The following is a 72,089-nucleotide window of genomic DNA, read 5'->3' as shown; positions in this document are numbered from 1 at the left end:
CTTCTGGGATTCCTATGATTTGGATGTGATTCCTTTTTAATAAGTCACTGAATTTTCTAAGTCTTGTATCGTGAGCTTTTGCCTTTGGTTTCCCTCTTTTTTTCTGCTTCATCATTCTCCATAATTTTATTGTCTATATCACTGATTCGCTGCTCTGCTTTCTTCATCTTGCTGTTGAAATATTCATTTGAGGGGCGCCTGGGTGGCTTGGTCGGTTAAGCGTCCGACTTCAGCTCAGGTCATGATCTCACGGTCTGTGAGTTCGAGCCCCGTGTCAGGCTCTGTGCTGACAGCTCAGAGCCTGGAGCCTGTTTCATATTCTGTGTCTCCCTCTCTCTCTGCTCCTCCCCTGTTCATGCTCTGTCTCTCTCTGTCTCAAAAATAAATAAAAATGTTAAAAAAAATTAAAAAAGAAATATTCATTTGAGATTGTATCTCAGTTGTAGCATTTTTACTTTCATTCTTACTAGATTTTACTTCTTTTATCGCCTCAGAAAGGGATTCTTTGCTTTTTTCAACCCCAGCTAGTATTCTTTTTATCATGATTCTAAATTCTACTACAGACATCTTGCCTATATCTGTGTAGCTTAAGCCCCTGGCTGTCATTTCTTCCTGTTCTTTCTTTTGGAGTGAATTCCTTCATTTTGTCATTTTGAAGAAGAAAAATATTTAAATAAAAAATAAATATTGAAAAATTAAAAACAAAGCAAAAAATAAAACAAATAAAGCTAGATTCTATGTGTGTTTTGGTCTGGTTGTTGAAAGAAACTTGATAGAATAGAGAAAAAAAGGGAAAGAAAGGAGAAAAAAAGTAAGAAAAAAATTTAAATTAAAAAGAATATATAATAAAAATTAAATGAAATAAAGGCAGTGAAATAGAATGAAAAAATAAATTAAAAATAAATTAAAAGAAGAAGAGAAAAATAGCTTTTTCTCTTTGTTTATCCAAGAAAGGAAGAAAAGAAAGAAAAACAATCTAAACAAAAACATAAGCAAAGAAAACATATAACTGAACCAGCAAACAGAATGAAACCCAAATGAAGTTACATTCAGTTTCCCCTAAAACTGAATCTATGAAGCCCTCTATAGTCCATACACTAAGCAGGTGGAGTAACTTGTGTTGGTCTTAAACAGGCAGAGTGACTTGTGCTGGTCTTCTAGGGGATGTGCTTGGAGGGCGCAGTGGTGGGGCTTGTTGTAACAGCTCCATTCTCCACTAGGTGGCACTGCTTAGCTTACTGAGGTGGACCAGTGTGTCATGCATGTGTTCGCACATGCATGTGTGTAGGAGAGGTAGAAATGGCTTCACCCAGCTCGGTAGTCTCTGGCACAGGAAGTTCCCCCTCTCACCAACCCACAATAAAGCACCCCTTTGTCTCAGGCATCTGTCCAGTCCCCACCTCTACTCTGTCCATGTCCAAGCTGTCCTCATATCAGTCTGCACCTCCCTCCAGAGTTTTATTTCAGATGGGGTTGTTTCAAAACCCCACACTTCAGAGATCCCCATGGTTTCGATCCACTCCAACTCTCTAGGAGAGGGTATTGCTGAGCAATGGCTGGGTGCCAGCTTATGCCAGAAAACGTTCATGAGATTACACAGCAGCATAGGTTCAGAGATTATGGCAAATCACAACACACAGTCAGCACCAGGTTTTACTGCACTCTGATGTCTTCGTCTCAATACCAGCAAATGTGGCTGCTCTCCAGGGTCTGCTGTGGCCTTTGCCTGTGGAGAGGCTGTGTGGCCACTATCAAATGCATTCCAAGCAGGGGAAATTCTTCTTCCCGTGTGACACATGGACCCCTCAGACCCCACTGTGTTCTTCTGGGGATTCGCCCTACATCCTCACCAGAACACCACCAGGCCCTGAGCTCTGGGACTTCAGATTCTGTGCCCAACTGTTTGTAGAATCCTGGTGGTATTGAAACCCTCTCCTTTCTTCCCATCTATGGCTTTGCAACAGATGTCTTGTTTAGTCCCTGTGAGTGTTTAAACTCTTTCTCTCTTTTTCTCCAGCTACTTTCATGGAAGTGCTTTTCTTGCATGATTCTGATGTGCCACACTCTCTCCCTTTCCGTTTCTTTGTCCTCTCTCTGCAAAAACAGCTCCCTACCTTCTACGGCTTTTCTCTCCCCGAGTATACCTCTCTGCACCATGTATCTGCCGAGTTCTGTGGCTCAAGTTATGTAAATTTTTGTGATAATCCTCAGATCAATTTCTGAGGTGTTCAAAATGGTTTAGTGCTTACCTAGCTGCATTTCAGGGATGAGACAAGTTCAAGGTCTCCATGCTTCTCCACCATCTAAACTCCTTTCTCCAACATACTATGTAGTATAGGAAACAAAATGATGATTACCAGAGGAGAGGTTGGTGGGGATGAGTGAAATAGTTGATGGGGATTATAGAGTACACTTATTATCATGAGCAGTGAGTAATGTATAGAATTATGGAATAACTATATTGATACCTAAAGCTATTATAATACTATGTGTTTACTGAAATCAAAATTAAAAACTTAATTAAACCATGAGGTAAATTTTGATATGGAAAACAGAAAGACTGAGTAGGAGTAAATTGCACAGGTTTTGAAAGTTATTGAAGTTGTTATTAGCTTTAAAGAGATGTTAATAACTAATAGCTTTGAAAAATATCTCATAAAAACAAAAAAGACAATAAGCTATAGTAAAGAAAAGGCAAAGAGGAATAAATCAATCCATTTCACTATAAAAATATTATCAAACCATTAAGAAAGACAGAATAAAAGGAACAAGAGAACCACAAAAATATGGAAAATTATTAACATGGAATACATATGTTTATATCTATGAACAGTTACTTTATTTTTTATGAATAATTTAATTGTAGATGGATAAATTCATGAGTCAATGGATATAGAGTAACTGAATGGAAAACAACAAAAATAAAGACCCAACTATATGTTACATACTGAATATTGATTGTAGATTTATAAATGCATAAATCTAAAAATGAAAAGAGAGTAACGTTATTCCACACAAATGTTAACAAAAAACAAAAAAAAATGGAATGATAGCTATATTTAGACAAAACAAACAGTAAGTCAAGATAAAACAAAGTTCATTACATAATGATAAAAGAGTGAACTCATTAAGATGATATAACAATTAGACATAAAGACACTTGCAGATTAAAAGTGAGGGGATGTCGAGTCATCTATCATACTAATGGATGTCAAAAGAAAGTGAGAGTAGCCAAACTTATATCAGACAAACTAGATTTTAAAACGAAGACTGTAATAAGACATGAAGAAGGGAATTATATCACAATTAAGGGGTCTATCCATCAAGATGATATAACAATTATAAATATTCCTGCCCCCAACGTGAAAGCAACCAAACATATAAATTAATTAATAAGAAACCTGAAGAAAGTCATTGATAACAATACAGTAATAGTAGGGGAATTTAATAACCAACTTAGAGTAATGACAGATCATCTAAGGAGAAAATCAACAAGGAAACAATGGCTTTGAATGACACACTGGACTGAATGGACTTGACAGATATATGTAGAACATTTTCCTGTAAATCAGTAGAATACACATTCTTCTTAAGTGCACATGGAACATTCTCCAAAACTGATCACATACTTTGTCACAAATCAGTGCTCAACATGTACAAAAAGATTGAGATCATACCATGCATATTTTCAGATCACAATGCCAAGAAACTTGAAGTCAACCACAAGAAAGAATTTGGAAAGCCTTCAAATACATGGAGGTTAATAAACATCCTATTAAAGAATGAATGGATTAATGAGGAAATGACAGAAGAAATTTAAAAAAACACATGGAAGCTAATGAAAATGAAAACATGACAGTAATAACTCTTTAGGATGCAGCAAAGGCCATCTCAAGAGGAATGTTTATTGCAATTCAGGCATACGTCAAGAAGCAAGGAAGGTCTGAAATATATAATCTAACCTTATACATAAGGAAGCTAGAAAAGGAACATCAAGTAAAGCCTAAAACCAGCAGAAGAAAGTAAACAATAAAAATTAGAGGAGAAATAAATGATATAGTAAGAAAAAAAAACAGTAGAACAGATCAACAAAACTAAGAGCTGGTTCTTTGAAAGAATTAACAAAATTCATAAACCCCTTAGCAGACATATCAAAAAGAAAAGAGAAAGGACCCCAATAGATAAAATCATAAATGAAAGAGCAGAGATCACAACCAAAACCACAGAAATACAATTATAAGAGAATACTATAAAAAATTACATGCCAACAAACTGGGTAATCTGGAAGATATATATAAATTTCTAGAAACATACAAACTGCCAAAACTGAAACAGGAAGAAATAAAAAATTTGGACAGACCCATAGAGAGAAAAAAAAATGGATAAGTAATAACTACAACCCAGCAATTGCACTACTAGGTATTTACCCAAAAGAAAAAAATGCTGAATTGAAGGGGCACGTGCACCCCAATGTTTATAGAAGTTCTATCAACAATAGATAAATTATGGAAATAGCCCAAATGTCCATCAAGTGATAGAAGATTTGGTATATATATATATATATATATATACACACACACACACAATGGAATACTACTCGGCAATCAAAAAGAATAAAATCTTACCATTTGCAATAACATAGATGGGATTAGAGTGTATTATGCTAAGCGAAATAAGTCAGGCAGAGAAAGACAAATGTCATATGATTTCACTCATATGTGGAATTTAAAAAACAAAACAGATGGGCATAGGGCAAGGCAAGGCAAAATAAGATAAAATAAAGATAAAATATCTTAAAAATAAGATAAAAAGAGAGAGGCAGGGAAACCATAAGAGACTCTTAAATACAAAGAAGAAACTGAAAGTTGCTGGAAGGTAGGTGGGTGGGAAGATGGGCTAAATAAATGTTGGCATGATGGGTATTAAGGAGGGCACTTACTGGGATGAACACTGGGTGTTATATGTAAGTGAAGAATCACTAATTCTACTTCTGAAACCAATACTACACTACACTATAACTAACTTGAATTTAAATTTAAAAAGAAGATGATATGAACATATGCACTCAAAACCAGAGTTTCTAATATAAAGAAAAGATTGATATATATCAAGGTAAAAATAGGCAGCAAAACATACATAGTAAAAGACTACATGAGTCCACTTTCAATAACTGGTAAATCATGCACACAGAAAATCTATTATGGAAAAACAGACTTGCACAACAGTATAGATCAAATGGTTTTATCATACATACACAGAATATTCCACCCAATAGCAGAATACACATTCTTATCAAGCATGCACAAAACATTCTCCACGTTGGAGAATATACTAGGTAACAGCAAGAATAAACAAATTTTAAAGATTGAACCTATCCCAACAATCTGAGTGCAATAAAATGAAAATCAATATCAGTAACTTAAGGGAATGGGGAAATTCACAAATACGTGAAAATCAACCAGCTGTTGAACAACCAGTAGGTCAAATAAAATAACAAAAGGTAGTAAAAATGTATCTTGAAACAAACCAAAAATAAAACACAGCATACCAAAATGTATGCGATGAAATAAAAGCAATAGTTAGAAAAAATTTATAAACCCATTTTTAAAAAGTTCTCAAATAAACAACCTAATGCCATCTCAAGAGACTTCAAAAAAAGAAAAAAAATTGATTAAAATAAGCAGAAGGAAAAAATGATGAAAGCACAAATAAATCAAATATAGGATCAACATTTTTAAAGTAAAAACTATCAAGCAAATTAAGAGTTGTACTTTTCTTGAAAATATTAAATATATCCAACTTTTTTCTGGGCTAACTAAGAGAACTGAAATAGAAACAATCAGAAATTTAAAAGGATTTTAACCTGACTCAGCATTATACTTGATTCCACAGAAATAAAAAACTCTCAAGTGATTAATTATGAAAAATAATATGCCAATAATTTAAACAATGTAGATCAAAGGAAGAATTTCTGTAAACATACAACATGCAAAGACTAAATTGAAAAGAAATTGAAAGCTTGATCATTAGGATAGCATCAATAAACAAAAACCTTCCAATCAACAAAGCCCAGAGCCATATGTTTTCAAGGTGGATTCTATTAAACATTTAAATGTTAATTACTATCAATAATTTCTCAACTCTTCTAAAATTATAAAGAAAGATGAAACAATTCTGAACTCATTTTAGAGTATGAGAGGAAGATAGTGGCAGACTAGGTAGACCCTAGGCTCGCCTTGTCCTATGAACACTAATTATCAAATCATCATAAATACCACAGAAATCAATCTGAAGGCTGACAGAACAAACTCCACAACTAAAGGGAAAGAAGAGGCCACATCAAAGAAGGTAGTAAAGAAAGAGATGTGGTTTATGGGAGACAGAGACTGTGGGTTTTATGGAGGGGATGGAGCCATGGTCATGTAGATAGATGGACAAGAGAGAGAGGAACATACAGTGGAATGCACAAGGAGAACACTGCCCCAAAGCAATTGGCTTGGAAAACAAGTGGCTGAATTTCCTGAGGTTTTACAACCACCGGGGCTTAAATCCTGGAGTTTAAAATGCCAGTGGGCTTGGCTGGGCTGGGGATGGAGGGCACTGCCCTGCTCCTGGAGAGAAGGCAGAGAAAAAGCCAGGGGGCAGACAGCATGCAAACAGTGATCTGAAGAGCGCCCGGGGCACACAGTGGGGAGAATATTGGCTCTTCTCAGAGCACATGCCTGAGAAGCAGTGTTCACAGAGACACCTCTCCAGGGACAAAAGAGCTGGTTAGTGCCATTTCCCTCCATGGTCCCTCAGCATAATCACAGAGTCACCTGCAGGAAGTAGTGCAGTGCCAATTGGCTGTGAAACTTGCTTACACCAAGCCCCACCTCCTGAGATCTGGTGGAACTGCCTTTCTCAGTCACTCTTGGCTACATCCCTGTGTGGTGGGCCCCTTCCCCAGAAGAACAGTACAAACCCCTGCCCAAACCATGTCTCCTGACCAGAGATTTCCATAGGGCCTTAGTTCAAGTGAAAGTAGTATCACATCTTATTTCACAAGCAGACCAGTGCACACTGAGTTAAACACTCACCAGGGTTTAACATTCAGGCCAGGGACAAACACTGCCCACAGTAGGCAAGGAGAGCCTCTGCAGATGACTGGCCTGAAGGATAGAGTAGCCAGAATACAACAGAAGGGCACACACAGCACACTGGAGACACTTCCTGAAGCGCCCAGTCCTGGGCTCTACATGACCTCTTCTTCATAAGGCCATGTCCTTCACGAACTGGAGACATAACAGGATTTTTAAACACTCAGAGTAAGGCAGAAACTTAGATAAAATGTGGAAATGGAGGTATTTATCCCAAATGAGAAAAGATAAGACCATGGCAAGAGATCTAGGCAAAAGAGGTATAAGTAACATGGCCAGTGGATAATTTAATGCAACCATCATAAGGATACTCACTGGGTTAGAGAAAAGAATAGAAGAAATCAATGACATCCTTACACAGAGAATAAAGAGTTAAATAATTAATATGAGATGAAGAGTTCAATAAGTGAGATTACAAACATGCTTGATGTAATGAAGAGTAGACTGGAAGAAGCAGAAGAATGAATTAATGACCTAGAAGACAAAGTAATAGAAAGCAATGAAGCTGAACAAAAGAAAGAAGTAATTATGCAACCAAATAATAGACTTTGGGAACTCCGGAAACCATCAAATATAATAACACTCATATTACAGGAGTCCTAGAAGAAGAGAGTGACATAAAGGCAGAAAATTTATTTGAAGAAATAATAGCTGAAGACTTCCCTACCTGGGGAAGGAAACAGGCACCCAGATCCAGGAGGCACATAGATATCCCATCAAAATCAACAAAAGCAGGCCAAAACCAAAACAGACTACAATTAAATTTGCAAAATACTGTGATAAAGGAAAAATCTTAAAATCACCAAGACAAAAGATGTCTTTAACTTACAAGGGAAAACCAATAAGGCTAGCTGGAGATCCTTCAACAGAAACTGGCAAGACAGAGGGAGTGGCATGATATATTTCAATGTGCTGAATGGGAAAATCTGTTGCCAAGAAAATTCTATACAGCAAGGGATCATTCAAGTAGGAGAGACAAGTAAAACAAAACAAAACAAAAACAAACAACACACACACACACACACACACACACACACACACACACCATAAAAGAATTCATGATCACTAAACCAACACTACAAGAAATAAATTCAGGGGACTCTTTGAGTGCCAAGGAGAGACCAAAGTTGACAAAGATAAGAAAGGATCAGAGAAAATCTCCAGAAACAATAATGACAATAAATACATACTGATTAAGAATTACTTTGAATGTAAATGGACTAAATGCTGCAGTTAAGATACATAGGGTGTCAGAATGAATAAAAGGCAAGACTCATTGATATGCTGCCTACAAGAGACTCATCCTAGACCTACAGACACCTTCAGTGTGAAATTGGGGGGGGGTGGATTTTATCAAGAAAGGATGCTGTATTTTGTCAAATGCATTTCCCATATCTATTGAAAGGATCACATGGCTCTTCTCCTTTCTTTTACTAATATTGATGTACACATTAATTTGCAAATAATGAACCAGCCCTGCACCCAGGTATAAATCCCACTTCTTCATGGTAATAATTCTTTTGATGTAGTGTTGAATTGGTTTGCTAGAATCTTGAAAATTTTTGCATCCAGGGATGATTGGAAGATGGTGGCATAGGAGGATGCTGGGCTCACGGCGCATCCTGCTGATCACTTAGATTCCACCTACACCTGCCTAAATAACCCAGAAAACCACCAGAAGACTAGCAGAACGGAGTCTCCAGAGCCAAGCACAGATGAGAGGCCCACGGAAGAGGGTAGGAAGGGCAGAGAGGCGGTGTGCACTACACGGACTGGCGGGAGGGAGCCGGGGTAGAGGGGCAGCCTGCTGGCCAAGCAGAGCCCCTGAGTCTGACTTGCAAAAGCGGAGGGGCTTGACTGTGTTCCCACAGCAAGCGCGACTTAGCATCTGGGAGGTCATAAGTGAACAGCTCTGCTCGGAAAGCGGGAAGGCTGGAGGACAAAGGGAGGGAGAGTTGCTGATCCCCGGGACTACAGAGCTCAGTTTGGTGGGGAACAAAGGCGCTCGCCAGCGCCATCTCCCTCACCCATCCCCAGCCAAAATCCCAAAGGGAACCAGTTCCTGCCAGGGAACTTGCTTGCTCCCTGCAAACACTCAACACTGTGCTTCTGCGGAGCCACCCCTCCGGCAGCGGGTCTGACTCCCTCCCGCTGCCACAGGGCCCCTGCTGAGGTGGATCACCTAAGGAGAAGCGAGCTAAGCCTGCCCCTCCTGCTCCCGTGCACCTTGCCTACCCACCCCAGCTAATATGCCAGATCCCCAGCACCACAACCCTGGCAGTGTGCAAGTAGCCCAGACGGGCCATGCCACCCCACAGTGGATCCCGCCCCTAGGAGAGGGGAAGAGAAGGCACACACCAGTCTGACTGTGGCCCCAGCGGTGGGCTGGGGGCAGACATCAGGTCTGACTGCGGCCCCGCCCACCAACTCCAGCTATACACAACACCACAGGGGAAGTGCCCTGCAGGTCCGCACCACTCCAGGGTCTATCCAAAATGACCAAACGGAAGATCCCCTCAAAAGAATCTCCAGGAAATAACAACAGCTAATTAACGGATCAAAAAGGATTTAGATGATATAACAGAAAGTGAATTTAGAATAATAGTCATAAAATTAATCTCTGGGCTTGAAAACAGTATAGAGGACAGCAGAGAATCTCTTGCTACAGAGATCAAGGGACTAAGTAACAGTCACGAGGAGCTGAAAAACGCTTTTAACGAGATGCAAAATAAAATGTAAATGACCATGGCTCGGATTGAAGAGGCAGAGGAGAGAACAGGTGAACTAGAAGATAAAATTATGGAAAAAGAGGAAGCTGAGAAAAAGAGAGATAAAAAAAATCCAGGAGTATGAGGGGAAAATTAGAGAACGAAGGGATACACTAAAAAGAAATAATATACACATAACTGGTATCCCAGAGGAGGAAGAGAGAGGGAAAGGTGCTGAATGTGTACTTGAAGAAATAATAGCTGAGAACTTCCCTGAACTGGGGAAGGAAAAAGGCATTGAAATCCAACAGACACAGAGAACTCCCTACAGACGTAACTTGAATCGATCTTGTGCACGGCATATCATAGTGAAACTGGCAAAATACAAGGATAAAGAGAAAATTCTGAAAGCAGCAAGGGATAAACGTGCCCTCACATATAAAGGGAGACCTATAAGACTCGTGACTGATCTCTCTTTTGAAACTTGGAAGGCTAGAAAGAATTGGCACGAGATCTTCAGTGTGCTAGACAGAAAAAATATGCAGCCGAGAATCCTTTATCCAGCAAGTCTGTCATTTAGAATAGAAGGAGAGATAAAGGTCTTCCCAAACAAACAAAAACTGAAGGAATTTGCCACCACTAAACCAGCCCTACAAGAGATCCTAAGCGGGATCCTGTGAGACAAAGTACCAGAGACATTGCTACAAGCATAAAACATACAGACATCACAATGACTCTAAACCCGTATCTTTCTATAATAAGACTGAATGTAAATGGATTAAATGCACCAACCAAAAGACATAGAGTATCAGAATGGATAAAAAAACAAGACCCATCTATTTGCTGTCTACAAGAGACTCATTTTAGACCTAAGGACACCTTTAGGTTGAGACTGAGGGGATGGAGAACTATCTATCATGCTACTGGAAGCCAAAAGAAAGTTGGAGTAGCCATACTTATATCAGACAAACTAGACTTTAAATTAAAGTTGTAACAAGAGATGAAGAAGGGCATTTTATAATAATTACAGGGTCTATCCATCAGGAAGAGCTAACAATTATAAATGTCTATGCACTGAATACGGGAGGCTCCAAATATATAAAACAATTACTCATAAACATAAGCAACCTTATTGATAAGAATGTGGTCATTGCAGGGGACTTTAACACTCCACGTACAGAAATGGATAGATCATCTAGACACACGGTCAATAAAGAAACAAGGGCCCTGAATGATACATTGGATCAGATGGACTTGACAGATATATTTAGAACTCTGCATCCCAAAGCAACAGAATATACTTTCTTCTCGAGTGCACATGGAACATTCTCCAAGAGAGATCATATAGTGGGTCACAAAACAGCCCTTCATAAGTATACAAGAATTGAAATTATACCATGCATACTTTCAGACCACAATGCTATGAAGCTTGAAATCAACCACAGGAAAAAGTCTGGAAAACCTCCAAATGCATGGAGGTTAAAGAATACCCTACTAAAGAATGAATGGGTCAACCAGGCAACTAGAGAAGAAATTAACACATGTATGGAAACAAACGAAAATGAAAATACAACAATCCAAACGCTTTGGGATGCAGCAAAGGCAGTCCTGAGAGGAAAATGCATTGCAATCCAGGCCTATCTCAAGAAACAAGAAAAATCCCAAATACAAAATCTAACAGCACACCTAAAGGAAATAGAAGCAGAACAGCAAAGACAGCCTAAACCCAGCAGAAGAAGAGAAATAATAAAGATCAGAGCAGAAACAAACAATATAGAATCTAAAAAAAATGTAGAGAAGATCAACGAAACCAAGAGTTGGTTTTTTGAAAAAATAAACAAAATTGACAAACCTCTAGCCAGGCTTCTCAAAAAGAAAAGGGAGATGACCCAAATAGATAAAATCATGAATGAAAATGGAATTATTACAACCAATCCCTCAGAGATACAAACAATCATCAGGGAATACTGTGAAAAATTATATGCCAACGTTTTGGACAACCTGGAAGAAATGGACAAATTCCTAAGCACCCACACTCTTCCAAATCTCAATCAGGAGGACATAGAAAGCTTGAACAGACCCACAACCAGCGAAGAAATTGAATCGGTTATCAAAAATCTCCCAACAAATAAGAGTCCAGGACCAGATGGCTTCCCAGGGGAGTTCTACCAGACGTTTAAAGCAGAGATAATACCTATCCTTCTCAAGCTATTCCAAGAAATAGAAAGGGAAGGAAAACTTCCAGACTCATTCTATGAAGCCAGTATTACTTTGATTCCTAAAACAGACAGAGATCCAGTAAAAAAAGAGAATGACAGGCCAATATCCCTGATGAATATGGATGCAAAAATTCTCAATAAGATACTAGCAAATCGAATTCAACGGCATATAAAAAGAATTATTCACCATGATCAAGTGGGATTCATTCCTGGGATGCAGGGCTGGTTCAACATTCGCAAATCAATCAACGTGATACATCACATTAATAAAAGAAGAGATAAGAACCATATGATCCTGTCAATCGACGCAGAAAAGGCCTTTGACAAAATTCAGCACCCTTTCTTAATAAAAACCCTGGAGAAAGTCAGGATAGAAGGAACATAGTTAAACATCATAAAAACCATTTATGAAAAGCCCACAATTAACATCATCCTCAACGGGGAAAAACAGAGCTTTTTCCCTGAGATCAGGAACATGACAGGGATGCCCACTCTCACCCCTGTTGTTTAACATAGTGTTGGAAGTTCTAGCATCAGCAATCAGACAACAAAAGGAAATCAAAGGCATCAAAATTGGCAAAGATGAAGTCAAGCTTTCGCTTTTTGCAGATGACATGATATTATCCATGGAAAATCCGATAGACTCCACCAAAAGTCTGCTAGAACTGATACATGAATTCAGCAAAGTTGCAATATACAAAATCAATGTACAGAAATCAGTTGCATTCTTACACACTAATAATGAAGCAACAGAAAGAAAAATAAAGAAACTGATCACATTCACAATTGCACCAAGAAGCATAAAATACCTAGTAATAAACCTAACCAAAGATGTAAAAGACCTGTATGCTGAAAACTATAGAAAGCTTATGAAGGAAATTGTAGATATATAAAGAAATGGAAAAATATTCCATGCTCATGGATTGGAAGAATAAATATTGTCAAAATGTCAATACTACCCAAAGCTATCTACACATTCAATGCAATTCCTATCAAAATTGCACCAGCAATCATCTCGAAACTAGAACAAGCAATCCTAAAATTCATATGGAACCACAAAAGGCCCCGAATAGGCAAAGTAATATTGAAAAAGAAGACCAAAGCAGGAGGCATCACAATCCCAGATTTTAGCCTCTACTACAAAGCTGTCATCATCAAGACAGCATGGTATTGACACAGAAAAAGACACATAGACCAATGGAATAGAATAGAAACCCCCGAACTAGACCCACAAGCGTATGACCAACTAATGTTGACAAAGCAGGAAAGAACATCCAATGGAAAAAAGACAGCCTCTTTAACAAATGGTGCTGGGAGAACTGGACAGCAACATGCAGAAGGTTGAAACTAGACCACTTTCTCACACCATTTACAAAAATAAACTCAAAATGGATAAAAGACCTGAATGTGAGACAGGAAACCATCAAAACCTTAGAGGAGAAAGCAGGAAAAGACCTCTCTGACCTCAGCCGTAGCAATCTCTTACTCGACACATCCCCAAAGGCAAGGGAATTAAAAGCAAAAGTGAATTACTGGGACCTTATGAAGATAAAAAGCTTCTGCACAGCAAAGGAAATAACCAACAAAACTAAAAGGCAACCAACGTAATGGGAAAAGATCTTTGCAAATGACATATCGGACAAAGGGCTAGTATCCAAAATCTATAAAGAGCTCACCAAACTCCACACCCGAACAACAAAGAACCCAGTGAAGAAATGGGCAGAAAACACGAATAGACACTTCTCTCAAGAAGATATCCGGATGGCCAACAGGCACATGAAAAGATGTTCAACGTCGCTCCTCATCAGGGAAATACAAATCAAAACCACACTCAGATATCACCTCACGCCAGTCAGAGTGGCCAAAATGAACAAATCAGGAGACTATAGATGCTGGCGAGGATGTGGAGAAACGGGAACCCTCTTGCACTGTTGGTGGGAATGCAAATGCATGCAAATGCATGTTACTGTCCAGTTTACCCTATGACCCAGCAGTAGCACTGCTAGGAATTTACCCAAGGGATACAGGAGTACTAATGCATAGGGGCACTTGTACCCCAATGTTTTTAGCAGCACTCTCAACAATAGCCAAATTATGGAAAGAACCTAAATGTCCATCAACTGATGAATGGATAAAGAAATTGTGGTTTATATACACAATGGAGTAGTACAGGGCAATGCGAAAGAACGAAATATGGCCCTTCGTAGCAACGTGGATGGAACTGGAGAGTGTGATGCTAAGTGAAATAAGCCATACAGAGAAAGACAGATACCATATGTTTTCACTCTTATGTGGATCCTGAGAAACTTAACAGAAACCATGGGGGAGGGGAAGGAAAAAAAAAAGAGGTTAGAGTGGGAGAGAGCCAAAGCATAAGAGACTCTTAAAAACTGAGAAGAAACTGAGGGTTGATGGGGGGTGGGAGGGAGGGGAGGGTGGGTGATAAGTATTGAGGAGGGCACCTTTTGGGATGAGCACTGGGTGTTGTATGGAAACCAATTTGAGAATAAATTTCATATATTGAAAAAAAAAGAAAGAAAATTTTTGCATCCAGATTCATCAAAGATATTGACCTATAATTCTTTTTAGTACATTCTTTAGTTTTGGAATCAAGGTAATGCTGGTTTCATAGAATAACTTTGGAAGCTTTCCTTCCATTTCTATTTTCTGGAATACTTTGAGGAGAATAGGTATTTATTATTCTTTAATGTCTGGTAGAATTCCTGTGGGAAGCCATCTGGCCCAGGACTCTTATTTGTTGGGATATTTTTGATAAGTGATTCAATTTCTTTGCTGGTTATGGTCCTGTAAAAATTTTCTATCTCTTCCTCTTTGAGGTTTGATAGTGTGTGGGTGTCTAGGAATTTGCCTGTTTCTTCCAGATTGTCCAGTTTTTTGGCATATAATTTTTCAAAGCATTCTCTTATAATTGTATTTGTGTTCTTGCTTGTGATCTCTCCTCTTTTGCTGATATTTATCTGTGTGGGTCCTCACTTATCTTTTTGAGAAGCCTGGCTAGGAGGTTATAAATTTTGTTTATTCTTTCAAAAAACCAGCTTAGTTTCATTGATAAATTCTACTGTTTTTATGGATTTTTTATTGGTTATTTCTAATCTTTATTATTTCCCTTCTGCTGGCTTTGGGCTTTATTTGCTGCTCCTTTTCTAGCTCCTTTACATGTAAGGTAGGGTTGTGTATTGGGACCTTTCTTGCCTCTTCAGGTAGGCCTGTTTGGCAATCTATTTTCCTCTTAGGATGGCCTTCGTTGCAACCCGAAGGATTTGGACTGTCATATTTTCATTTTCACTTGCTTCCATATATTTTTAAATTTCTTGCTTAATTTCTTGGTTCACCCATTCATTCTTCAGTAGGATATTCTTTAACATCCATATATTTGAAGGTTTTCCAAATTTTTCCTTGTTGTTGATTTCAAGTTTCATAGCACTGAGATCAGAAAATATGCATGGTATGATCTTAATCTTTTTGTACCTGTTGAGGGCTGATTTGTGACCTCATATGTGGTCTATTCTGGAGAATGTTCCATGTGCAGTCACCATCTATGAAAAACCTGCAGCTAATATCATCCTCAACAGGGGAAAAAAATGTGAGCTTTACCCTTAAGATTGGAAACGTGACAGGGATGTCCACTCTCACGACTGTTGTCCAACATAGTACTGGAAGTCCTAGCCACAGCAATCAGACAACAAAATGAAATAAAACACATCCAAAACAGCAAGAAAGCCAAAGTAATGTTGAAAAAGAAACCCAAAGAAGGAGGCATCACAATCGCAGACTTTAGCCTCTACTACAAAGCTGTAATCATCAAGACAGTATGGTATTGTCACAAAAACAGAGACATAGACCAATGGAATAGAACAGAGAACCCAGAAGTGGACCTACAGATATATTGCCACGTAATCTTCAACAAAACAGGAAAGAGTACCTAATGGGAAAAAGAAAGTCTCTTTAGCAAATGATGCTGGGAGAACTGGACAGAAACATGCAGAAGAATGAAAGTGGACCACTTTTCTACACCATAAACAAAAATAAATTCAAAATGGATGAAAGACCTAAATGTGAGACAGGAAACCATCAAATCCTAGAGGAGAAAGCATGCAACAACCTCTTTGACCTCAGCCACAGCAATTTCTTGTTTAACACATCTCCAAAGGCAAGGGAATTAAAAGCAAAAATGAACTATTGGAACCTCATCAAGATAAAAAGCTTCTGCACAGCAAAGGAAACAATCAACCAAAAAGAGAGCCCAGACAAGCAACAGAAAGAAGACATTTGCAAATGACATATCAGATAAAGGGTTAGCATCCAAAATCTATAAAGAACTTACCAAACTCAACACCCCAAAACCAAATAATCCAGTGAAAAAATGGGCAGAAGACATGAATAGACACTCTTCCAAAGAAGATATCCAGATGGCTAACAGAAACATGAAAAGGTGCTCAACATTGCTCATCATCAGGGAACTATAAATCAAAACCACACTGAAATACCACCTCACACTGGTCAGAATGGCTGAAATTAACAACTCAGGAAACAACAGATTTTAGCGAGGATGTGGACAAAGAGGAAACAGAACCTTCTTGCACTGTTGGTAGGAATGCAAACTGGTGCAGCCACCCTGGAAAACAGTGTGGACGTTCCTCAAAAAATTAAAAATAGAATTACCCTATGACCCAGCAATAGCACTACTAGGAATTTATCCAAAGTATACAGTAGTGCTTATTTGTAGGGGTACATGTACCCCAATGCTTATAGCAGTGCTATCACAATAAATTATGGACAGAGCCCAAATGTCCATCAACCCATCAACTGATGAATGGATAAAGAAGATGTGTACACACACACACACACACACACACACACACACACAGTGGAATACTACTCGGTGATGAAAAAGAATGAAATCTTGCCATTTGCAACAACGTGGATGGAACTGGAGCATATTATGCTAAGTGAAATAAGTTAAAAAGTACAGATAACTTATTTTCACTCATACGTGGAATTTGAAGAAGCTTAACAGAATATACCATACGGGAAGGGAAGGAAAAGACAACACAAAGGATCTTCTGCTGGCTATGTGAAGACATGCAGGGAGCACGTGCAGATCCAAGGAGTGTCAGGAAATTGCAGCAGATTTTGTATCTAACTGTCCTCTGGGGGATCATGGGGCTCTGTGTCTCATAATGCTATCACATTTGATAGCCTTGAGACCAGAACATTGCTGACATTTCAGCAATTACTCCATTCACCCTTCCAGACTTACAATACACTCTCTAGAAATAACTCCACAGGGATAATCCTTATAAAGCATTTATAAGCTCACACTTAATAAGCACTCAACTAAAGGTAGCACTGTTTTCATTTGGCAACCCACATAAAGTTATATATCCTATTGAGTTAGAAAATAAAGCTGGTTGAAACTGGGAAAAACTAGCTCCCTACACAAATCACTACCACTACTCTATGCTAGTAATGGTTTCCATTTACAACATACTTTTAAAGTAGAAGCTTCCTAGTTATTATGTTTGTGTAAAACAGTGCTTCACAAACTTTTAGATCCCTTTGAAAATCAGTGGTCTATACTATATATATCTTAGTTCATATAATGCCTTCAACTTATTCTTATAAACTTAGTGAACACGTTTTCATACTCCTCTTTCTACATTTCTTCTTTTCCCTAAAGCTGTGGTTCCTCAAGTATAGTCCATAGACCAGCAGGATCAGTATCTGCTTCACCAGGGAACTTGTCAGAAATGCAGACTCCTGGGTCCCACCCCAGACCTACAGAACCTGGAAATTTGGGTACCGGGTGTGGGGCAGCAGTGTGTTTCAACAATTTCTCTTCCAAGTGATTCTAGTGCCTGCTCCAGTTTGAAAACTATTGCCCTATCCTAATAACGTCACTAACATAGCCTATAAAAACCATCATTTCATTGTATCAATAATCCCATAATATTCATATCTCTAGTTTTGATTTCATCTCTCCATTTCTGTGTATATGCTTTCACTATTCACTTGTGTTTATTTCAGTTTCTAGGTGGTTCCATCTTGGACAAATATCTATCACAAAACATATTTTTGTCTTCAGTGACAAAGAAGACTAGTTGGTCATTACAATAGGAAGGATCAAGCTAAATCATAACTTAAATTTTCTAACCTTTCATTCTTTTATGCATCCTCTAAGTCCAAATTATAACTAGAATCTGAGCAAGGGTTGAACAAGAGCAAATAATAACTACATTTTTTTCACACTTACCTAATTTAATGTCTATATCTGTATCTATCTGTCCACTTTCTAACTACCTTCAAATATAACCCCATATATTGAGGATAATGAGAACATATCAACTCATGGCTCGTATTAGTCACAGAACAGACCCCCACTTCATTTACTCTTCTTCATTTTCCTAGATATTAAGAAAATAAAGAATCTAGAGTATCTACTAAAAAACTCCCCTTCTGCAGAGGATTAATACAACCGTTGATAAAATTAGTTCCATGACCTTTTAAAGCTTGATAATTTTAATCTACATAATGTAGGCTACCTAAAAACCATGTTCTTCACTGCTTAGTGAAAACTACTTCTCCCAACTGAGGATGATAAGATTGGGAAGGGTGAGGTTCTGTCGGTCTAGAAGTTTTCTTCATGATATAGAGAGAAGAGAAATGAGATGAATACACTGTGTTATAGATTTACCAAATGTTTTTGTGTTCTTTTATTGTATCTACAGAAGCAGATAAAGAGCTTTGAGTAATTCTAGTTAGTGTTATCAAGCTCCTTTTCTCCTAGTTAACAATGCTTCATCTTTTCATTAGGCGATGAAATAAAACACAACTTCTTGAAAAATATTTTAATATTACTTGATCAGCATAATGTAATTATGGGATAATTAGATGTAATGGGATACATCCCATTAGATGTAATGGGATACATCCCATTAGATGTAATGGGATACATAAAGTTAACCATTCCTGGACCACAGAGAAAGAATACTTATATCTCATAAATCTTATCTCTTTTCCCTCAACTTTTTATTCATTCCTTCTCCAGCTGCAACCTAGAAGAAGCTTTCAACACACCTCAGGCCTATATTACTGCCACAGCTTCTCCAGCTGCCACCAGTCAGCCCATATAGTCTAGGTTAATTTTCTTTCAAAATTCCTTTCACATAATTCCCCTCCTCAAAAACCTACAATGGTATCCTATTTCCTATCTACAATGGTATCCTATTTCCTATCACGTAATATCTAAACTCTTCTAACTTTAAGACTATAATCTGCCTCCATCCTTCCTATACAACTTTATAATATTTCCCAAACAGCAGATCCCCTCCCCATAGGATAACTATGAAATTCATTTGTTCTTTCTTAGGGAAAAAGCTGAAAAGACAAGGAAAAGAAAACAGACACTGAAATCCCTAACAGCAAAAGTTTATTTACAGTTGAAGTTAAGGAATAATTTTAATGCATGCTGAGAAATTAGTAATATTCCAAACTTATAGGTTACTATCCAATGAGGAATACAAGATGATGTTGGAAAAGGCTATGGCATACACAACTATTAGAACCAGGTTATCAGAACACACACTATTAGAATCTTGTTATCAGAACACTTACATATCACATACTCTTATGTCACATCAAGTCCATGAACAGCTCATTTTCTAACTTCTCACTGGCTATTTTAGTAAATAGCATTCAAGGTTAAACGTTAAGACTGATGTGGGGAAGAAATACACAAGTGGTAAGCATCACATTTCAGAGCCTACATATACGAATACAACATTAAGATTAATTAAGAAACAGTATTTCAAAATTTTTTGAAACAACATGTGGCAATGTTTAGCGCATGAGGAGACACTGTTTTGGTCCATCCACTCTCTCCAGCTTTTCAAAGTGTTTCCTGGCATTGCGGATGTTGATCAGAGTAGCTGCAGAAGCTGAGGGTAGGGAGGGTAGGGGTGGAGGAGATACCCAACATAATAAATACAAGCAGCCAACGGAATGTCTGACTAGTAAAAACAAATAAATAAACAAAAGAGAGCCAAATCTCTCAAAATAGGTCACAGAGAACATACAGAAATAGGAGGTCCCAAGTTAACTATGGTTTAATTTTTCTGAATAAGCAGAAGATTTGTTTATATTTAAATATATTTCCAAAATAAAATTTCCAAATCTTTTTTTGGTTCATTTTTAGAATAAAACCCATTATGTTATGTTGTATTTTGATATTAACCTAAGTAGGAAAAGCCAGTGGATCAGAGATAATTTATTTAAACTTCTGGGAACATCCTGGAAACACTGCTAGAACCTTTATTTCAGTAGTTATGATGAACATGGCTATTATGGCATAGAAGTACCAAATACATCCTTTTATGCCCAGGGTACAAATGTGGGAATATAGTATTTAGGAATATACAGTGACATATAAAATGGTTCAGCATTTAGTAATCCAGAGCTTAGACTGATTAGTCTTTTGAAAATTTATACTGTATGAAGCATAAATCATACATATGGGTTCTCTTTTCTTTAAAATTCCTAGATTTAGTACCTTGATTTCTGAAATTTCATGAAGAAAAAAAAAACAAATCTAAATTATTTTTAAGCTTCAAAATATAAGTTTAGTAAACAAAAAACTAGTTATTACTAGTAGTAAAATAGCTTTTTTATTGTGGTAAATAATACATATAACAAGAAATTTACCATTCTAACCATTTAAAAATATACAGGTCAGTGGCATTAAGTATATTCCCACTGCTGTGCAACCATCCCCACTATAAGATGTTTGTTCATTATCTAATAAAGTACTACCTCTAGGGCAATTAGTTTAAAGAATGAAGCTTTAAATCTATGTCAGCTAAGTTTGAACTTACGAATGGATGGATCAGACATCACGACCATCACATAAGTGTTGGATGTAAAGATGTCAATGAAAGCAGCAAAGTTAGAGTTCCTGACTTCCATGCTCTGGAAAGAAGCAGCTAGCTTGCTATAAGCGAAATGAGAAAAAGTAGTAAAGAACATAAAATAATAGCAATATAAAAAATTCTTACTTTGTATATTGAACATTCAATAGCATTATACCTTGATTCACCACTTCATTAAGACAGTTAATCACTAACTTCACTTTGTTTTCCAAGGAAACTCTAATGCTAAATTTACTATGTTTTGGAAAGTTACTTAGAAAGTGGATTAGGACTTGACATTCACTGTGAAATGGGCTTAGACCTAGATCCATGTTAAAATAACAGATTATAGGGGCGCCTGGGTGGCGCAGTCGGTTAAGCATCCGACTTCAGCCAGGTCACGATCTTGCTGTCCGTGAGTTCGAGCCCCGCGTCAGGCTCTGGGCTGATGGCTCGGAGCCTGGAGCCTGTTTCCGATTCTGTGTCTCCCTCTCTCTCTGCCCCTCCCCCGTTCATGCTCTGTCTCTCTCTGTCCCAAAAATAAATAAAAAACGTTGAAAAAAAAAACTTTAAAAAAAAAATAACAGATTATAAAAGATTTCCCTAATATTTAAGAAGTTTAGGTTGAAATTTTCCTATCATTGTGATTAATAACTATTTTTGAATGTTCATTATATAGAAATTAGAGAAGTGATCCCATTTCTTTAAAAACAAACAAGGTAATTATATTTGCATGCCATTTGCTATTTCTTCTTAAAAATGTTAGCATAAACATGCCAGTAAGTCTCACAGTGTGCTAAGACATAAAAAGAGTAAACTTATACTTGTTCTATTGTCTGGGCATCAAAGTTTTACCAGGATAAGGATTTTGATTATTACATATTTACTAAATTATAATGTTCAGCCATTCCTTCTTCCTATATTCACAATGCTAAGATTCAAACCGTATTTAATCAAAAGTGAGACAACATGATTAGACATTTCCAGACTGTATTCTGTACCATTCCTGAATCAGTATCTCACTATTTTAATTACTATAGTATTATAGCAAAATTTTTATTTGGTAGGGTAAATTCTCCTTTCTTCTTTTTCAAAACTCCCTTGGGTATTTTCTGTTTATTTCTTCCTAAATAGTATCGAATATCTCAAAAGGTTTTTCTGCTTAGATATTTTTCACATGCTTCTTCTGTATCAGTTGCATTAAAGGACAATGACTTTCACCTGAACCAACTGTAAGCTCCCTTAGAGTTTAGCTTTCTTTTCAATTAAAAGAACTACTCTGAACACATAAGTGCAGTCTACTGTGGTTATCTGAACCTCTCAAAAGTGACAACTTTTTCCAGACATAAATAGATCACAAAAGATCTCTTACCTGCAGCTCAGCTTAAATTGCTTAATAATGTTGCTGATTTTCTCAAATCTGTGGGCATCACGCTGCTCTTTACACTGATAGTGAGAAATCACCTATGAAAAAAAGCAATACTCTTAAATATGCAAAGTAGTCATATCACCTTCTGCTACTTAATCCTCAAGTTAGACCTCTGTCAGTTTCTTGGTCACCCTGATTTTCAGGATAGACTTGGCACCCAGCCTTACTGTCTCTTCTTCTCCCCCATATCCTGCCAATGTACTGCATAATTTCAACATCCCTATGGATAACCTATACAGTAGTGTTCATTTATAATTTTATTGGACATTAAAATATTACCTATTTTGGTTTCACTGCTGTTATTTCTCATTTATGTTAATTAAATGGTCATCTTATTTCAGTATTTCACAGGATGTTTTTGATTTAAAAAGTACAAATTAGGGGCACTTGGGTGGTCAAACGGTTAAGCATCTGACTTTGGCTCAGGTCATGATCTTGTGGTTCCTGAGTTCGAGCCCCATGTTGGGCTCTGTGCTGACAGCTCAGAGTCTGGAGCTTGCTTGGAATTCTGTGACTCCCTCTCTCTCATCCCCTTCCCCACTCATACTCTGTCTCTCAAAAAATAAACGTTAAAAGTTTTTTAAAAAGTACAAATTTAAAAAAAATTAAATATTTTTAGTGGTTCTTCAGATGTACCTAATGTACTGATTTTTTAAAAGATTTTTAATGTTTATTTTTTTAGGGTATATTCATTTTTCACACAGAGAGAGAGAGAGACAGAGCATAAGTAGAGGAAGGGCAGAGAGAGAGGGAGACACAGAATCTGAAGCAGGCTCTAGGCTCTGAGCTGTCAGCACAGAGCCAGACGTGGGGCTCGAACCCACAAACTGTGAGATCATGACCTGAGCCAAAGTCAGACACCTAACTGACTGAACCACTCAGGCGCCCCCCTAGTGTACTGATTTTAATGAAGGCTATACCTAAGTAGCTTTTGGCATCACATTTAAAAATCTTAAGTATGCCTTGAGGAGAACCCCTGCATGTCCCTGCCCCTTTCCTATCAGTGCCCCCTACATGTTGTTAGCTGAGTGTCCCATGGGGCCTGAGGCATTTACTCTGAAACAATTAGAATGTTCAAAGCAGGCTGGAGTCACATAGATACAGAAGCCAGGAATAATGGAATAAGACTGCAGTTCTATTCTGTTGGTTTCTGGAACTGAGGGCATAATTAAGAGGAATAGCCAGGGACATTCATATTGTAGCACTACAGGTGAAATTCTTGGACTGGTGCAAGATGGACAAGAGTAAAATTATTTGCCAAGAATGTTTTCATTACTCAAGAATCAATGTCGAATGTACTGGGTGGGATCCAGGGGAAGATGGCAGCATAGGAGGATACTGGGCTTACCTCGTCCTGCTGATCACATAGATTCCACCCACACCTGCCTAAATAACCCAGAAAACCAACAGAAGACTAGCAGAATGGACTCTCTGGAGCCAAGCGTAGCCAAGAGGCCCACGGAAGAGGGTAGGAAGGGCGGAGAGGCGGTAGGTGCTACACGGACCGGCAGGAGGGACCCGGGGTGGTGGAAAGCTAGCCCACCCCAAGGCAGAGCCCCTGAAGTCTGGCATACAAAACCAGAGGGGCCGGACTCAGTGAGTTCTGACAGCCTTCGGGACTTAACATCTGGAATGTTAAAAGTCAAAAGCTCTGCTTGGAGAGCAGGAGGGCAAGAGGACACCAGGAGGGAGAGTTGTTAATCCTGGGAAGACAGAGCTCAGCTTGGCAGGGGAACAAAGGTGCTGGCAAGAACCATCTCCCTATCCCATCCCCCAGCTGTAAACCCAAAAGGAACCATTTTCCATCACCAAACTTGCTTGCACTGCGCCAACACCCACAGCTGTGCTTCTGTGGATCCATCCCTACAACAGGTCTGTCTCCCTCCCAGTGCTGCAGGGCCCCTCCCACAGGGGACCACAGACAGCAAAGCAAGCTTAGCCTGCCCCTCCCGCCCCTGTGCACCTTGCAGATACATCCCAGCTAATACATCAGATCCCATCAAAGCAGCACCACAAGCCTGGCAGTGTGTAAGTAGCCTAGACAGGGGCCACACCACTCCACAGTGAGTCCTTCCCCTGGGAAAGGAGAAGATAAAGGTACACACCAGTCTGACTGTGGCCCCAGTGGTGGGCTGGGGACAGACATCAAATCTGACTGTGGCCCCACCCACCAACACAAGTTACTCCAGACAGCACAGGGTAAGTGCCCTGCAGTTCAGCGCCACCCCAGGAAGTACCCAAAATGACTAAACGGAAGAACTCTCCTCAAAAGAAACTCCAGGAAGTAGAAACGGCTAATGAATTGATCAAAAATGACTTAAGCAATATAATGGAACAATAATTTAGAATAATAATCATAAAATTAATTGCTGGGCTTGAAAAAAGCATAGAGGACACCAAAGAATCTGTTGCTACAGAGATAAAGGGACTAAGAAATAGACATGAGGAGCTAAAAAATGCTATAAATGAGGTGCAAATATAATGGAGGGGACCACAGCTCATAATGAAGAGGCAGAGAAGAGATTGGTGAATTGGAAGATAAAATTATGCATACATTCTTCTCCAGTACACATGGAACGTTCTCCAGAATAGACCATATACTGGGACACAAATCAGCCCTAAGTAAGTACAAAAGGATCGAGATCATACCGTGCATATTTTCAGACCACAATGCTATGAAACTCGAAATCAACCACAAGAAAAATTTGGAAAGGTAACAACTATTGGAGACTGAAGAACATCCTACTAAAGAATGAATGGGCTAACCAAGCAGTTAAAGAAGAAATTAAAAAGTATATGGAAGTCAATTAAAATGATAGCACCACAACCCAAAACCTCTGGGACCCAGCAAAGGCGGTCATAAGAGGAAAGAATATACCAATCCAGGCCGTACTAAAGAAGGAAGAAAGATCTCATATACACAACCTAACCTTACGCCTTAAGGAGCTGGAACAAGAACAGCAGATAAAACCTAAAACCAGCAGAAGACAGGAAATAATACAGATTAGAGCAAAAATTAATGCTATCGAAACCAAAAAAAAGAGTAGAACAGATCAATGAAACCAGAAGCTGGTTCTTTGAAAGAATTAACAAAATTAATAAACCAATAGCCAGTTTGATCAAGAAGAAAAAGGAAAGGACTCAAATAAAATCAAGAATGACAGAGTAGAAATCACAACCAACACAACAGAAATAAAAACGATCATAAGAGAATATTATGAGCAATTATATGCCAACAAAATTGGAAATCTGGGAGAAATGGACAAATTCCTAGAAACATACACTACCAAAACTGAAACAGGAAGAAATAGAAAATTTGAACAGACCCATAACCAGTAAGGAAATCGAATTAGTAACAAAAAATCTGACAAAAACTAGAGTCCAGGGCCAGATGGCTTTCCAGGGAAATTCTACCAAACATTTAACGAAGAGTTAACACCTATTCTCTTGAAACTGTTCCAAAAAATAGAATGGAAGGAAAACTTCCAAACTCTTTCTATGAAGCCAGCATTACCTTGATTCCAAAACCAGACACAGACCCCACTAAAACGGAGAATTATAGACCAATTTCCCTGATGAACATGGATGCAAAAATCCTCAACAAGATATTAGCCAACCGGATCCAACAATACATTAAAAAAATTATTCACCACGACCAAGTGGGATTTATACCTGGGATGCAGGGCTGGTTCAATATCCTCAAAACAATTAATGTGACTCATGACATCAATAAAAGAAAGGACAAGAAGCATATGATCCTCTCAATAGATGCAGAGACAGCATTTGACAAAATACAGCATCCTTTCTTGATAAAAACCCTCAAGAAAGTAGGGATAGAAGGAGGATACCTCGAGATCATAAAAGACATATACAAGCAACCCAATGCTAATACATTCTCAATGGGGAAAAACTGAGAGCTTTCCCCCTAAGGTCAGGAACAAGACAGGGATATTCACTCTCGCCACTGTTATTCAACATAGTATTGGAAGTCTTAGCCTCTGCAATCACACAACACAAAGAAATAAAAGGCATCCAAATCGACCAGGAGGAAGTCAAACTTTCACTGTTCACAGGTGACATGATACTCTATATGGAAAACCCAAAAGATTCCACCAAAAAACAGCTAGAACTGATTCATAAATTCAGCAAAGTTGCGGGATATAAAATCAATGCGCAGAAATCGGTTGCATTCCTGTACACCAACAATGAAGTCACAGAAAGAGAAATCAAGGAATTAATCCCATTTACAGTTGTACCAAAAAACCATAAGTTACCTAGGAATAAATCTAACCAAAGAGGTGAAAAATCTATACACTGAAAACTATAGAAAGCAGATGAAAGAAACTGAAGAAGACACAAAGAAATGGAAAAAGATTCCATGCTCCTGGATAGGAAGAACAAATATTGTTAAAGTCTCGATACTACCCAAAGCAATCTACATATTCAATGCGATCCCTATCAAAGTAACACCAGTATTCTTCACAGAACTAGAAAAAATAATCCCAAAATTTGTATGGAACCAGAAAAGACCCCAAATAGTCAAAGCAATCTTGAAAAAGAAAACCAAAGCAGGAAGCATCACAATGCCAGAATTCAAGCTATACCACAAAGCTGTAATCAAGACAGTATGGTACTGGCAGAAGAACAGACACTCAGATCAATGGAACAGAATAGAGAACCCAGAAATGGACTCACAAACGTATGGGCAACTAATCTTTCACAAAGCAGGAAAGACTATCCAATGGAATAAAGACAGTCTTTTCAGCAAGTAGTGCTGGAAAAAGTGGACAGCGACATGCAGAAGAATGAACCTGGACCACTTTCTTACACCATACACAAAAATAAACTCAAAGTGGATGAAAGACCTCAATGCAAGACAGGAAGCCATCAAAATCCTCGAGAAGAAAGCAGGCAAAACCCTCTTTGATCTTGCCCGCAGCAATTTATTACTCAAGACGTCTCTGGAGGCAAGAAAAACCAAAGCAAAAATGAACTACTGGGACCTAATCAAAATAACAAGCTTCTGCACGGCAAAGGACACAATCAGCAAAACTAAAAGGCAACCGACAAAATGGGAGAACATATTGGCAAATGACATATCAGATAAAGGGTTAGTATCCAAAATCTACAAAGAACTTATCAAACTCAACAACCAAAAACAAATAATCCATTGAAGAAATGGGTGAAAGACATGAATAGACACTTCTCCAAAGAAGTGTGTATGGCCACTGGCCAGCTGACACATGAAACAATGCTCCACATCTCTCATCATCAGGGAAATACAAATCAAAACCACAATGAGATACCACCTTACAACTGTCAGAATGGCTCACATTAACAACTCAGGCAACAACAGATGTTGGCAAGGATGCGGAGAAAGAGGATCTCTTTTGCATTGTTGCTGGGAATGCAAGCTGGTGCACCCACTAAGTATGGAGGTTTCTCAAAAAACTAAAAATAGAACTACCCTACGACCCAGCAATTGCACTACTAGGCATTTATCCGAGGGATATAGGTGTGCTGTTTCGAAGCAAGACATGCACCCCCATGTTTATAGCAGCACTATCAACAATAGCCAAAGTATGGAAAGAGCCCAAAAGTCCATCGATGGATGAATGGATAAAGAAGATGTGGTATATATATACAATGGAGTATTACTCGACAATCAAAAAGAATGAAATCTTGCCATGTGCAACTACACGGATGGAACTGGAGGATATTATGCTAAGTGAAATTAGTCAGAGAAAGACAAAAATCATATGACTTCACTCATATGAGGACTTAAAGAGACAAAACAGATGAACATAAGGAAAGGGAAACAAAAATAATATAAAAACAGGGAGGGGGACAGAATAGAAGAGACTCATAAATATGGAAAACAAACTGAGGGTAGCTGGAGGGATTGCAGGAGGGGGCATGGGCTAAATGGGTAAGGGGCATTAAGGAATCTACTGAAATCATTGCTTCAGTATATACTAACTAATTTGGATGTAAATTTTAAAAAAATAAAAAATAAAATTAAAAAAAAGAAGATAAAATTATGGAAAAAAAGCTGAGATAAACAGAGATAAAAAAAATCCAGGAGTATGAGGGGAGAATTAGAGAACTAAGTGATGCAATCAAAGGGAACAATATCCGTATCATAGGAATTCCAGAAGAGGAAGAGAGAGAGAAAGGGGCTGAAGATGTACTTGAACAAATCATAGTTGAGAACTTCCCTGATCAGGGAAGGAAGAAGGCATTGAAATCCAAGAGGCACAGAGAACTCCCTTCAGACATACTTGAATCAATCTTCTGCACGACATATCATAGTGAAACTGGCAAAATGCAAGGAAAGAAAAAATTCTGAAAGCAGCTAGGGATAAACATGCTCTAACTTATAAAAGGAGACCCATAAGACTACTGGCAGACCTACTGAAACTTGGCAGGCCAGAAAGGAATGGCAGGAAATCTTCAATGTGATGAACAGAAAAAATATACAGCTGAGAATCCATTATGGAGCAAGTCTGTCATTCAGAATAGAAGGAGAGATAAAGGTCTTCCCAACAAACAAAAACTGAAGGAATTCATCACCACTAAACAAGCCCTACAAAAGATCCTAAGGGGGACTCTGTGAGTGAAATGTTGCAAGGACCACAAAGTACCAGGGACATCACTACAAGCATGAAACCTACAGACATCACAATGACTCTAAACCCATATCTTTCTATAATAATGAAAATGGACTAAATGCTCAAACCAAAAGACATAGGGTATCAGAATGCATAAAAAAACAAGACCCATCTATTTGCTGTCTACAAGAGACTCATTTTATTTTATTTTATTTTATTTTATTTTATTTTATTTTTCAAAGAAAGGCAGACTGCCACGTGCAGCACCTCAATTGGATGTGTCTGGAGTCTTGGAAGCTTGACTACCCTACATTCTCCTACAAATGGAACTTGACAGCTTGTTTGGAGGCTCTAGCACGGGAACGCGTATACCCTTGACCGAAGAACAGTCCTCCTCTATCGGGGAAGGTCGTCCTCTTCGACCAAGAGCGCAGCTTCGGGAGGGTGCACATGGAGCGGTGAGGGAGGAAGAGGACACCCGCCTAGCCAGCCAGATCAGCCGAATCAACCCTGGCGATCAATGGGGTGACAGATATCGCAGCCAGATTGCCCTCACAGCCTACAAGAGACTCATTTTAAAACTGAGGACACCTTCAGATTGAAAGTGAGGGGATGGAGAACTACCTATCATGCCACTGGAAGTCAAAAGAAAGCTAGAGTAGCCATACTTATATCAGACAAACTAGACTTTAAATTAAAGGTTGTAACAAGAGATGAAGAAGGGCATTATATAATAATGACAGGGACTATCCATCAGGAAGAGCTTACAATTATAAATGTCTATGCGCCAAACACAGGAGCCCCCAAATATATAAAAGAATTAATCACAAACATAAGCAACCTTATTGATAAGAATGTGGCAATTGCAGGGGACTTTAATACTCCACTTAAAATAATGGAAAGGTCAACTAAACACAGGATCAAGAAAAAAACAAGGGCCCTGAATGATACATTGGATCAGATGGACTTGACAGATATATTTAGAACCCTGCATCCCAAAGCAACAGAATATACTTTCTTCTCGAGTACACATGGAACATTCTCCAAGACAGATCATGTAGTGGGTCACAAAACAGCCCTTCATAAGTATAAAAGAACTGAGATCATACCATGCACACTTTCAGACAACAATGCTATGAAACTTGAAATCAACCACAGGAAAAAGTCTGGAAAACCTCGAAAAGCATGGAAGTTAAAGAACACCCTACTAAAGAAGGAATGGGTCAACCAGGCAATTAGAAAAGAAATTAAAAAATATATGGAAAAAAATGAAGATGAAAATACAACAATCCAAACGCTTTGGGATGCAGCAAAGGCAGTCCTGAGAGGAAAATACATTGCAATCCAGGCCTATCTCAAGAAACAAGAAAAATCCCAGATACAAAATCTAACAGCACACCTAAAGGAAACAGAAGCAGAACAGCAAAGACACCCCAAACCCAGAGAAGAGAAATAATAAAGATCAGAGCAGAAATAAACAATACAGAATCGAAAAAAATTGTAGAGGAGATCAATGAAAACAAGTTTGGTTTTTTGAAAAAATAAACAAAAGTGATAAACCTCTAGTCAAGCTTCTTAAAAAGAAAAGGGAGATGACCCAAATAGATAAAATCATGAATGAAAATGGAATTATTACAACCAATTCCTCAGAAATACAAGCAATTATCAGGGAATACTGTGAAAAATTTTATGCCAACAAACTGGACAACCTGGAAGAAACTGACAAATTCCTAAGCACCCACACACTTCCAAATCTCAAACAGGAAGAAAGAGAAATGTGAATAGACCCATTAGCAGCAAAGAAATTGAAGCAGTTATCAAAAATCTCCCAACAAATAAGAGTCCAGGACCAGATGGCTTCCCTGGGGAATTCGACCAGACATTTAAAGCAGAGCTAATACCTAGCCTTATCAAGCTGTTCCAAAAAAATAGAAAGGGAAGGAAAACTTCCAGACTCATTCTATGAAGCCAGCATTACTTTGATTTGTAAAGCAGACAGAGACCCAGCAAAAAAAGAGAACTACAGGCCAATATCCCTGATGAATATGGATGCAAAAATTCTCAATAAGATACTAGCAAATTGAATTCAACAGCATATAAAAAGAATTATTCACCATGATCAAGTGGGATTTGTTCCTGGGATGCAGGGCTGGTTCAACCTTCACAAATCAATCAAGGTGATACACCACATTAATAAAAGAAAAGATAAGAAGCAGATGATCCTGTCATTCAATGCAGATATAGCATTTGACCAAATTCAGCATCCTTTCTTAATAAAATCCCTCGGGAAAGTCGGGATAGAAGAAACATACTTAAACATCATAAAAGCCATTTATGAAAAGCCCACAGCTAAAATCATCCTCAATGGGGAAAAACTGAGAGCTTTTCCCCTGAGATCACGAACACGACAGGGTTGTCCACTCTCACCACTGTTGTCTCACATAGTGTTAGAAGTGCTAACATCAGCAATCCGGCAACAAAAGGAAATCAAAGGCATCAAAATTGGCAAACATGAAGTCAAGCTTTCACTTTTTGCAGATGACATGATATTATACATGGAAAACCTGACAGACTCCACCAAAAGTCTGGTAGAATGGATACATGAATTCAGCAAAGTCGCACGATAAAAAATTAATGTACAGAAATCAGTTGCATTCTTATACACTAACAACGAAGCAACAGAAAGACAAATAAAGAAACTGATCCCATTCACAATTGCACCAAGAAGCATAAAATACCTAGGAATAAACCTAACCAAAGATGTAAAAGATCTGCATATTGAAAACTATAGAAAGCTTATGAAGGAAATTGAAGAAGATATAAAGAAATGGAAAAATATTCTGTGCTCATGGATTGGAAGAATATTGTTTTAAAATGTCAATACTACCCAAAGCTATCTACACATTCAATGCAATCCCAATCAAAATTACACCAGCATTCTTCTCGAAGTTAGAACAAGCAATCCTAAAATTTGTATGGAACAACAAAAGACCCCACATAGCCAAAGTAATATTGAAGAAGAAGACCAAAGCAGGAGGCATCACAATCCCAGACTTTAGCCTCTACTACAAAGCTGTAATCATCAAGATAGCATGGTATTGGCACAAAAAGAGACACATAGACCAATGGAATAGAATAGAAACCCCAGAGCTAGACCCATAAAAGTATGGCCAACTCATCTTTGACAAAGCAGGAAAGAATATCCAATGGAAAAAAGACAGTGTCTTTAACAAATGGTGTTGGGAGAGCTGGACAGCAACATGCAGAAGGATGAAAGTAGACCACTTTCTTACACCATTCACAAAAGTAAACTCAAAATGGATAAAGGACCTGAATGTGAGACAGGAATCCATCAAAACCCTAGAGGAGAAAGCAGGATAAAACCTCTCTGACCTTAGCTACAGCAATTTCTTACTTGACACATCCCCAAAGGCAAGGGAATTAAAAGCAAAAATGAAGTACTGGTACTTCAAGATAAAAAGCTTTTGCACTGCAAAGGAAACAATCAACAAAACTAAAAGGCAACCAACGGAATGGGAAAAGATATTTGCAAATGACATATCGGACAAAGGGCTAGTATCCAAAATCTATAAAAAAGTCAACAAACTCCACACCCGAAAAACAAATAATCCAGTGAAGAAATGGGCAGAAAATATGAATAGACATTTTTCCAAAGAAGACATCCAGATGGCCAACAGGCGCATGAAAAGATGCTCAATGTCCCTCCTCATCAGGGAAATACAAATCAATACCACATTAAGAAACCACCTCACGCCAGTCAGAGTGGCTAAAATGAACAAATCAGGAGACTATAGATGCTGAAGAAGATGTGGAGAAATGGGAACCCTCTTGCACTGTTGGTGGGAATGCAAACTGGTGCAGCTGCTCTGGAAAACAGTGTGGAGGTTCCTCAAAAAATTAAATATAGATCTATCCTATGACCCAGAAATAGCACTGCTAGGAATTTACCCAAGGGATACAGGAGTGCTGATGTGTAGGGGTACTTGTACCCCAATGTTTATAGCAGCACTTTCACCAGTAGCCAAATTATGGAAAGAGCCTAAATGTCCATCAACTGATGAATGGATAAAGAAATTGTGGTTTATATACACAATGGAATACTATGTGTCAATGAGAAAGAATGAAATATGACCTTTTGTAGCAACCTGGATGGAACTGGAGAGTGTTATGCTAAGTGAAATAAGTCATATAGAGAAAGACAGATACCATATGTTTTCACTGTTATGTGGATCCTGAGAAACTTAACAGAAGACCATGGGGGCGGGGAAGGAAAAAAAACAGGTTAGAGAGGGAGGGAGCCAAAACAGAAGAGACTCTTAAAATCTGAGAAGAAACTGAGGGTTGATGGGGGGTGGGAGGGAGGGGAGGGCAGGTGAGGGGTATTGAGGAGGATATCTGTTGGGATGAGCACTGGGTGTTGTATGGAAACCAGTTTGACAATAAATTTCATATTAAAAAAAAAAGAATGAATGTCATTACTCAAATATGATCTGATACTTTTATAGTTCCAACCACGAACAATGCTGACTGGTGATGCAGCAGAATTATTACCATGACCCACCAGGTAGCATGTAGGAAACCAAAGTCTTTGGGTTCCAGAAAGAGTATGGTTGCAAAGCTGAAATTTAAAGGAATTGATGGAAGGGAACCACCAGAATTGGAGACTGTGGCTTAATTTGAGTCAGCATAAGAAATCTCACCCAGCTTAGACATGGACAGGACTGACACTGATAGCTCTTTCCCATTTCTGTGCATGGTGGCCAGTTTTAGTTTGTGGAGCAATTTGCCTGGTTAATTTCAATAACGAACAAGGCTCTGGCATGCTAACTAGTTACAGGCTTCCTATGCTAGGATCACCCAAACACATAAAGCAGTTAATAACAAACAAAGGAATTAATCGGTAATAATACAATAATAGTAGGGGACTTTACAGCACACTTACATCAATGGACAGATCATTTAAACAGAAAATCAACAAGGAAACAATGGATTTCAAAGACATAATGGAACACACGGATTTAATAGATATATTCAGAACATTCCATCCTAAAACAAGAGAATATACATTCTTCTCAAGCCCACAAAACAAACCTCAACAAATTGAAGAATATCGAAATTGCACCATGCATATTTTCTGACAACATTATGAAACTATAAGACAAGCATAAGAAATAGTTGGCAAAGACTACAAATACAAGGAGATAAAGAACATGCTACTAAACAATAAATGGATCAACCAGAAAATTAAAGAATAAATAAAGTACATGGAAACAAATGAAAACAAGGGTCCAAAACCTCTCAGATGCAACAAAACCAGTTCGAGAAGGAAGTTTAACAAGCCTACCTCAAGAAGCAAGAAAAATCTCAAACAAGCTAACTCTACACCAAAAGGAGGTAGAGAAGAACAACAAACAAAACCTAAACCAGTGGAAGGAAGGAAATAATAAAGATCAGAGCAGAAATAAATGATGGAGAAAATTAAAAAATCAATAGAACAGATTAATGAAACCAGGAGCTAATTCTTCGAAAAAATAAAATTGATAAGCCTCTAAGCTGTCTGATCAAGACAAAAGGAGAAAAGACCCAAATAAATAAAATAAGACAGGAGAAATAACAACCAACCATATAAAAAAGCATAAGAGAATATTATGAAAAACTATATGCCAACAAATTGGACAGCCTAGAAGAAATGGATATATTCCTAGAAACATATAAACTACCAAAACTGAAACAGGAAGAAAAAAAAAAGTTGAACGGACTGACAACCAGCAAAGACACTGAATTAGAAATCAAAACTTGGGGCACTGGGTGGCTGAGTCAGTTAAGCATCCAACTTAGGCTCAGGGCATGATCTCACCGTCTGTGAGTTTGAGCCCTGAATCAGGCTCCATGCCAACAGCTCAGAGCCTGGAGCCTGGTTCTTATTCTGTGTCTCCCTCTCTCTCTGCTCTTCCCCTGCTGGGTGCTCTCGCTCTCGCTCTCTCTCTCTCTCTCTCAAAAATAAAAAAGATAAACAAGCAAACAAAAAAAAAAAGAAATCACAACTCTCCCAACAGACAAAAGTCCAGGGCTAGATAGCTTCACAGGCAAATTCCACTAACCATTTAAAGAATTTCAAAAAATAGAAGAGGAAGGAAAACTTCCAAATTCATTCTATGAGGTCGATATTACCCTGATACCAAAACCATATAAAGACACCACTAAAAAAGAGAACTACAGGTCAATATCCCTGATGAACATAGATGCAAAAATTACCAACAAAATACCAGCAAACTGAATTCAACAATAAATTAAAAAATCATTCACCACAATCAAGTAGGATTTACTCATGGGTTGCAAAACTAGTCCAATATTTGCAAATCAATTAAGATGATGCATCACATCAATTAGAGAAAAGGTAAGAACTATATGATCATTTCAATAGATACAGAAAAAGCATTTGACAAAGTACAGCTTCCATTCATGATAAAAACCCTCAACAAAGTAGGTTTATAGAGAACACACCTGAACATAATAAAGGCCATATATGAAATACCCATAGCTAATGTCATCCTTAATGGGAATAACAGAGTATTCCCCCTAAGGTCAGGAACAAGACAAGGATGTACACTGGCACCACTTTTATTCAACATAGGACTGGAAGTCCTAGCCACAGCAGTCAGACAACAAAAAGAAATAAAAGACATCCAAATTGGTAAGAAATAAAATATTCATGATTGGCAGAGGATATTATACTACATATAGAAAACCCAAAAAGTTCCACCCCAAAACTGCTAGAACTGATAAATTCATTAAAGTCACAGGATACAATATCAGTGTAGAGAAATCTGTTGCATTTCTATACACCAATAATGAAGCAGCAGAAAGAGAAATTACAAAAACAATACCATTTACAACTGCAACAAAAATAAGATGCCTAGGAATAAACCTAACCAAAGAGGTGAATGACCTGTACTCTAAAATTATAAAACACTGATGAAAGAAATTAAATATGACACAAAGAAATGTAAAGACATTCCAATCTCATGGATAGGAAGAACAATGTTAAAATGTCTATACCACCCAAAACAAGCTATACATTTAATGTAATCCCTATCAAAATACCACTAGCTTCACAGAAGTAGAAAAAACCTAAATGTGAGACGTGTTAACCATCAAAATCCTAGAAGAGAACACAGGCAGTAACTTCTTTGACAATGGCAAACTTGTCTCTAGATATGTTTCCTGAGGCAAGGAAGACAAAAGCAAAAATAAACTATTGGGATTATGGCAACATTAAAAGCTTCTGCACAGCAAATGAAACAAGCAACAAAACCAAAAGGCAACCTTTGGAATGGGAGGAGATATTTGCAAATGACATATCTGATAAAGAGTTAGTATCTAAAATATATAAAGAACTTCTATAACTCAACACCCAAAAAATGAATAATCCAGTTAAAAAATGGGCAGAAGATATGAATAGACGTTTTTCCACAGACAACATATAGATGGGCAACAGACCCATGAAAAAATGCTCAACATTACTCATTATCAGAGAAATGCAAATCAAAACTACAATGAGATATCACTTTATACCTGTCAGAATGGCTCAAATCAACAACATAAAAAACAACAGGTGGTGGTGAGGATGTAGACAAAAAGGAACCCTCTTGCACTATTGGTGGGAATGCAAACTGGTGCAGCCACTCTGGAAAACAGTATGGAGGTTCCTCAAAAAATTAACAGTAGAACTACCTTAAGATCCAGCAATCGCACTACTGGGTATTTATCCAAATAATACAAGAACACTAATTCAAAGGGATACAGACACATACCCTATGTTTACAGCAGCATTGTTTACAATAGTGAAGATATGGAAGCAGCCCAAAGTGTCTATCAATCGATGAATGGATAACATGTACACACACACACACACACACACACACACGCACACACACACAGTAGATATTACTCAACTATAAAAAAGAATGAAATCTTGCCATCTGCAATGAAGTGGATGGAGTTGGAGAGTACTATGCTAAGCGAAGTAAATCAGTCAGGGAAAGATAAATACCATATAATTTCACTCATATGTGTAATTTAAGAAATAGAACAAACAAAGGGGAATAAAGGACAGCGTGAGAGAGTGACAAATCAAGAAACATACTTTTAGTTAACAGAACAAACTGATAGTTTCTAGAGGCCAGGTGGTTGGGGGATATAGAGGATGATGATTAAGGAGTACACTTGTGATGATGGACACAGGGTGATGTATGGAATTGTCGAATCACTATATTGTATATCTGAAACTAATATAACACTATATGTTAACTAGAATTAAAATAATTTTTTTAATTGTAAATTAAATATATATAAAAAACAATGAAAATCTTAACTAAAGGATTCCAACCTCTAAGGATTTACTATTTATAAATGAACTTATTCATTATGAACACTCACATCAGCTGAAAATACTTCTTCTACCACTTTCAGATTTTAATAAAACCATGTATTTTTATAGGCTGAATATTTAGATATAAAGTTTCTAGTAGGAAGCAAAAATGAGTTGCTCACCAGAAGAAAATTCACAGGGCAATTTACTGAAACCATGTGAACCTTTCGAAAGGTAATTCCTAGACCAATGGTGGAACAGGTTCCCCTTGCTTGACTTCAACTCACTCAGTGAAAATGGTTGATCACAACTAAACTTGGTCTCCAAGAGAAACCAAAGCCACCTGTTACTGTTAGTGAGAAAGAGGGAACTTATATAAGGTTAACTTCTATGATCATATGTGGTGGATAAGGCAGGAGAATACTGCTGAAAGCAGGATTCTGCCATGCCAATGTGTATCAAGATGGTAAGAATAGCTCACTTGTTTGTTGCTATTCACACTAGAAACAAGAGGTTGCAGTGTAGTAAAACTGCAAGCAAGTGACTCCTGCCAGTGAGCTGAAGCAGAAAGTCACTCTAGTTAGAACTCCTTGGGGCGCCTGGGTGGCGCAGTCAGTTAAGTGTCCGACTTCAGCCAGGTCACGATCTCGCAGTCCGTGAGTTCAAGCCCCGCGTCGGGCTCTGGGCTGATGGCTCAGAGCCTGGAGCCTGTTTCGGATTCTGTGTCTCCCTCTCTCTCTGCCCCTCCCCCGTTCATGCTCTGTCTCTCTCTGTCCCAAAAATAAATAAACGTTGAAAGAACTCCTTGCTGCAGCTGTACCACCTAGCAGGATAGATGACTCAGAAACTACAGTTACAAATAATGTTTCCACAAAGGATGGAGTAGGAAAAATTACAGTACACATTCTCTGCCCTCTGTTGCTATAATAACAAAAAGAACCTACTTTTTATAGTATGACAACTATATGGTAAGCTTTGTATTAGGGCTTAACATTACCTTGTGCCATTTATTCCATACAATAAACTTATAATATAGATGTATTATCTCCATTTTATAGAAGGGAAACCAAGCTCAGATAGATTTAGAAATGTGTTTTAAAACCATCAGGCATTGGTAGAGCTCAGTAACCAATTATTTACTGTGAGTTGCTCTTAGAATTATATTTATTAAACTGATCAGCAATTATATGCAGTGTTTTATGACATCCCTAATTAGCTTCTGTTACTGTTCTTTAAAATTTTACTTATAAATATAATACTGCAACCCCCTTAGGGCCATACACACAGTAGGCTCTATAGTTAAGTTGAATTTATATGAGAAAAATAAAAATGCCAAGGCACCTCTTTCCCCTTCCACCTCTCCATCTGAACTCTTAGCTAAATCACTAAAATGACCATTATACCTCTTCCATGTTAAAAGTTTTCAAATCAGTCTTTTGGAGAAAGGGGTGGGATAAGAGTTTTCTCAAAAGGAAAATACCTCTTATTTCATAATAAAAGTCAATAGGAAATTAGGAATTATTTAACACAAATGGATAATTTTTAGCAGAAATAATCTAAACTCTATAATAAGGCATGCTTGTAAAAATCTAAGTCTTACTAACTACTAAAGAGCTACACACCAAAGGACTTCTTTTGGGTCACCTGTAAATAAGGTTATATATGCTGATGCAATGACAAGAGGGAAAAAAGTGTGAAGTACACCTGCAGAACAGAAAGTTCTCACCAGAAAAGTAGCTCTCTCAAACAAAAGGACTTCATCAGCCTCAATAATTTCAGCAAAATTCCTTAGGTTCATTTCCAGCTGCTGAACATTGGGGATCAGCTGATAAACAATGCTGGACCAAGCCTAACGGAACAGAAGCACAGTGTAATATTACTAACAGGTAGGCAGTCCCAGACCTTTGCAAATGAGTAAGTATACTATAACATATGGACAGCAAAATATGGTGATATAGAGTCCTAAACAAATACTTGTAACAAATATGGCATGACACAAACAAAATGAGATGAAGGTGATATTTGATTATTATCCTTCAGATGGAATTTTTTAAAGTTTCAAACACTTATAAAATGCTGGAGAAACTTCTTTCCATTGATAATTTTTTTAAAAATTAATAATTTAATTCCATGACGTTTGTCTTAAGAATAGTTGAAAACTCTGATTTACTGGACCAAATAAAACGTTTGTAATCCAGCCATTCAACAAATATTTAAGTGCAATAATGTAGACCACTCTAAATATCAGAAGATAATAGTGCTATATTTAACATAAATCCAAGAATCAATTTTGTAAAAAGTATCATCAGAGTCACATGGAAAAATGGCCCCTCCCCTTAATGGGATAATGTACAAAAGAAATCACAAGAGAAATTAGTGGCATTATCATTCCAAAAGGCTTATTATTGTCAGTTGTATAAATTATTGATCCAATTGAATTAAAAATGGTCCACTGTGTGATTCCTAAAACTGACTTCATCCAGAGAAGTATTACTAATGTAAGTAGTTGAAATTAACCACACCCTCCCTCTATTCTCTTAAGGCTCTTTTATTTGCATTTCCATTGTAATAATTCCTTCCAATTTGTCTGATAAGCTTGTTCTTCTCTCCCCTACTAGAGGGCAGGAACCTGGTCTTAGTCAATTTGTGTGTCCAACAGCATCAAGCAGATATGCAATGAGTGCTTGTAGAATAAAACAAAATAAAAATTTAAGTCAGCTCTATGCAACATTGATGTAAGAGATAGTAGTGCCATGTCTCTGTTCCAATTAGTTTTATTACTTAAGCATAGGGGTTCAGGTTCCAAGTTCCCAGGTCGGTGTTAATGTCACTGCTGAATTTACCTTGGAGAAGGCACCAAAGCTAACCACAGCAGAGACATTGTCACTCACAGCAGTGTTGTGATTAGCCAATTGTCTTTGGTCGTGTTATGTATTGCCATCCTTCACACCGCAGTTGGTTCTTATCAGTGCGTCATGTCCATCCTTATTCACGGTTACCTGTTCTATGGGAATAAGGCTTTGAGAGAAATTCGGCCCAAATTAATCTAGAGCAGTATTTCCTAGACAGGTATCTCAAAATGATCTGTTATTAGAGTGAGGCTGAGTCAACAATATTGGGAAAAAATGAATTAGTTTAAAAAAGAAATAAATGGCTATTTTTAATGCCCATTGGTTTTTCTCCTTGGCAAATCAGGTTTCTGTGCTTCTCTGGTTGTAGATAATTGTCAGATGCAGTTGATAATGAGGCTGTAGCTACCAGTGACAGAGAAAGATGCTTTCCCACCCAGAGTCAGACTTGTCAATGAATATTAGCAGCAGGAAGGAAAGGTCTGACCAGGAGAGGACCCCAAAGAAGCCAGTCTTTCAAATCACCAGATCAGTAGGGAAAAATCAGGATAAGGAGCCTATGTGCCAATAATGTAATTTCAGCTTAATCCGTAACATAGCTATTATAACCTCTACAACTACTACAAGCAGTGCTTCCATTACAGCAATGGAAACAATCCTGGTTAAAAGAATACTAGTCTCCAATATGGCATGAAAGTTGAAGCTACCATATTCTAGGCATAACATATCTCATTTTAAGACTCTCATTTCCAATATCGTCCCTAAATGTTGTTATTCTGCTGCCATCCAAACTGAAGCAGACTAGTTTATATACTGAAGAGATACCTGAATATTACACACAGATCCAATCAGCATTGAGACCACAACAGGTCACAATGGATGATGGCCAGTAAAACCTCTGCTGTCACAAAGATCAGTATGAAATTAATCATGATGAAACTGGCTAGTTCAGTCACTTGGTAGGTATCTCAACGCAATTCAAGATCAAACCCCAAATCTCTTAAGGTTAAGTTTGATAGTTTTCAAATAGGGTAGAAGAGTTATGTGAGCAAATCATAACGGAAAACTTTCCTAACCTGGGCAAATTATTTATTGTAGATTATTTCCTTTTTCAGTTCAACACATCTAAATGGATATGACAGAGTTTAAAATCTTTTACTTTTGACAATACCCTTTTAGCTTTTTTTTCATTTTCTTAAGTAAGGGCGCTAAGGGAAACATACACACCTTATAGAGAGTTTCATCCCAGATAGATGTTCGGAAACAAGAACATTCCAATGGGCGAGACAAACGCCTCAGATCTTCTTCTCGCTCTTTAAAAATCTGAATTAAAAAGTCCACATATAGATTAGCATATAACAGCTCTTCTCTTTCACTGCAAAATCTGAAATGTAATTATTTCAGTGTATTTTAAACAAGAACATTTCCTCTTTCCTCAGAGGAGTGTGTACATTACTTCGTAAAATAGGATGGCAGAAATTATTTCAGGTCAGGTCTAAAAGTACAACTACTAGAATTCTTCAGGCTTCTGCTGCTTGTGCTGAGTGCTCACTGAGAGCACTGTGTTGGGAAAAAAAAATTACCATACAGAGGAGTGTTTATAAAATATATCTAATGTTCCAAATCACCTAATCTGGGTCACTTTAAGGTAATAATATTGTAAATTAAAATACTTTAACCTTTGTAGGTATTTTTCTCTCTCACACAAATATATGCATATACTCAAATATATTCTCATATATATTATTTCTGAATGGACTATATTTATTTGGCTATATAACACCCCCCACACACAAACAGAAATATCTATCCATTTTGGTATGATATGTATCTATGTATAAATGCCCACATACACATCGAAGAATACCTATTTGTACAAATATATATATACACAGGTATTTTCCATGACTGGGTGAGCGCATGTATACACTGTGGTGGTTAATTTGATGTATCAATGTGGCTAGGCCACAGTACCCAGACATTTGGTCAAACAGCAGTTTAGATCTTCTTGTGAGGCATTTTTAAATGAGATTAATATTTATATTAGTAGACTACTCCATAATGTGGGTAGGCTTTATACAATCAGTTGAAGGCCTTAAGAGAAAAAAGGTCACTATTCCGCCAGGTAGGGGGAATTCTGCCTCCAGACTGACTTCTGAATGGAACTGCAATAACTACTCTTTCCTGGGTCTCTATTCTATCAGCCTGTCCTGCAGATTTTGGACTTGTCAGTCTCCACAATTGTACAAGTCAATTCCTTAAAAACCAATCAATCAATCAATCAATCAATCCCCCCCCCTCTACACACACACACACACACACACACACACACACACACACACACACACACTTATTGGTTCTGTTTACTTGGGGAACCCACACACATACAATAAACTATCTATCTTGCTTGAAATTGATATTTAGGGAAGCACCCTAGCCACTTTGACTTCAAAACTTGCAAGTTTTAATCTTTAATTAAATGAAGTACACTTTTATTAATTGAGTTTAAAATATCACAAAGAACATTCATATATCTTTGGGGATATATTCTATAAGCATTTAGGAAACAATAAGTTGATTAATAAAAATGAAAAGTAATTTAAAAAATCCATAAGGACCTTATTTGTTGGAATGCTCTGTTTTTCTATTGCAAATTGGGCCAGGTAATGAAGTGATTTTTAAAGGAAACAAAACAGAAAACAAAACAACAGCAAGAATAACAATAATACAGCCCTCATAATCCCAAGACTCAAGCTACATGCAGATATTCTACTGAATTACAACAGAATTAATACTTCGTGAGAAAAGGAAAGAGAGAAGGAAAAAAGACTAAATACTCAAAAATAGTTTTCAGAGTCAAATACAGAACCCAGTCAAGTTGTTTATAACCTGTAAGGTTACCTAGAAACACCAAAATATGCCCAAACACCAAAACACTGGAGGCAATACTGTAACTAGTTATACAAAAAAAGTATTCCTGACTGTAGCTATTACCAAAAAATTCCTTTAAATAAAGGGTATCCTTAGACTCCTGGGTTCCAATCCAAAAAGGAACTGTATTCTTCTATATCACCAAAATATTCTGAAACTGCTTTTCTTACCTTTATCCTTACAGGATCTTCTCTTTCATCTTAGACTTTAAAATCAAATCCTCTTATATTGCATAAACTAAAGTTGGACTATTTTTGTTACTTGCCAGACCTGGGGTCTCATAGCTAGCTAGGAGTCATCTCTTTCTACTGTGTCTTCTTTGGTTAATTTATGTGTACTAATCCCCATGCTAGAAAAGAAGCCAAAGATACCATATCAGTGTAATTAAGAGGGAATGGGCATTGAGCCTAACCTAAAGTGATTGGCACTTCTATTGGTGCATAAATATTTTCTAAGTTAACCTAGTGAATGCAATAACCCTTCTTCATCTCACCCCTGGTGGGTCTTCTAGCCTTCACAGTAACTACCTCTTCTGAAGGACAATAAAACAGGATAAGTAAACATAAACATACATAAAGGAGGATGTAAATGGAGAAGATGGCGGACTAGGAGGATGCTAAGCTCATTTTATCCCACGGACACACAAAAATAACAGTCACATCAGTGCAACCAAACAAGAAAATAATCTAAAGACTGGCAGAAAGAGTTTCCATAGCTAATAGAACACACTGAAAGGGTGAGGGGCAGAGATGTGGGGAACCAAACTCTCAGCCAGACTAACCACAAATGGGAGGGACACCACAAGCATGGAGAAGGGAGAGGAGCAGACCCCACATTAGGCACCCCAGACATAGGGAGCTGCACTAAGGAAGATGAGTCCCCCTAACATTTGGTTTTGAAACAAGTGGGGCTTAACTTTGTGAGTTTTTATAGTCAGGGGGCTTAAATTCAGATACTTTAAAATCAGCTGGCTCAGCTCTGGGAGAGCTGGAAGGCAATAGGAAACTAAGTCTTCATCCTCAAAGAGTCAGTATATCAAACAACTCCACTGAGATACTGCATAGAAGCAGCAGTGTGAAAAGTGCTTAGGGTACACATTAAAGAGATTTATTTTCCAATCTCAGAACATGTGAAGGAGGGCAAGGGATCTTTAGGAGACTTCTCCAAGAACAAAAGAACTGGTGGGAGCCATTTCTTTGCACCCACAGCCTAGATAGCTAGACACTTGCAGAAAATACCATGAACACTCTCCACTTTGCTTGCTAACACTATGCAGCTCACCCTCACAATCTCTTGTGGACCGGTTCTATCCAACCCACTCTACAGAGGAGTCCCTCCAAAGCAGCTCCTGCACGTCTCATCCTACAGGGGCCAGCACTACTCCAAAGTAACTCCTGTACTGGGGAGAGGGGAAAATAACCCTTCGACTAAAGCCTCGGTAACCAAGCCTTATAACTGGCAGTATAAAGAGAGTCCTGGGACGCCTGGGTGGCTCAGTTGGTTAAGCATCTGACTTCGGCTCAGGTCATGATTTCCCAGTCCGTGAGTTTGAGCCCCACTTCGGGCTTTGTGCTGACAGCTCAGAGCTTGGAGCCTATTTCAGATTCTGTGTTTCCCTCTCTCTCTGACCCTCCCCCATTCATGCTCTGTCTCTCTGTCTCAAATATAAATAAACACTAAAAAAAAAAATTAAAAAAAGAGAGAGAGTCCTGCCAAACATTACTCCTGCAGGCCCTGCAGGAATCTGGCCTGACTCCTGACCCCATACACCAACAAAAGCCCCTCAGGGGACAAGACAGGGAGAGCACTCTGCTGGTAGGTGCTATTTCAGCCCCAACAGACAGACCGGGAGCAGAGAGCTGGTTTGTCTCCAGACTCTGTCCACAAATGAAAGCCTCTCATTAGACAATGCAAGGAGAGTGCACTGCAGTTTGATGCTACTGTAGCCCCTGCAAATGTGCTGAGGGCAGGCATCTGGTCTGATTGCTGAAACCACCCAATGATAAGCCCACAGTGGCTTCAGACTGCCCTCTTAACAGAACAGGGACCAAATCCTACCCAGTGCGTGCATAATAGGCAAAGCAGGCCATTATAGCATACTGATAGGAAGGCAAATGTGGCTCAACCAGAAGAATAAGGCATACACAATCCACACAGGAGAAACTCCTGAGGCACCTGGTTCTGATAAACAAGGGACATTGTGCTACAAGCCACAACAAGAACTTTTCTTCATAAGGCTATTACTTTCAATACCAGGAGACATAAATGATCTGATACAGAAACAAACACAGAGTTAGATAAAATGAGGAGGCAGAAGAGTATGTCCCAAAAGAAATAGCAATAGAAAATAAAAGTAAAACAGCTAAGTGAAATGAAGATAAGCAATATGTGTGATAAAGAATTCAAAGTAACGGCCATAAAGATACTCACTGTATTTTTAAGAGGTAGAAAATATAAAAATAACAAATAAGAAATGAAGGATTCAATAACTGAAATTAAAAATACACGAGAGGAAGACAGAATCAATAGTTTAGAGGAGGAAGAAGACTGGATCATAGAGCTGGAAGAGAGACTAATTAATAGGAAGAACCAAACTGAAGAGCAAAAAAAAAAAAAAGGAATAATAAAAAATAAGAATAGGTTAAGGAAAGTCAACAACATCATTAAGTGTAATAACCCTTACGTTATAGGGATTCCAAAAGAGAGAGAGAAGGGGGCAGAAAATGTATTTGAAGAAATAACAGCTGAAGAATTCTCTAATCTGGACAAGGAAACAGATATCCAGATCCAGGAGGCACAGAGAACACCTAAAACAATCAACCAGAGGAGTACACACAAAGACACATTAAAGTAAAATCGCAAAAAGTAGTGAGAAATAGAGAATTTTAAAAGCAGCATGAGCCCGGAACTAGGAAGATGGCGGCGTAGGAGGACGCTGGGCTCACCGCGCGTCCTGCTGATCACTTAGATTCCACCTACACCTGCCTAAATAACCCAGAAAACCGCCAGAGGATTAGCAGAACAGAGTCACCGGACCCAAGTGCAGACGAGAGGCCCACGGAAGAGGGTAGGAAGGGCGGCGAGGCGGTGCGCGCTCCACGGACTGGCGGGAGGGAGCCGGGGCTGAGGGGCGGCTCGCCGGCCAAGCAGAGCCCCCGAGTCCGGCTTGCAAAAGCGGAGGGGCCTGACGGACTGTGTTCCGACAGCAAGCGCGACTTAGCGTCTGGGAGGTCATAAGTTAACAGCTCTGCTCAGAAAGCGGGAAGGCTGGAGGACAAAGGGAGGGTGAGCTGCGGAGCCCCCGGACGACAGAGCTCAGTTTGGCGGGGAACACAGGCGCTCGCCAGCGCCATCTCCCCCGCCCATCCCCCAGCCAAAATCCCAAAGGGAACCGGTTCCTGCCAGGGTAATTGCTCGCTCCGCGCAAACACCGAACTCTGTGCTTCTGCGGAGCCAAACCTCCGGCAGCGATCTGACTCCCTCCGGCTGCACAGGGCCCCTCCTGAAGTGGATCACCTAAGGAGAAGCGAGCTAAGCCTGCCCCCCCTGCCGCCGTGCACCTTGCCTTCCCACCCCAGCTAATACGCCAGATCCCCAGCATCACAAGCCTGGCAGTGTGCAAGTAGCCCAGACGGGCCACGCCACCCCACAGTGAATCCCGCCCCTAGGAGAGGGGAAGAGAAGGCACACACCAGTCTGACTGTGGCCCCAGCGGTGGGCTGGGGGCAGACATCAGGTTGGACTGCGGCCCCGCCCACCAACTCCAGTTATACACCACAGCACAGGGGAAGTGCCCTGCAGGCCCTCAACACACCAGGGACTATCCAAAATGACCAAGCGGAAGAATTCCCCCCAGAAGAATCTCCAGGAAATAACAACAGCTAATGAGCTGATCAAAAAGGATTTAAATAATATAACAGAAAGTGAATTTAGAATAATAGTCATAAAATTAATCGCTGGGCTGGAAAACAGCATACAGGACAGCAGAGAATCTCTTGCTACAGACATCAGGGGACTAATGAACAATCACGAGGAGCTGAAAAACGCTTTAAAGGAAATGCAAAACAAAATGCAAACCACCACAGCTCGGATGGAAGAGGCAGAGGAGAGAATAGGTGAACTAGAAGATAAAGTTATGGAAAAAGAGGAAGCTGAGAAAAAGAGAGATAAAAAAATCCAGGAGTATGAGGGGAAAATTAGAGAACTAAGTGATACACTAAAAAGAAATAATTTACGCATAATTGGTATCCCAGAGGAGGAAGAGAGAGGGAAAGGTGCTGAAGGGGTACTTGAAGAAATCATAGCTGAGAACTTCCCTGAACTGGGGAAGGAAAAAGGCATTGAAATCCAAGAGGCACAGAGAACTCCCTTCAGACGTAACTTGAATCGATCTTCTGCACGACATATCATAGTGAAACTGGCAAAATACAAGGATAAAGAGAAAATTCTGAAAGCAGCAAGGGGTAAACGTGCCCTCACATATAAAGGGAGACCTATAAGACTCGTGACTGATCTCTCTTTTGAAACTTGGCAGGCCAGAAAGAATTGGCACGAGATTTTCAGGGTGCTAGACAGCAAAAATATGCAGCCAAGAATCCTTTATCCAGCAAGTCTGTCATTTAGAATAGAAGGAGAGATAAAGGTCTTCCCAAACAAACAAAAACTGAAGGAATTTGTCACCACTAAACCAGCCCTACAAGAGATCCTAAGGGGGACCCTGTGAGACAAAGTACCAGAGACATCACTACAAGCATAAAACATACAGACATCACAATGACTCTAAACCCGTATCTTTCTATAATAACACTGAATGTAAATGGATTAAATGCGCCAACCAAAAGACATAGGGTATCAGAATGGATAAAAAAACAAGACCCATCTATTTGCTGTCTACAAGAGACTCATTTTAGACCTGAGGACACCTTTAGATTGAGAGTGAGGGGATGGAGAACTATTTATCATGCTACTGGAAGCCAGAAGAAAGCTGGAGTAGCCATACTTATATCAGACAAACTAGACTTTAAATTAAAGGCTGTAACAAGAGATGAAGAAGGACATTATATAATAGTTACAGGGTCTATCCATCAGGAAGAGCTAACAATTATAAATGTCTATGCGCCGAATACCGGAGCCCCCAAATATATAAAACAATTACTCATAAACAGAAGCAACCTTATTGATAAGAATGTGGTAATTGCTGGGGACTTTAACACCCCACTTACAGAAATGGATAGATCATCTAGACACACGGTCAATAAAGAAACAAGGGCCCTGAATGAGACACTGGATCAGATGGACTTGACAGATATATTTAGAACTCTGCATCCCAAAGCAACAGAATATACTTTCTTCTCGAGTGCACATGGAACATTCTCCAAGATAGATCATATACTGGGTCACAAATCAGCCCTTCATAAGTTTACAAGAATTGAAATTATACCATGCATACTTTCAGACCACAATGCTATGAAGCTTGAAGTCAACCACAGGAAAAAGTCTGGAAAACCTCCAAAAGCATGGAGGTTAAAGAACACCCTACTCACGAATGAGTGGGTCACCAGGCAATTAGAGAAGAAATCAAAAAATATATGGAAACAAACGAAAATGAAAATACAACAATCCAAACGCTTTGGGACGCAGCGAAGGCAGTCCTGAGAGGAAAATACATCGCAATCCAGGCCTATCTCAAGAAACAAGAAAAATCCCAAATACAAAATCTAACAGCACACCTAAAGGAAATAGAAGCAGAACAGCAAAGGCAGCCTAAACCCAGCAGAAGAAGAGAAATAATAAAGATCAGAGCAGAAATAAACAATATAGAATCTAAAAAAACTGTAGAGCAGATCAACGAAACCAAGAGTTGGTTTTTTGAAAAAATAAACAAAATTGACAAACCTCTAGCCAGGCTTCTCAAAAAGAAAAGGGAGATGACCCAAATAGATAAAATCATGAATGAAAATGGAATTATTACAACCAATCCCTCAGAGATACAAACAATTATCAGGGAATACTATGAAAAATTATATGCCAACAAATTGGACAACCTGGAAGAAATGGACAAATTCCTGAACACCCACACTCTTCCAAAACTCAATCAGGAGGAAATAGAAAGCTTGAACAGACCCATAACCAGCGAAGAAATTGAATCGGTTATCAAAAATCTCCCAACAAATAAGAGTCCAGGACCAGATGGCTTCCCAGGGGAGTTCTACCAGACGTTTAAAGCAGAGATAATACCTATCCTTCTCAAGCTATTCCAAGAAATAGAAAGGGAAGGAAAACTTCCAGACTCATTCTATGAAGCCAGTATTACTTTGATTCCTAAACCAGACAGAGACCCAGTAAAAAAAGAGAACTACAGGCCAATATCCCTGATGAATATGGATGCCAAAATTCTCAATAAGATACTAGCAAATCGAATTCAACAGCATATAAAAAGAATTATTCACCATGATCAAGTGGGATTCATTCCTGGGATGCAGGGCTGGTTCAACATTCGCAAATCAATCAACGTGATACATCACATTAACAAAAAAAAAAGAGAAGAACCATATGATCCTGTCAATCGATGCAGAAAAGGCCTTTGATAAAATCCAGCACCCTTTCTTAATAAAAACCCTTGAGAAAGTCGGGATAGAAGGAACATACTTAAAGATCATAAAAGCCATTTATGAAAAGCCCACAGCTAACATCATCCTCAACGGGGAAAAACTGAGAGCTTTTTCCCTGAGATCAGGAACACGACAGGGATGCCCACTCTCACCGCTGTTATTTAACATAGTGCTGGAAGTTCTAGCATCAGCAATCAGACAACAAAAGGAAATCAAAGGCATCAAAATTGGCAAAGATGAAGTCAAGCTTTCGCTTTTTGCAGATGACATGATATTATACATGGAAAATCCGATAGACTCCACCAAAAGTCTGCTAGAACTGATACATGAATTCAGCAAAGTTGCAGGATACAAAATCAATGTACAGAAATCAGTTGCATTCTTATACACTAACAACGAAGCAACAGAAAGACAAATAAAGAAACTGATCCCATTCACAATTGCACCAAGAAGCATAAAATACCTAGGAATAAATCTAACCAAAGATGTAAAGGATCTGTATGCTGAAAACTATAGAAAGCTTAGGAAGGTAATTGAAGAAGATTTAAAGAAATGGAAAGACATTCCCTGCTCATGGATTGGAAAAATAAATATTGTCAAAATGTCAATACTACCCAAAGCTATCTACACATTCAATGCAATCCCAATCAAAATTGCACCAGCATTCTTCTCGAAACTAGAACAAGCAATCCTAAAATTCATATGGAACCACAAAAGGCCCCGAATAGCCAAAGGAATTTTGAAGAAGAAGACCAAAGCAGGAGGCATCACAATCCCAGACTTCAGCCTCTACTACAAAGCTGTCATCATCAAGACAGCATGGTATTGGCACAAAAACAGACACACAGACCAATGGAATAGAATAGAAACCCCAGAACTAGACCCACAAACATATGGCCAACTCATCTTTGACAAAGCAGGAAAGAACATCCAATGGAAAAAAGACAGCCTCTTTAACAAATGGTGCTGGGAGAACTGGACAGCAACATGCAGAAGGTTGAAACTAGACCACTTTCTCACACCAGTTACAAAAATAAACTCAAAATGGATAAAGGACCTAAATGTGAGACAGGAAACCATCAGAACCTTAGAGGAGAAAGCAGGAAAAGACCTCTCTGACCTCAGCCGTAGCAATCTCTTACTCGACACATCCCCAAAGGCAAGGGAATTAAAAGCAAAAGTGAATTACTGGGACCTTATGAAGATAAAAAGCTTCTGCACAGCAAAGGAAACAACCAACAAAACTAAAAGACAACCAACGGAATGGGAAAAGATATTTGCAAATGACATATCGGACAAAGGGCTAGTATCTAAAATCTATAAAGAGCTCACCAAACTCCACACCCGAAAAACAAATAACCCAGTGAAGAAATGGGCAGAAAACATGAATAGACACTTCTCTAAAGAAGACATCCAGATGGCCAACAGGCACATGAAAAGATGTTCAGCGTCGCTCCTTATCAGGGAAATACAAATCAAAACCACACTCAGGTATCACCTCACGCCAGTCAGAGTGGCCAAAATGAACAAATCAGGAGACTATAGATGCTGGAGAGGATGTGGAGAAACGGGAACCCTCTTGCACTGTTGGTGGGAATGCAAATTGGTGCAGCTGCTCTGGAAAACAGTGTGGAGGTTCCTCAGAAAATTAAAAATAGACCTACCCTATGACCCAGCAATAGCACTGCTAGGAATCTACCCAAGGGATACAGGAGTACTGATGCATAGGGGCACTTGTACCCCAATGTTCATAGCAGCACTCTCAACAATAGCCAAATTATGGAAACAGCCTAAATGTCCATCAACTGATGAATGGATAAAGAAATTGTGGTTTATATACACAATGGAATACTACGTGGCAATGAGAAAAAATGAAATATGGCCTTTTGTAGCAACGTGGATGGAACTGGAGAGTGTGATGCTAAGTGAAATAAGCCATACAGAGAAAGACAGATACCATATGGTTTCACTCTTATGTGGATCCTGAGAAACTCAACAGGAACCCATGGGGGAGGGGAAGGGAGAAAAAAAAAAGACGTTAGAGTGGGAGAGAGCCAAAGCATAAGAGACTGTTAAAAACTGAGAACAAACTGAGGGTTGATGGGGGGTGGGAGGGAGGGGCGGGTGGGTGATGGGTATTGAGGAGGGCACCTTTTGGGATGAGCACTGGGTGTTGTATGGAAACCAATTTGTCAATAAACTTCATAAAAAAAAAAATAAAAAATAAAAGCAGCATGAGAAAACTTATACACATAGGAAATCCCATCAGGCTATCCACTGCTTTTTCAGCAGAAACTTGGCAGGCCAGAAGGGAGTGGCATGATACATTCAAAGTACTAAAACAAAAAAATCTGCAACCAAGAATACTTTACCCAGCAAGGCTATCATTCAGAATAGAAGAAGAGATAGAGTTTCACAGGCAACAAAAGTTAAAGGAGTTCACCACCACTAAACTAGCCTTAAAAAAGTTAAAGGGAATTCCTCAAGGGGAAAGAAAAGGCATGACCAGGAAAAAGATTATGAAATTATGATGAAATTATGAAATGAAAATACTTCATAGGTAAATATAAACATAATAAAAGTAGTAGACTAATTACTTATAATACCAGTATGGACGTTAAACACAAAAGGATTAAAATAAATTATATCTATAAATATTACTCCATAGATTCACAAAATAAAAAGTTATGAATTATGACATCATATACATAAAAGGTTGTTGATGGCAGGAGTAAAAATTTAGTACTTTTAGAATGGGTTCAAAGTGACCATCTGTAAGGGTTAAATTGTAGTGTAGGGCTAACATAGCTTAAAAAATAACAAACAGCTTTGTTCTGACACTGAAGGTCAAGAGATAATAGCCTTGCTTTACTCTTGTAAATTATGCTTCACACTCTTGTAAATCAGGCTTCACCAATGAAGGAAACAAAAGCTCAAAGAAAAGAGCATCAGAGGCAAGGTCAAGGAGATCCACTGGTTGCAACTTAGCGGCAGAAAGTCTAAAATAATCACCTCATCCGGCAACTGTTTCTAGCTCATCTGGGAACTGTTTCTAACTCGTCTGGGAACTGTTTCTCTGTTCTGTTCCCAGGTGATAATAAAATGATGTGATCAGCCATAAAAACTCTGTATCCCGGCTGTTCGGGGCCACACTCTTATCAAGTGTTGGTCCCGATCGGTCGGCCTTGCCTCTCATTGCAATAAACTTTGTTGTGACTGTCACTGGTGCCCGTAGCATTCTGTTTCAGGAGTTGTGTGGATGCAACACATCAACTTAACATAGACAGCTATGGTCATCAGATGTTATATATGAGCATAATGGTAATCACAAATCAAAAACCTATAATAGATAACCAAAAAATAAAGAGAAAGGAATCCAAGCGTATCAGTAAAGAAAGCCATCAAACCACAAAGAAGAGAACAAGGGGAAAAAAACACAGAAAAACTACAAAAACAACCATAAAACAAATAACAACACGACAATAAGTACATATCTATCAATAATTACTTTGAGTTTAAATGGACTAAATGCTCCAATCAAAAGACACAGCATGACTGAATGTATAAAAAGCAAGACCCTGTCTATAAGAGACTCACTTCACACTTAAAGACACATGCGGATTTAACGAAAAGGAATGGAAAAACATTTATCATGCAAATGGAAGTGAAAAAAAAGATGGGGTAGCAAAGCTTATATAAGACAAGATAGACTTTAAAACAAATACTGTAATAAGAGACAACAACTACATGATGATAAAGGGAATGATCCAATATGAGGTAAGAACAATTATAAATATTTATGCAATCAACATAGGAGTACCTAAATAAAGAACATAAAGAAACAAACATATACACACAAAGACAAGCATTGAAAGTAATAATGGCAGGGGACTTTAACACCCCATTTACATCAATGGATAGATCATCAAGACAGAAAATCACCCAAAAAAAAAAAGTGGCTTTGAACACTGGACCAGATATAACTAACAGATATATTCAAAATATTCCATCCAGAAACAAAAGAATACACTCTTTTAAAGTGCACATGGAATATTCTCCAAAACATTTCACATGTTATGCCACAAAATAAGTCTCGGTAAATTATAAAAGAGTGAAAGCATATCATGCATGTTTTCTGACCACAATGGTACAAAATTAGAACTTAATCACAAGAAAAAATCTGGAAAGATCACAAATACATGGAGACTAGGGCACCTGGGTGACTCAGTCGGTTGAGCATCTGACTTCAGCTCAGGTCATGATCTTGCAGTCCGTGAGTTTGAGCCCTGCGTTGGGCTCTGTGCTGACAGCACAAACATTTAAAGAAGAATGAACACTATTCTTCTCAAACTATTCCAAAAAAATATGAGGAAGGAAAGCTTCCAAATTCAATCTATGAGGCCAGCACTACCCTGATACCAAAACCAGATAAAAACACGACAAAAAAGAAAACTACAGGCAAACTCACTGATGAACAAAGATGCAACAATCCTCCACAAAATATTAACGAACTGAATCTAACAATACAGTAAATAAATCATTCACCATGATCAAGTGGCATTTATATCTGGGATACAAGGCATTTAATATTTGCAAATCAATCAATGGGATACACCACATTAGCAACAGAAAAGAGAAAAAGCATACAATCATTTCAATAGATGCAGTGAGAGCATTTGAAAAAATATAATATCCATTCATGATAAAAACTCTCAACAAAGTAGATTTAAAAGGAACATGCCTCAACATAATAAAGACCATGTGAAAAACCTACAGCTAACATTCTCAATGGTGAAAAACTGACAGTTTTTTCTCTAAGATCAGGAAAAAGACAAGGATGTCCACTCTCACTACTTTTATTCAACATAGTATTAATAGGAAGTCCTAGCCAAAGCAATCAAACAAGGAATAAAAGGCATCCATATTGGTAAGGAAGAATTCAAACTTACACTGTTTGCTGATGACACGATACTATATATTGAAAACCCAAAAGACTCAATCAAAAAACTATTAGAACTGGTAAATGAATTCAGTGAAGTTGCAGCATATAAAATTAATATACAGAAATCTGCATTTCCATACACTAATAATTAAGTAACAGAAAGAGAAATTAAGAAAACAATCCCTTTTATAATTGCAAAACAAAGAATAAAATATATAGGAATAAACCAAGCAGATAAAAGACCTGTACTCTGAAAACTGTAACATACTGAAGAAGGAAACTGAAGATGACACTAACAAATGGAAATGATATTCCATGCTCATGGATCAAAAGAACAAATACTGAAATGTCCATACTACCCAAAGCAATATACAGATTTAATGCAATCCCTAAAAAAATACCAACAGGATTTTTAACAAAAGTAGAACAAACAATCCTAAAATATGTATGGAACCACAGAAGACCCCGAACAACCAAAGCAATCTGGAAAAAGAAGAACAAAACCGGAGGTATCAGAATCCAAGATTTCAAGATCTACTACAAAGCTGTAGTAATAAAAACAGTATGGTTCCCGGCACAAAAATAAACATAGAGCCCATGGAACAAAATAGAACACAAATACACCCACGCTTATATGATCAATCTACCATAATGGAGGCAAGAATATACAATAGGAAAAAGACAATCTCTTCAACAAATGTTACTGGGAAAACTGAATAGCTACATGCATATGAATGAAACTGGACCAATTTCTTACTCCATACACAAAAAATGAACTCAAAATGGAGTAAAGACCTAAATGTGAGACCTGAAAATGTAAAATTCCTAAGAGAAAACATAGGCAATGATTTCTTTGACATTGGCAATAGAACCATTCTTCTAGTTACATCTGTTCTGGCAAGGGAAACAAAAGCAAAATCAAACTACTGGGACTACATAAAAATAAAAAGCTTTTGCACAATACAGGAAACCATCAATAAAACAAAAAAGGCAACCTACCAAATGGGAGAAAATACTTGCAAATAATATATCTAATAAGGGGTTAATATAAAAAATATATAAAAAACTTAAATAATTCAACCCCCCCCCAAAAAAAACCCCAAAAAATCCAATTTAAGAAATGGTCAGAGGACATGAATAGACATTTTTCCAAAGAGGACATACAAATGACCAACACACATGAAAAGATGTCCAACATCACTAATCATCAGGGAAGTCCAAATTAAAACCATAACAAGATATCACTTTACACCTCTCAGAAAGGCTAAAATAAAAATACACAAGAAATAACAAGTGTTGACGAGGATGTAAAGAAAAAGGGACCCTCATACACTGTTGGTGGGAAGGCAAATTGGTGCAGCCACTGAGAAAAACAGTAAGGAGATTCCTCAAAAAAATTAAAAATATGATTTTCATATGATCTAGTAATTCCACTACTGGGTATTTACCCAAAGGAAAGGAAAATACAAATGTAAAAAGATATGTGGGTCCCTATACTGCAACAATATTTACAATAGCCATGATATGGCAGCAACCCAAGTGTCCATCCATAGATGAATGAAGAAGATATGGTATATATATACAATGGAGTATTATTCAGCCATAAAAATGAATGAAATCTTGCCATTTTTAAGAACAGGGATCAACCTAGAGAATATAATACTAAGTGAAATCAGCCAGAGAAAGATAAATACCATATAACTTCACTCATTTGTGGAACTTAAGAAACAAGACAAAGCAATAAACAGAGGAAAAAAAGACAAACAAAAAACCAGACTCTTAAATACAGAGAACAAACTCCTAGTCGCCAGAGGGCAGGTGGCTGGGAAAAATGGATGAAATAAAGGGGATTAAGAATACAGTTACCTTGATGAGCAGTGAGAAATGTATAGAACTGATGAATCATTATACTCTACGGCTGAAATATAACACTATATGTTAATTTTACTTAATTAAGAAAACATACAGGCTGCTTAATGATATCACATTGACAAGTTCCTTACATAAACCTGAAAATTACTTGCCAAATGGATATTATATTTCCCTTACCATGGAAAATTTATGAGTATTTTTAAAAAACTTTGAGTGCTTCTGCTGAGATTTATTCTTCCTAAAAACAATCCTACCATTTACCTATATCTGTACAAAAGAAGTTTATTTATTTATATATATATATATATATGAAATTTATTGACAAATTGGTTTCCATACAACACCCAGTGCTCATCCCAAAAGGTGCCCTCCTCAATACCCATCACCCACCTTCCCCTCCCTCCCACCCCCCATCAACCCTCAGTTTGTTCTCAGTTTTTAACAGTCTCTTATGCTTTGGCTCTCTCCCACTCTAACGTCTTTTTTTTTTTTTTCCTTCCCCTCCCCCATGGGTTCCTGTTGAGTTTCTCAGGATCCACATAAGAGTGAAACCATATGGTATCTGTCTTTCTCTGTGTGGCTTATTTCACTTAGCATTACACTCTCCAGTTCCATCCACGTTGCTACAAAAGGCCATATTTCATTTTTTCTCATTGCTACGTAGTATTCCATTGTGTATATAAACCACAATTTCTTTATCCATTCATCAGTTGATGGACATTTAGGCTGTTTCCATAATTTGGCTATTGTTGAGAGTGCTGCTATGTGTACAAAAGAAGTTTAGAAAGCATGTCAACCATTTTGTGCAGCACCCTTTATATTTCTTACCAGGTCCCGTTGATCCTCCTGTACCAGATCCATTTTGTGTACCAAGCAAAAGATTTTGGCATCTGGAGAATTCTGCAGAATAGCCTCTAGGCATGATTGGTAATAGTGCATGTCCTTTTCCAATTCACGGCTTTCCACATCAAACACATATATCAGAACCTCCACATTTCTGAAGATGTTGTCTCGCTGGCTAGTGAAATAATTTTCCATGAAAGTGTCCTGTCTAGTAGGAAAAAAAAAATCTAGGTAGTAAACAAGTCCTTGGTTTAGTCACTCCTATTTACAATCTATTTTTGTTGGCTTAATCAATGTGAAAGATAATCTTACAGCTTCAAATTACTAGGCAAATAAATAATAAAATAAATAGGCCAAAAAGGTATGGCCTCACCTTATTTCTTGAGCCCCACCTTGCACCATTCTTTGCTCCTCTCCTTGTGTTCCAAATACACTTTGACCTTCTCTCATTTGGACTAGCCTGTGGTGTACCCACCAAGGGGCATTTACACATTGTTTACTCTGTTGCACATGCTATTCCCCTACCTCTGCATCTAACTAACTCCTACTTGTCCCTTTAGATTTCAGTTCAGTCCATATTTCCTCACAGAAACTATCCCTGATATCCCTGTCTTGAGCAAATCCAGTCACCATAGGCCCTAATATAACAGTTTTTTTTAATATTTATTTATTTTTGAGAGACAGCATGTGCACAAGTGGGAGAGGGGCAGGGAGAGTGGGAGAAAGAGGATCCGAAGCAGACTCTGTGCTGACAGCAGAGAGCCCAATGCGGGGCTTGAACTCATGAGCCATGAAATCATGACCTGAGCCAAATAGGACACTTAACTGACTGAGCCACCTAGGTGCCCCAATACTGTTTTTATTTTTCACACTTAACCACAAATGTGGTATTACATGTGTCTGTGCAAATTTTTAATTAATGGAATTCACTTCCCTACACAATACATTCCATGAAAGCAAGGATCATGTCTGTTACTGTCTGTCGTTGTTTCCCAGCTTTATGCAAAGAGCCTGCCATAGGATAGGTGCTCAGCGAATGTTTATTGAATGAATAACCGTCATATACTCTAAACTATATGACAATGACTCCAAGATAACTTTTTATAAGTGTTGTTCTTTGATCCTTAGGCTGTGTACTGCTTACCAAGAACTTCTCAATTACCAGGCAGCCAGTGAAAAAACAGTAGTTTTGTTGGAATTTAAGAAACAAAACAAGTAAGCAAAGGAAAAAGAGAGAGAGAGAGAGAGAGAAAGCAAAAAACAGACTCTTAAGTATTGAGAACAATCTGATGGTTACCAGAAGGGAAGTAGGTGGAGGAGATGGGTGATATATGTGATGGGGATTAAGGAGTGCATTTATCGTGATGTGCACCGGTTACTGTATGGAATTGTTGAATCACTATATTGTATACCTGAAACTAATGTGAAACTGTATGCTAGCTATACTGGAATTAAAATAAAATAAAATAATAAAAAAACAGTTTTGTCATGTCACAAGCTTTTAGTCTTGTACTTTGTTATTAATTAGCTGTGTGACCTTGGGGGATTCATAAGCTCACTGGACGTCAGCTGCCTTATCTGCAAAATTAATAACACCTTAGTGCCTAAAAGCAAGGAACTATGACTAATCTCTTGAAATAGATTACAGAACTAGAAGAATGATAATGAGGAAGGATTTGTATGGAGAGAGCTCCTAGAGCATTAAGTGAACCATCTGCTAGCAATAATGGTGTCATTTTCTTATAGAATATTTGGCTATTTCATTATTCTTTCAACAAAAAACTCATTCAGCACCTGTTATATGGTTGGTTCTATGCCAGGAGCTGGTAAAACACTGAGCTAACAATAATGTCTGTCTATTTTGTGAGGAACTTTCCTATGCATTTATATATCATCTTACTGAATCATCAAAACAACCCTATTGAGTGGGTACCACTATTATCTCTTTTGTACAGATGAAGAAACTGTAGCTCAAGAGTTTAAATAATCTACCCAAGATAACACAGCTAACAGAGGTGTGCTATAAACCCCAATCTAACTCCAGAGCCTAGGCTCCTAACCACTGCGCAGCATGGAGATGCAAATGGCCATATTGTAGGGAGCAATATCCACATATAAGCACAGTGAATGTGCATTTGTGATGGACTATTCTGGAAGTGCCTCAGCCATGAGAGGAAAAACTGTTTCCTACTCCTCCAACAGCTGGTAACTCAGCTGGAGAATATATACTTAGGGCAATCTACAGTGCTTAGACTGCCTGGAGATTGAAAATAATAAAGAATGAGGTGGTATGGTATGATGACTAAGAACTCAGCATTGGTGTTATGACACTTGAGATAAAAACCTAATTTCTTCACCTGCAAAAGAGGGTGATAATCTATCCCATACTACAGATACCTAGATATAGCTTATGTTACTGATGATTAAACATGTCACATATGGCATGTTCACAATTACATAAAAGTCAGAAATCTTTAATCAAGTGCCAGTTCTGAAGTAATTTCTATCGAATGTATCTATTACAAGTGATAGTTACTTTAATGTATTTTCTACACTTGATTATACTAGGTGCTATGATTACTGCCACTGGCCCCACAAACAAGCAGATGGTACTCACCCACCACAGTCCCACAGGTTCAATACCAGGTTTCCCAGAAATCGAACATGAGAATGTTCTACATCAACTGGAAGACAAATATGACAAATCTAGTATTGTAGCATGTGAGGTGAAATTCAAAATAAGCTAACCCAAAAAGAACTAACCCATGGAATTTAGAAGGACCAAAGTGGAGTGAAATGCTCAAAGCTACAACAAGAAGGTGATATTTAGCTTATTAGTGCAGTTTAGTGGCAAGGTGGGCACCTAAACTAGTCTGAGCTAGAGCTGGCTTTCACGTATGTCATTTTACTTTTTAGTACTTTAGTACTTAGAGCAGAAACAATCTCCAATTATAATATTAATGTTAACATTTCAACATGTAAGACAGAGACATATACCATTTAATAGCTCTTATCCAACCCACCAACACCCTCCACAAAAAAAATTAATACCAACACCAAATACAAAACAAGCATAAAACATAACCCAACTCACTCCCTCTATTGGTTTCCCTATTTCAGTTAATGATCCTACCACTGTCCCATTTGGAGGTGGGGGGAACAGGTCATTGTAGACTTCTCTGTCCACATTCATTGATATTCCTTTGTAATCTCTCAATTCTACTCCTTGTTTTACAACTTGCCACTAACATTAAGGAAGGCCCTTTACCTTTTCAAGCCTATATAACTATAATAGCTCTATAATTATCTCTCATCAGGAAACCTTACCCACTTTACTTCATCCTATAGGCTACTGTCAGGTTCATCTTCTTAACACTACTTTGAACATGTCACTCCCCATTCAAAAAACTTTCAATGGTTCCTCCATGCCTACAGGGGGGCATTCAAGGTCCCTCAGAATTTGGCTTCCAATCTACCTTTATATCCCCAGTGAGTCACATTAATAAAGCCTTTTGCTTCAGTCCAATTTGGTTTATTCATAGTCCTCCCCAACCCCACTACCTCCCCAACCCCTAATATACCTTACACCAGGGGTCGCAAACTTGCTAATATGGGCCAGGCCAGTAAATGTACAAAAGCAAAGATAATCATGTATGGAAAGCAAACATCCATCCAAGAGGATGATGGAGTGGTTGTCAATTACTCAATTACTCAGCTGTAGCTCATTTGTCAGGCATGAATGTGGGATCAAGATGATCATATCTTTAAAACTTCCAATAGTAGTAGGAAATCCAGATTTTTACAGAAACTTTTACATATTAATAACTAATTCCAATTTTTCTAAAACATTGTACAGGCCAAACAAAACATATCTACAGGCCTTATCCAGCTTATAGATTGCCTGTTTGCGACCTCTGCCTTACACTTCTCTCTGTACTCTATACTTTGCCTACTCTGTTCATCTGCCTAGAAAGTCCTCCCCACCTTTCTTTCAAAGTTATGTTCATCTATTAAAACCCAGATTAAATTCCACCTCCTCTAAAAGCCCTACCTGGCCACCCCCACTTACCGTCATCACTCCCTCTGAATTCATTCAAACATTTATTAAGCATCTACTCTCTGCCAGGCACCAAAAATCACAAGGAGGAATAATGAAAATTCTTATCCTGAAAATTTCCTTAAAGTCTAGCAATTATCATTTATACAATTTATGTGACAATCAATCATACAGTGGTGTTTCTTCTATGACTATCTTGAATCTATTGCTTAAATTGGCTGCTCTCTAAACTTTGTGCAATTTTTTCTTCTTATAACCTAGATCATAAGCAGCAAAGCATTATTATAAAAAACATGGGCATTGGAGGTAAACAATTTTAGTTCAAATACCAGCTGTACTTCTCTGTGTGACCTTGGGCAAGTCACTTAACCTTTGAGTATGTTTCTATTAAAAAAGATGGAAGGCATGCTACTGACCTCACAGGATTATTGTGAGGTTTAAAAGAGTTACAAGTGCCTGGCACGTAGTAGGTGCTCAAACTATTTCCCTTCTTCCCCTTACTTCCCCCTCCTTGGAAAAGGAATCATATCTTACATGTCTTTGTATTTCCAACAGAGTCTACGAGAGAGTAGGTGCTCAAACTGCTATTAATTTGAAGACTATGTAAACGGTCTAGTACTAAAAAAAAATGGAAAGAAGTGCTACTGAGAAAGGGAAAGACAATAACAAAAGAAGTGACAGGATTCAGTGACTGTTTAGATATGAAGCACATGGGACAGAAATCTGGTTTCTACTCCCATATCAGAAATTGTTCTCATCAAGTGACCAGTGGCCCCATTATCAAATCCAGTGGACTTTTTAGTCCTAGTCTTACTTTCTGCAGCATGACACTGTTGACTACTCTCTTCTCAAAAAATTCTCTTCTCTTGGCCTCTGATATCATACCTATAACCTCTCTGGCAGATCCTCCTATTCTTCTTTCTGTCCCTTAAATGTTAGAGTTCTTCAGAATTTCACCTTTGGCAACCTACTTTTTTCTCTAGATTTTTCCCCCAGGCAAGCTTTCTATTCTATTTCTATTATTTATCATTTGGATACTGTTAACTCATAAACGTGTATCTCTTAATATAGATGTCCCTCTCCCTTTCTGAAACATGTATTGGACATCTTCACTTGAATAATGCACAAGTATCCCAAACTCAGTGTATCCAAATATAACTCATCTCACCATTTTCCCTACAAAATCTATTCTTTCAGTCTTCTCCATCTCAGTGAATTTAACCAGTTGCCTAAGCCAAAACCTTAATTTTATCCTTAAGTCCATCCTTTCCTCTACTATTCCCCCCAAACCTATCAGCAAGTTCTATTACTCTACCTCTTAAATATATCCCAAATTCATTTTCTCCTCACTATATCCACTACCACTACTTTAACCCAAGTTAAGGTCCCATCATCTCTTACCTTGTCTACTAAAATAGTTTCCTAATTTATCAACCTGCTTCTACCCTTGCCTCTGTCCAATATGTCCTCCATATTAGATATAATGGTCTCTCCAAAATGCAGATTTTACTCCATCCTTCTTTAAAAAGAAAAAAAAAGTCTCTGTATATGTATGATTGTATACACCCAGGAAAAATAAAAAAGGCCAGAAGGACTAGTTCAAACTACTAATGGTGGTTGTCCCTAGGAAGCAGGCCTGATGATGAGGGAAGTAGACTTTCTACACTTCTATAATACCTGAATTTTTCGTATTACTTTTGTAATTAAAATTGAAAATTAAAAATAATAAAATCTGATCATGTTACTTTTCTGTTTAAAATTCTCTAGGGGCTGCCCTCTACCCTCAGTTCAAACTACCTGACTTGGGTTATAAGACTTTATGATCTAACCCCTACATTCTGCCTCCCTCTTCTATTCTTCCCGTCCTGCTGTCATAAGAGCAACTGAAAAGAACCAGAAGAGAGCTTTGGAAAATCACATACACTTATGGGACAGAAAGAAGAAAATATTTTTAAAGGAGTAGGGATAGTTAAAGATAAAGGAAGAAAACCAGGGTAATAAAGCATTAAATAAAAGCCAAGGGAACAGAGAATTTTGAGAAGGTAAGAAATCTTGGAGCTGTCAACAGTGTTTGTGACTAAAATACTTCAAAATCATATTTTTATTGACAAGTTTACTATTCCAACAAACACATTTTAATAGCCCTCTAATAAATTAATTATATCACCATTCTGTATCTTTACCTCAAAGTTTAAAACACAGTAGGCTCTAAGTTTAACAAAATAAAACTGGACTTTTTCAGCAATGACAAACTAGGAAAACATTAAAGGTGATATAATATTTTAGAAGTACTCTTTTACTACTTTTAAAGAAAATCAGCAACTGCATAAAAAAAAACAATAAGTGAAAATCAAAGCACTATATGTATTTTCAAGTAGTCTTTAAGTTTAGCAGTAGAATCTAGACTTTTCTTCAGCAATGACAAATTAGCTAATGATACATTCAAGCATTAAGTCCAACATAATTATTTAAAGCATATTTTACTACCTTTAAGGAAATATAGCAACTGCTAGCAAAGTATATCAATAAAGCTCCCACTTGAGATATTCTTAAGGACAAGTGTCCTGTCCCATTCACAGTGCCTGGCACACAGGACGATTGAGAAAAGCACTTGTTGAATAAATGGACTGCTTGAATATATGGGGTTCATATAATTTGCAACATTCTGTTTGTAACCTTTTAATGCTGCTGCTAGATTACTTCAAAACTATTTCAAGTAGCTTGAATAGTTTTGAAATTTGGGTTGCATGACTATTCACTAGACTTAGGGTAGTAAATCAACCTCTGCTGATTAGCTAAACACAAAAATATTAATTGACTAGAAAAAGGTACTTCAGTAAAATGTACATAATTTAAAACACAAAAAGAATGAAATTTCCCAGGAATGGTGGCTATAGAACAATGGATAGAGCAGGAGCATATAATGACATTTCAGTTCTAACACTTGCTAGTTGAGTAAGCTCAACTTCTAGTTCATCTATCAAAATGAAGCTAATATAAAGACTAAATAAAAAAGCATATAATAAATACCAGCTTCCTCTAATATACTGAAACCATATGATTATTAGGTCTAGATATTTAACTTGGGAGAATAGAAACAAATTAAAATCTAGCAAACCAAGACATGAAGAAGTCTGGAGAGGTACTTTTCTAAAAGGAAGTCTCTCAAGGCATGACAAGCCATAGGACCTTGTCCTGACCAAAATTTTTGAGGAATGGCTTAGATGAAAACTAGATGAGATGCTTATCAAATGTACAAAATGCACCAAGCTAAGAAGAATAGCTAACAGAACAGATGAAATAATAAGCATATAAAATGAAAACAGTATCGTATCCCTTTTCTACAGATAAGGAAACTGAGGCCCTGAGAGATAATGACTCATCCTGGACTTCACAGTTAACAAACAGTGGGTAAAGGAACATAAAGGCTAAAACAAACAAAACTGAATAACTTAATAGATATAAGAATTTATTCTTAGATTTTAAATATTAGCTGCACAAGAATCAAAAGGATGATACGTGTTTTAGTAACAATGTATGTGAAAAGGAATTTTTTTTTAGTATGACTCAATATAATGAAAACCACTCCAAAAAATAAGAGTAGGGGGCTAGACTGTGCTAACAGCAGTGCGATGCCCAGAATAAGAAATATAATAGTCCTACCTTGATCTGATCAGATCACATCTATATTCAAGTCTCAGCACTTTAAGAAAAACATAGACACATTCAAACAAGTCCTTAAAATGCTTCAAAATGATGTCAAATGAGGAATATATGAAGGAACTGGAGATATTTAACTTAGGTAGATAAGATTTGGGAAGCAAGGATAGATTGAGACATTAATCATACTCAAATATTTGTAGAGACACAAAGGAACAAAAAGAGGACCAGCTAACAAAAGGGAAATAGATTTAGGGTTCTAACTAAGAAATAGCTTTCTAACTATTAAAGCTGCTCCAGGGGTGCCGGGGTGGCTCAGTCGGTTAAGCGACCAACTTCAGCTCAGGTCATGATCTCAGGGTTCATGAGTTCCAGCCCCGCATTGGGCTCATGCTGACAGCTCAGAGTCTGGAGCCTGCTACAGACTCTGTGTCTCCCTCTCTCTCTGCCCCTCCCCTACTCTGTCTCTCTGTCTCTCAAAAATAAAAATAAATATTAAAAAAAAATTTAAAGCTGCTCCAATTTTGACAGTATGTGTGTGTATGTATGTTTGTGTATATATATATATATATATATATATATATATATATATATGATACTCCCAGTACTTTATAAACAAAAATGAGGTATCCTTCTTTGTATCCTAGGGTGTGGAACATAAACTGTTTTAAAATGTTTGTGGTTCTTAAAACAAGAATGAGATACCTTATGAAGTAGTGGGTGACTTGTCCCTAAAAGCGTTCAAGATGCTAGAAACCCAGATCAGGAATCTTTGAAAGCCAGGTAGGGCAATGCTTTCATCACTTAGAGGCCAAGGACCATGGCAGAATCCAGAAATGCCTGAATGTTGCAAAATAAATTGGCATTACAACCTAGAGACAGAAGAGGTCTTCCAGAAGCATAGATCCACTGAACTGGCAGCCACAGCAGCCCAGTTAGCCTATATTACGAAGCCAGATTTAACATTCAAACAAAAAAGGGCAATGAAACATTTCTCAAGTCAGAGCTGGAACTCCATTGAGAACATCTATATATATATATCCAGGAAGAGAAGCAGCAGAGAATACACATCAAGCTAACCTCCTGCCCACAGCCCCCGCCACCCAGAATTTATCTTTTAATGACTAACAGCTTTAAAAAAGTCTTAGAGATTTTATTGTTATGCTTGTTAATACCTATCATGTTATTTCCTTTTATATAATAAAAACAACCCCCCACAAAAAAGGAACAAATAATCAAACAAAAGGGTCCCTATGTTTATTTAAGAAACAGCAGGATAAAAAACAAGTTGGACAAGGGTATCCTACTTGGTAAGCAACCTAGAAGGGACCTTCCCAAGAGAGCAAGTAGTAGTAACCAGAATTAGGCCACACCCCTCTGAGAAGGAATGAAAAACAAAGGAGAAACATGCTCCAAAACAAATCTCTCAACATCTGCATCCCTAACTTAATGCAATCAAGTGCCTTATGCAGACTATTAATAGTTAAGATCACCTGATTTCACAATAAGATAAAACATCTTACTTGTTGCACCAAGGCGACGTGTGTCTCTGGCAATATAATTTGCAAAGATAATAGACCTCATACTGGTCTTACCAGACCCACTTTTACCCATCAACAGCACCTAAGGAAAAAGTGAGAAAAAACAATGAAGTTAGAAATCTAGAGCAAATCAAGTCTAAAGGGACCTATTTCTCTCCTGTACTTGATGTTTTACTGAAGTGACAGTACCAACAACCTGCTGCAGATACTTGTAACTAACTAGTTCCCTGACCAATGGTGAATACAGAGATACCTAAAATTCCAGGGACCAGGCACTTACCTGTCATGGATCACACATCCTCTTGGCAATATAATCACAGGAATTTATTATGCTACCATTATACACTATCATATATTCAGAACTATGTTAGAGAAATAACAACTTGAGGAAATCAAACCCTGACTCATAATCTAATGCTTCATGCACTGAACTACCTGGCAGGGGATTTCATTGTAACTGAAGGTTCCTCCTCCTGATTAAGGTCAACCTTTCCACCTCTGCCCTTGGTCTCATGCCTTCTACTTATTCTATGATTTTATTCTTTAATTACTCTGTATATTTTTTTCTTTTTAAGTGTCCCATGGCCTACAAGATCAAGTCCTTAAACAACATATAAGTCCTTCCTTGATCTGGCTTATCTACTTCTCTGTAATTACCTCCTGACCTTCCTGGCCTGGAACTTTTAGAGTCCAGCCATACTGAACTGAACTGCTGATATCCACTTTGATTGCTCCCAGAACTCCAGGCAGCCCAGCTCTATGTCTCTGTTTCATGCTGTATTCTCTGCCAATAACTTTCCATTCCTTTTTCTTCCTTCAGCTAAGTTCCATTCATCTCTCAAGACTTGGTTCAGTAATCAACTCCTCAAGAAGCTTCTCTGATCTCAATGTCCTAAGCTGGCTTGGGTGCATCTCACCTCTTTCCTCCCATGGCACTTGTAGAGCATTGCAAAGACCATAATGCACTGCGGTTATCTGGGATTTTTTTGGTCTTTCACAAGACTCTGAGTTCTTGAATAGCAGGGAGAATACCCTTTGTATCTCCAGTGTGTAACATATAACAGGCGCTTAAAATATGTTCATCAAAAGAATGACCAAGCTATCAAAGACATAAACCTAGCAAATTTTTAATGATGAGAACTTTCCAATGGAAAAGGTGAACTTATGAAGGTGAATAGCCATCATATCAAAGTCAGCACCTAACAAAGACAGAAAAACACCTATCAAAGATACTGTAGATTCTTGCACTAGGAGGGAATTTGGTAAGGTAACTTTTCAGTCTTTTCAAACTTTAAAATTTATGGACTATAGTTCCAATTACCTTGCTTTTCAAATGAAGGGGGTACGGTTATATCTTCAAGCCCTAAATAATTTATGAAATTTTCTAATTACAAATGTAGGGAGTATTAACAAAAGTGTATTGCACTCAGACTCAATTTAATCTAATCTAGCTATTTAGCTACATAACTTTATCTCACTAACAAAATGTTACTGACAAGCCAGTCTAAGGCTGTTGGAAAAATAACTTTGTTTTATTCTTAATCACACAGAAATTTCTGGTATTTTTAGCCAACCTTATTGACAGCAACTTTATTTTTTTTAAGTTTATTTATTTATTTTGAAAGAAAGAGAGAGTGCTAGTGGGGGAGGGCAGAGAGAGAGAGAGAATTCCAACCAGGCTACACTCCATCAGTGCAGAGACAGATGTAGTGCTCCATCTCATGAACCATGAGATCATAAACTGAGCCAAAATCAAGAGTCAGACACTCAAGCGACTAAGCTACCCCAATAGCAACTTTGGACAGGCTCATTAAGAACATTCCTTTAGCAAACTGAATTATATAACTGAATTATTGGATGAAGTTACGGGTAAATATGGTGTTTTTCTTGTGTTTTTTAATTTAAGAAATCTTCAACTGCTTAGGAAAGAGTAACCAAGGCTAACGGTGTTAGGTGCTAACTTAAGGCCTACACATGCATTTACTCATTTAAACTTCATAACAGCCCTATGAGATAGATCATATTATTATCACCATTTTACAAATGAAGAAACTGAAAGCCCAAATTTCAGAAATTTGCTCCAGAACTGTGCCCTTATTGATTCTAACCCCCAGGTGGGGCACAGTACCATAAGAGCACAAGGGAAGGAATGTTCAATTCCACTTGGAAAACTCATATAAGCCATTATAGAGGTAACATTTAAGTTGGGTTCCACAAAAATGTGCAGGAAGACGCCTGTTTAGTGTTTGTGTATGGCTTGCACAAAATGCAAATTCGTAATTTGTAGAAAAACAGATTCTGTAGAGCTATGACAAGGTGCACAGGTGTGGCAGATTGGTTTAGTCAGGAAAAGATTTTTAAAGGGCATTCTATACTATGAAGTCACTTGAATTTCATTCTATGGGCTTTGGGAAGTATGTGAATGACCCAGTTAGATTTAAATATTAGAAAAATTAAATCTGATAGCAGAGAAGGGGATAAGAGTCAAAGAGAAAATGTAGAAGATTCCTGAAATGGTCCAGGAAAGATGATATATATACACCACAAATTTATTTCCTGAATGATATCTTCTTACCTTCACTTTTATGTATTTGATGTAATTAACATGTCTTACCTTTTTCTTCATGGCTGTATTTGGTAGCACCCACCTGCAGATATAAACCAAAAGACAGTTTCCAGGATCCATTGCCTTAGAAATTGGAATTTAAAAAATACAAATAAATGTGGAGTTGCAAAAGAACATGTTTAGCACAACAGCTGAGTACAGCTGTGTGCAGGAACTCCGTTAAAGAGGTCCTTGTTCTCCTAAATTATAAAACTGGATTCAAGTTCCCTAACCCCTAATTACAGTGCTCAGGAGACGGCTCCTAAGGTTTATTTAGGGATATAAATAAGCCATAAAATTCAAGATTTAATTTTTTATTATCTTAAAAAAAATTATCAAAGCAACATATATAAGTGCTTTAGTGAAACAATACTGTCCTATTTGAATGTCCTCTATTATTTTTAAGTTAGCCTATTTTTAAAACCTGGAAGTATGTTTAGTCAGCTGTCATATTTTACTCATTACATGCACAAAGTATATATAATAGAAATCTCAAGTTCAGGAACAAAAATGCACTGAAAGTACTCTCAGGCCACTGATCTCTGCCCTGGAAATACCAACCTTCTCCCTAGTCGTCTTATCCTCAACATGATGATGTTAAATCTCCTTTACTGATAATTCAAAGAAACTCAAAACTATCTTCTCAATTAGAACAGTTCCCTCAACCTCAGGACTAATATTAGGCCCATCCCAAGGGTTGTTTCTGCCCAGTTAACGACCAATCGATCCTCTTTCCAGTTTATCCTGTCACCAAAAGCATGACACCAATCAACCTTACTGGTAAATGGAAGCAATTTATCATAGGTGGGGTGTTCTAATTCATATTTTCTTCAGTTAGAACCCCCATTCTAGGTTTGACATAATAAACTTCACCCACCCTAGCGATCCTTCAGGTTCCCCTATGGGAGGATCCATTCTTGGCCCCAGATTCTCTTTCTCCATCTTTCTCTCAGAGTCAGATTCTTCCATCGTGCAACAAGTCCTTTCCAGTCCTTTCTAAACCGCAGTACTCTTTCTCTTTTTTTTTTTTCTTTTTCCCTGTTCACACCCTCAGTCGCCTACTTTAATTGCCTGTGGCCGCTAGGCCTGCTCTATTCTTGCCTCCGCCTTTGTCCACTGGGGGGCTGCTTTCCCCACGGTTACTTTAAACCGCCTTGAACTTGGCCTCAAGGAACAGCCTAGCTGGCCAGTTCAAAGGCTAAATGATGTGGTGGTGCAAAGGAAGAGACGGAGGATGAGTGAAAAAGAGGAGTGGTGGGGACTCGTGTCGAGTTTGGGCCTCAGGACCCAAAGTCTCGAAACGCAAATGTGACTTCACCCGAAAAGAGGTGGAGACGGCGGAGGTGGCAGAAAGAGCAGACCCGTGCGGTAGGCACTAAGTAGTGACTGTCCCCGCCGGCTTGTCGTTACCGACCCTGGTCGCCCGAGAGCGTCCGCCGGCAGCGGCAGTTATGACCTAAACGCCCGCCCTTCAGGAGCCCAGGTACCTCACCGCAGGCACCAACAGCAGGCCAGGATCACGTGGGCACCTCCTGTAATCCCAAAGCCCGTCACGTGACGGCTGCTACCCAAGGGGCGGGTGGACTGGGAAGACTACCATAGATACTGCGCGGATAAAGACAGAGCGTCGCCAGTCGCCATAGCTGCTATCGCTCCGCCTTGAGTCGGGTGGGAAGCTAACATCCTGTAAACTGTTTCCTTGTGGGCTGGCCTGGCCCAACTGGCCGGCCACGCAGAATTAAAGGAGACGTTTTCAATTTCAGTGCTTCAACGCTAGCTTCTTTGTGTGTGTGTGTGTGTATGTGTGTGTGTGTGTGTGTGTGTGTGTGTGTGTGTGCGTGTGTGTGTGTGTTGTTGTTGTTGTTGTCGTTGATGTTTTGTTGTTGCTGTTTTAATTGCTATTTCACCCTTAACATTTCTCTGTGAGGAAGGCCGAGCATTGTTTTTCTCTTCCTGCTTTTTAAGTCTTTGTCTTCTTTTTATTACTAGTCCCTGTAACTGAGCTTGTAATGAAATGACTTATTACATCCAAAGTGATTACAACTAAGTCTTTCGAATACTATGCACACAATGAAAGTTATTGCTGGGACCAGGTATTCATTGGGAAGTCTAGAAAGCATACTCATCTCCAAACTTGTTTAAAAGTGGAAGGGAAATAAATTCTCACTGACCATAGTAAGAAGTCAATAAAGTCTAAAATTGATAATGAAGGGACATTGATAGGTATTCATATAATATATTTAGACATAGAGACCTCCAGATAAAATGGCCAAAAAAGTTAAAAGGGGTTGCTTCTGGAGAGGAGCAGGGTAAAGGAAGTGAGGGGACTATTGCTTTTCATCTTAAGCCCTTTTGTACTATCTATCTATATCTAGAGATATAGATATAGATGGGTATATCACGTGTATATGTTACTTAATAAGAAAGGAAAGAAATAATGACAGAAGGGAGGGAGGGAGGAAGGAAAGTAGGAAGGGAAAGGAAACTGGATAGAACCAGGGTGCTATCTGCTTCCAGATTTCCCCAATTGCTGTTCTATATGATCCCTTCTCACCACAGCTGCCATGCCTCATGAAATACTTATTTCATTCTGATCACAGCTTCCTTAGCCCTATCACTCCCTATTTTACTCCTTCCTACCCACCAGCTTCCCCCAAACAAGTATTTGTTCAATTTTGTGTGTGTGTGTGTGTGGTGAAAGACTGAGTCCCAAAACCCTCCATAGATTCATTAGATTCGTTGCTGTCCATACCAGA

The 72,089-nt window shown here is 38.2% G+C and overlaps 1 protein-coding gene across 2 annotated transcripts; it reads right to left on the bottom strand.

The window, feature by feature from the left end:
- Nucleotides 1–19,531: 19,531 nt before the first annotated feature.
- On the bottom strand, nucleotides 19,532–70,834 carry RRAGB (Ras related GTP binding B). 2 transcript variants are annotated; one of them, XM_047093670.1, is made up of 11 exons: nucleotides 70,211–70,834; nucleotides 69,343–69,376; nucleotides 66,711–66,810; nucleotides 62,062–62,145; nucleotides 60,088–60,154; nucleotides 57,456–57,678; nucleotides 41,499–41,594; nucleotides 39,149–39,271; nucleotides 22,363–22,454; nucleotides 20,958–21,073; nucleotides 19,532–20,024 (listed from the first exon to the last, which is right to left on the bottom strand). In XM_047093670.1, the coding sequence occupies exons 1-11, from the start codon at nucleotides 70,300–70,302 to the stop codon at nucleotides 19,927–19,929; spliced, it is 1,125 nt and encodes a 374-aa protein (XP_046949626.1). In that variant the 5' UTR covers nucleotides 70,303–70,834; the 3' UTR covers nucleotides 19,532–19,926. The 2 variants fall into 2 exon arrangements, with proteins under 2 accessions (XP_046949626.1, XP_046949625.1); XM_047093669.1 differs by lacking the exon at nucleotides 62,062–62,145 and having other exon boundaries at nucleotides 70,211–70,833.
- Between the last annotated feature and the right edge of the window lie 1,255 nt (nucleotides 70,835–72,089).

The sequence above is a fragment of the Lynx rufus genome, unplaced genomic scaffold, assembly GCF_022079265.1.
Source record: "Lynx rufus isolate CCGP_SWC_20201006 ecotype Redwood Valley unplaced genomic scaffold, mLynRuf1.p SCAF_35, whole genome shotgun sequence".
Classification (NCBI taxonomy): Eukaryota; Metazoa; Chordata; class Mammalia; order Carnivora; family Felidae; genus Lynx; species Lynx rufus.
Note: the sequence above shows the minus strand (reverse complement) of the source record. Positions and strands in the feature narration are given on the sequence as shown.

Excerpts from the sequence above, each read along its gene's own strand:
- RRAGB (XM_047093670.1), bottom strand. The coding sequence starts at position 70,302 with ATGGAAGAATCTGACTCTGAGAGAAAGATGGAGAAAGAGAATCTGGGG. Across the intron at positions 60,155-62,061 it reads TGTTGGAAATACAAAGACAT|TTGATGTAGAACATTCTCAT; the intron begins GTAAGATATGAT and ends TTTGTCTTCCAG. Across the intron at positions 39,272-41,498 it reads GGGATGAAACTCTCTATAAG|GCTTGGTCCAGCATTGTTTA; the intron begins GTGTGTATGTTT and ends CTGTTCCGTTAG.